General features: G+C 47.2%; 1 protein-coding gene across 4 annotated transcripts; it reads left to right on the forward strand.

Moving 5' to 3' along the window:
* Positions 1-7,354: 7,354 nt before the first annotated feature.
* Positions 7,355-43,911, forward strand: LOC109734386 (uncharacterized). Of its 4 annotated transcripts, none has more exons than XM_020293590.4 (14): positions 7,355-7,806; positions 21,619-21,728; positions 22,533-22,595; positions 22,682-22,862; positions 22,961-23,065; positions 23,139-23,269; positions 23,398-23,959; positions 24,896-24,961; positions 29,257-29,333; positions 29,936-30,217; positions 31,502-31,814; positions 31,897-32,046; positions 42,512-43,045; positions 43,515-43,911. In XM_020293590.4, exons 1-14 carry the CDS (start codon positions 7,522-7,524, stop codon positions 43,701-43,703), a joined length of 3,048 nt encoding a protein of 1,015 aa, XP_020149179.1. In that variant the 5' UTR covers positions 7,355-7,521; the 3' UTR covers positions 43,704-43,911. The 4 variants fall into 4 exon arrangements, with proteins under 4 accessions (XP_020149179.1, XP_020149183.1, XP_045085802.1 ...); XM_045229866.2 differs by lacking the exon at positions 7,355-7,806 and adding an exon at positions 10,830-10,856; XM_020293594.4 differs by lacking the exon at positions 42,512-43,045.
* The last annotated feature ends 28,178 nt before the right edge of the window (positions 43,912-72,089 follow it).

Genomic DNA, 72,089 nt, shown 5'->3' on the forward strand with positions numbered 1-72,089 from the left:
GGCATGTGCTGCCGTGGGGAAGACCTAACGATAGAAGGTGAAAAGACATACATTACTTCATAACTAACGTCGAGCATATTCCGAGAAAGCAATTTACGAAGAAGAGACGAGGAAAACACTTGACTGTGGAGTAGGCAGATTCTCACAGAGCAAATGCTATTTGTATATAGTTTTGAAACAAATTTGGCTAACCTATTCAATCGTATCATAACTTAAAAGAACTAATCCAGGGCTTTCTTTTTCCCTAAATTCTGAATCGCGCAGCTGCGCCGGATGGCTGTCTCGAGCGCACGCGCTACCGACAAAAGTCATCCGCCTCCTACTCCTTATCCACTCATCCTCCACCCACACTCCATCCCACCTCCTGCCGCTCCACGCCTCGTCCTCCGTGAGACGCGACGGTCGCCCCGCTCCTCCTCCGGGCCATGCCCCTCCGTCGCGCTCCTCCTCCCGGCTATGAGGCTGCCGCCTGGTTCTCCTCCCTTCTACGCGCGTCACGCCAAGCAAACCCCTGGTCGCCGCTTCCTCTTACCTACTCCCGGCGACGAGCGGAACACCCGGCATGCACCCGACCACCCCCTCCTCCTGCCTCCTCCTGGGGATGCACGCCACGCCCGGCAGCGCTTGCTCCCATCGTCTCCTGCGCCATGGTCACCAGTCCGTTCTACCTCCCTTCGTAGCTCTGCTAGGCGGGCGCCTGATGTTGGCGCTCAAGGAGTCCATGGAGACCACGGATGGGTGCCAGCGCCCGCGGGCGTGGTCCTTCAAGGTGAGGGTCCTGGATGGAGCGCAATGGAAGGAGCGACATTTGTGACGCTAAGCTGCTGGTTGGGGCGAACGAGCCCCTGTGCGTGTCCACTAGGGTGCACCCGGAGCTTTGGGCCTGCTGCATTCTTTGAGTAGATGAGCAGGGCTGGATTGCTTCTGAAGAGGTAAATTTATGCAGTAGTTCGGCCGACTAGTAGTATCTCAATACGGCTGTAAGAGTTGCTCAAAAAAGTCACAGGTGACGAGGGAGGAGAGGTTAGGGAGTGGAGGCAGGCCAAGCAGTTGCTTTTCGCCGGCGCTAGAGTTGCTTAAAAAATCAGATGACACTTACAGGATGTATGTTTCCTATGTGTGCAGATCGGATCCAATTGATAATCATTTATAATTATCCAGCATCTCTTTTGTTTTGTTGATCTCACTCTGCATGTTGCATACACACAAGGTTCTTATTCAATCAGCTTTGTATGTTGAATGGCACGGATCACATATTTGTGTTCCTTAACAAAAGAATCAGTCAGGTGAATCAATTGAAACATGCAACTACGCTGGTGATCAGGTCCAGTTTGATTTTATAACAAACTATCTAGGTTTTTCAGAGAAGATTATTTTCTAGATATTATTGTTTAGAAGGAAAGTTGCTTTAACTTTTAGGGAATTGATAGGGGCTTCTTCCAGTTATTTTCAGTCTACCATCTTTATTTTGTGTCATTCCCGAACTGATTCTTACTGTTAGGGAACTGTTTGACTAGTTGCTCCTGTTTTTATCACAAGTTGCCTACAATGACAATTAGAGTAGCTTCATTTTTTTAGTGATGCGGGAAATGATGATTTATGGGCCTAACTTATTACCACTGCAGATTGATTGGGTAATTTTATTCCCAACAGAGCTTCTGAACTCTGTTGGCTGTAGCTAGAGTGCAGATGGAGCAAAGGAGTCGAGGTCCCGGTGAGCAGTGGAAGAATACTTTTTAGCTGGTTAGCAGGTAGTCACCATTAGTCATTTTCTTTAAAGTAGAGATGTGGCTGGTGAAAGATACATGGTTGCCCTACATAGTTTGCATCCATTTTTTTATGTACAATAAATAAAAGATAACATAGTTGCCCACAATTAACCATACAGTTGCCTAAAACCGCATATCACATTGCCCAATCTCATGAACAGAAACATTACCAAGACCATGATTTGGCCAATATCTAAAGGTTTTAGATACCTTTCAATTAAGTTTGTGTCATAGTGGTGTGTCAATAATTTCTTATCTTCGGGTGGGATCCCTTGGTATGATCGTAAACACTTGGCAAATGATCACAGAGGGTGACGGGGTGGAGTTGGTCATGCGGACATAACTAAAACCATGAAGTTTTTTATGAGATTAAGTTTATCTGTGAACCCCTAAAAAGCAAACATGTGTATGTTCTTTATCCCTTTTTCAGGTGTCATAGTTGCGCACAATCAACTATACAATTGCCTAGAACCATGTATCCAGTTGCCCAATCCTCATGAACAAAAACATTACTAAGACCATAATTTGGCTTATATGTAAAAGTTTTAGATACCTTTCAATTAAGATTGTGTCATAGAGATGCATCAAGAATTTCATCTCCTCGGGGTTGGATCCCTTGGTATGATCATAAATAGTAGGCGAATTGTCATAGAGGGGGAGCGATGTGGAGCTGGTCATGGGGACGTAACTAAAACCACAAAGTGTTTTTAGGGGATTAAGTTTATTTGCGATCCCCTCCAAAAATGAACATGTGTATATTATTTATCCCTTTTTTAGGTGTCATGGTAGCCTACAATCAACCATAATGTTTCCTAAAACCATGTATCTAGTTGCCCACAATCATACAGTTGTCTAAAACCATATATCCAGTTGCCCACAATCAACCATATAGTTGTCTAAAACCATGTATCCAATTACCCAATCCTCATGAACAAAAAAATTATCAAGACCATAATTTGACTAATATGTAAAGGTTTTAGATACCTTTCAATTAAGATTGTGTAATAGAGACGTATCAAGAATTTCATCTTCTCAGGGTTGGATCCCTTGGTATGATCGTAAATACTAGGTGAATGATCATAGAGGGGGAGCGGTGTGCAGCTGGTCATGGTGTCATAACTAAAACCACTAAGTGTTTTAGGGGATTAAGTTTATTTGTGCCCCACTCCAAAAATGAACATGTATGTATGTTCTCTATCCTTTTTTAGGTGTCATAGTTGACTACAATCAACCATTATGTTGCCTAAAACCATGTATCCGATTGCCCACAGTCAACCGCACAATTTCCTGAAATCATGTATCTAGTTGCCCACAATCAACCATACAGTTGTCTAAAACCATGCATCCAGTTGCCCAATTCTCATGAACAGAAATATTACCAAGACCATAATTTGACTAATATGTAAAGGTTTTAGATACCTTTCAAATTTGTGCCATAGAGGTGGGATCCATGGTATGATCATAAATACTTGGTGAATAATCATAGAGACGGAGCAGGGTGGCGTTGGCCATGGGGGATGTAACTAAAACTGTGAAATAAACCATGAAGTGTTTTTAGGGGATTGAATTTACCCGTGAACCCTAATGAACATGTGTATGTTCTTTATCTCTTGTTCAGGTGTCATAGTTGCCCACAATCAACCATATAGTTGCCTAAAACCAAGTATCCAGTTGCCCAAAATCAATAAATAGTTTTTCTAAAACCTTGTATCCAGTTGCCCAATCCTCATGAATAGAAATATTTACCAAGACCATTATTTGGTAAATATCTAAAGGTTTTTAGATAACTTTGATTAAGTTTGTGTCATAGAGGTGGAGTCAAGATTTTCCTCTCCTCGGGGTGGAATCCCTTGGTGCGATCGTAGAGGGGAGCGGGTGGAACTGGTCAGGTTTCCTTGCTGAAATTATGAGGCACATGACTATGTGTGTGCGTGCGCGCGCGCGTGTGTGTTTTCTCCTCTTCTACTACCTAGGTGCCCAAGGAAAACCGTGGAGTTGTTCAGGCTTGGAGTACACACGAGTTGCCTGATGAACTTAGTCTTTTCTAAATGTGGTTGCTTTATCTAGATACCAATTCATGATGGGACTACACACAAGTTGTCTGATGAATGCATTGGAGTTGCGTAAAAACACCCCAAAAGTTGCTGGCTTTTTTAAGTACAACTCCAGTGCATATAAGTCACATAGTTATTTTTCTTTTCTACCCCCAACGGGCTCTATTAGGTGAACTTAGTCTTTTCTATATGTGGTTGTGTTTGTCAATACTCGAAGTTGTTGTTGCCACCTCCTTGTTACAATAGAAATGGTTGGTGCAGTGGGGCGACGTCTCACGTCTCCTCCTTTATGAGGCATCTAGTTTTGGACGTCGTGTTTCCTCGGGAGCGGCGGAGAGGGCTTTGTCAGACATCGGTGGGAGGTTGGTCGTTGGGTTAACATCGCCATTTGTAGTGCGGGCTCTTTGTCCATCTCGGGGGCCTCGCCTAGGAGGTGCGGATTCTGCTCCTCTTGTTGTCTGAGAAGATGGGATCCGGTTTGATGTCATAGGGAGCAATGGAGGCTGAGGGCCCCTGAGAACGCCCCGTCGTCGTTTAGTTTGGAGGATTTTCAGACGTACGAACTTGTTGAAACAAATTAGATGACCATCATTGGATGGTTCAAAGTGTCTAGAGAGGCCGATTCCGACATTTTTTAGGGCGATTTGGTGATCCACATTGGAGTTGTCTTTATGGTAGGCAATTTAGAGGTGAAGCTAGTCAATTGGTTAGGGATGGCAATGGGTAGGGTATGGGCGGTACAACCCTTTTCTGCCCAAACCCATACCCACAAAAACTTCCTATACCCACCCATTTCAAGACCCATGTGCACAAATTGACACACATACCCATCGGGTATCCCATACCCAAGGGTATCCGATGGGTACAGTATATAGCATTTACATGTTGAGAAATTATAGAAATGAGTCTAAAATTCAAGTGATGATTGGCGATCAGTTTAGCATCGACGTTGCCTCCTGCGATGGGCCTATTAGAGGTGGAAAGGGAGTACAATAAGTGGTTGGTAGAAGGCCGACACAAAGAGAGGCGGCCATGGGAACTAGGGTATATTGCTCCGAGTGTTGGGCAGGAGTCCGTTGCTGATTAGTCAAGATTCCATTATTTCGATGAGTCACATAGGTTGGAGGAGGAGTGGTGATCTATAAGTTGCGGTCCTATGACTATGGCCGGTTTATGTAATAAGGGATTGAGGGTTTGGCCATAGAAGTTATTTTTTTCTGGGTTACCCATGGGCACAATTTCTTACCCATGCTCTACCCATATATTTTGCGGGTATGGATACCCATACCCATGGGTATCAAATCTTGCCAAGTCTTACCCATGCCCACTATTTTAGGGTAGGGTACCCGCGGGTACCCGTACCCATGGGCAAAACTGCCATCCCTACAATTGGTAGTCATGGTGACCAACTTAGAAGGTTCCTCCATTGATAGGTAGTCGTACTAGGGAAAAATGAGTTGCTTTTCTATAGCACTAAAGTTGCCTCTGTAGCACACAAAGTTGCTCGAAAAAAAAAGTTCATCGCAACCTACTCACATGGGATCTAGTTTTGAAAAACTCGTCGTGAGAAATCCAACGGTGAAAACGGATTTGAATTTTGACATTCTAATCAAAAGTTACAACTTTTTAAAAAATTTGATCCCCTAATAAATGCAGGTGGATAGGTAGTGTGAGCGTGATCGCGCATGGGTGGGTGGGTTTCCTTTTTGGGTTGTCCTGGTCTCGTGCGGGGTTGCTCTTTCCTTTTCTGAAAGAGCGCTAACTCCTGCGATCGGGCGCCCGTGCGCCAGCCAGTCACGTCTTTTTTTTTTCGGGCCTATGAAAGTGTACATCCTGCACATGTCTCTAGCCTGATATCGACCAAAAAAGAAGACGACGAACACTGGCAATGAGTAAAAGATCCGAATGAGCAGAAGCACTGACCCTAAACATAGGAGAGAGAAGACAGATAACATATAGAAAAGGGTCGCTGCTAGGCGTAAGTCGGATGATCGACAGGATTCGTAAACCGCTTTCATGACCGTTCGATGGAACTTAGAGCATCCGTCCGATCTGTGACAACTGGAGCATGTGCACCTTCCCTCGCAACCCATCTTCTTTCTCTTCTTTGTCTTGCATCCTCCGTGGTCCACGCACAGCAATCCACACATCGCCTCTCTCTGCAGCGAACAACGATGATACATAACCCACCGTGTCACCTACTCCGGCGACCTCGCGGCACCGTCGTCGCGGGCGAGCGCTTCAATACAACACCAAGTGTTGCATCGCAGCTTCGATAGTCGCCGGTGACCGCATCGCAGCACCGGGAGCCGCCGCCACTGCTCCATGGCAGCACCGAGTGCGGCAGAGCTCAAAATATCGACGACATCTGGAGCCGCCGTCAGCCGCTGCATCGCAGCTCCAAGAGCCGTTGGCGAGGCTCCACTGGAGCACCAGGAGCTGCCGACGAGAGCTCCATTGGGGCACCGAGCTGCTGCACTGCAGCTTCGATCTCGCTGACGAGCGCTGCAACGCGCAATGGGAGCCGCCGCCGGCGAGAGCTTCATTGGAGCACCGAGCGCTGCACTGCAGCTTCGAGAGCGCCGGCCGGCGAGATCCATTGGAGCAGCAAGCGCTGCAGCTTCGAGGGCGCCGGCCGGCGAGATCCATTGGAGCAGCAAGCGCTGCAGCTTCGACACACGCCGGCGGCAACACAACATCGGGAGGCGGCGGCGAGAACTCCATTACAGCACCGCAGCCGGCCACCTCCACGGGGTGGCAGCACCGCTTGTGCTGCACTGAGAGCGCCGGCAAGCGCTGCAACGCAGCACCAGGAGCCGCCGGCGAGCACTCCATTGCAGCACCCCCACCGACGAGCTCCACGGAGTCGCACCGCCGCTTCTGTTGCACTGCATCTCCGCCGCCGTCGCAAGATCTACGGGGGCGCGGCTCCCTCGAGCGATGAGCGGCGCCCGCCTCCGGCCTCCCCCTGTTGTGTTGCAGCAACGGCGACGAGCAGCGCCAGCCTCCGGCCTCCTCCTTCATGCTGCGGCGCCGGCCTCAGGCACTTTCTCTCGCTTGACGACAGAGGAAAAAGGAAAAACTGGAAAAGTGGGGGAGAACGTGCGGAGACGAAGGAAGAGATAAGGCTGGGGCTAGTTGCGAGCGGTGTGTGGGGCCGGACACGTGTCGTGCGCTCCAAGCGGTTTGCGCGGCGTGAAAATCATCCGGCTTAAACAGAGTGTTTTCCATAGAAAAGCGACGTATAAGAACGGTTGCGCGAAGTACAAGTATATTGCGTCGTAATCTATTTTTCATCTAATATAGGCGGAACAATTTCCGGATCACAACGCGCATCGACGTTTCGTAGGTGCATGCCCTCGCATGCGTGCCCCTGGGAATTCTCGCTTTCTCCAAAGAAAATTGTGGGAAATTGTTTTTCAAGCAATTATGCCCGATCGGACGGTCGATGTTAGTTGCCGTGTGCTCACGTTTGTGAGAACTGGAACCGGAAGATCCAACAGAGATATACCTGCTGCTGTTCCATAGTATAGTATCTACCTCGTGTCGTGCTGTTCCAGTCAGTCCGGAGACTCGGATCAAATTCTATTACCCGCCGCAGATATACCGCGGCATAGAGTACTAATCTTGCACGCTCCCTTCCTCCGCTCGACGGACCGCCCTCCTCCCCTCTCTCTTCCTCACCCACGCGTTCGCCAATGGCGACGACCCTGGTGAGACGTGTGGAGTCGTGGGTGCGGGACCAGGGGGCGCGGCTGCCACCCTGGGTGCCACCTATCGCCGTGCCGCGGTGGCCCTGGCCCCCGCCGTGGGCGCCCGCGTGGCCGGGCGACCGCCGGCGCCAGAGGGAGCGCATGTTCCGCGAGGAGTTTGAGCGCCGCCGCATCCAGCTTCGCGAGCTCTGCCGCGCCGTTCGCGTCGACACCATCGCCGAGCTGCAGGAGCTGCTCTGCGCCATGGTCCTCGCCGAGTGCGTCTACAAGGTTCCCTAACCTCCCCCCTTCCCTAGTCGCCTTGCGTTTGTGTGATATGGTTCCGGTGGTTAGATAGATCCGGAACGCTGGTACGTACGAATGATGTGGTGCAAGTGGGAAGATGAAACTGTCACACCTGATACATCTGATACAAGTGTATCGGTGGACATGTAATAGGTGAGGAGAGAAATTAGGCCAGAAGCAAGTGGGCTGGAGCCGTGGATGCAATGGGCCGCGTATGGCCTGGAGTGGGGTACTTAACCCATCGTGTATCAGTGGACTGGTTATGCAATGAGAAAACACTAACGACTCTGTTCCCATCTCCTTCGTCTTCCTCCCTCCTGCTCTCCTCACCTAACCCCTTTTCCCTCCGTGCGATCGATCCCCTTTCCCTAGGGTTCATCGGTCGTCACAATTGGTATCTAGAGCCACAAATTTTTCTTCCTTCCTGCCAGATCCGCGCCGCCGCACCACAATCTCTTGGCAAATCGGTAACATCCACTGCATCAGGTGCAGATTCGCTTCGGTGAATCAGCCCAAAATCCTGTGCAGGGTTCGATTTGTTCGGAGCGGGAGCAACGGCGCCATCCAAGCCTTCTGCGCAGACACGGCAACTCATAGCCGCCATGGACACGCAGACGTCCAACCTCACGGCTCTCATGGAGAAGCTCCTCTCGCGATTCGACGAGGAGAAGGCAGAGGCAGACAAACGCGCTGAGGTGCAAACCCAGTTCAATCAGCAGGTATCCCAGGAGCTGCAAAGTCTGTCGAAACAGATCGGGATCACTCAAGCCGAGATCGATGACGTGCGGCAGGTGGCATCTCCCTCGGCCTCGGCCGCGCTGTCCGCCAGGTCCGGCATCGACAACCCCTCCACCACCGTGCTGCACACGCCGCCGCCCAAGGAAGGACCGCATCAACCCGCACCGCCACCATCACCGGGGCTCCGTGCACCCCCATCTCCAGGTGCGGTGCCCATGCCGCACGCGTTCACCGGAGGACCGCAGCCTGCGCGACTGGTCAACGAGGGGCCGCCCCTGCTTCCCAGGCTAGAACCACTGGCCGTTCCACCAGCGCACGCCCACCTGCAACAGCCACGGGAGGATCACGGCATCAGACCACCTAAACACCAGTTTCCTCGCTTCGACGGTGAGGGTCCACGCCTCTGGCTTGATCGTTGTTTAGCTTATTTCGAGCTCTATCGCGTGCCGGAGCACAATTGGGTGGCCACCGCAGCGCTCTATGTCGAGGGTCATGCCGCGCTCTGGCTCCGAGCGTTTCGGCAGCAGCATCCAGTTCTTCATTGGGATATGTTCAGACGTGCTCTGGAGGAGGAGTTTGGACCAGAGGAGTTCGAATCCATGATGCACAATCTCTTGCAGTTGAGGCAGACTGGCAGTGTGGTGGATTACAGGCAACAGTTCGAAGTTTACATGTACAACTTGCTGGCACTAGATGCAACCCTCAGCCCAAAATTTTTTGTTACTCAGTTCTTATTAGGCCTGAAGGATGAGCTCCGAGCAGCAGTACGCATTCAAGCACCCAATAGCATAACGAGGGCCACAGTTTTTGCAAGGATTCAGGAAGAAGAGCTTGAAAATCAGCGTTCCAAGTCACGACCGGCGCATACGGGCAGATCATCACCACTGCTCTATACGGCACCACCGCCAGGAAGACCACCACCAGCACCATCCACAGGGCCTGCGGTGCCTCTGACTCGACCGATGGCAGCAGCCAAACCAGCTACAGATGACTTTGGCAGAGAACGACAGTTACGCGATTACAGACGCCAACATGGTCTTTGTTTTCGCTGTGGGGAGAAGTACTCCAGGGAACACCAATGCAAGCGCTCAGCCCAGTTATTGACAATTGAGGTAGGGGAGTATGGGGAAGTTCTCTCCGATGACGCGGTACGCGCCCTGGAACTACTGGATGAGCCGGCAGCCACAGAATCAGCCTGTTGCTTACTGTCAGCCAACGCGGTGGAAGGCACCGAATCCGCGGAAACGATCAGACTTCGCGCAACCGTTGGCGATCAGACAATGTTGTTGCTGGTTGATTCCGGGAGTACACACAGTTTCGTCAATGCCTCCTTCGCCAAACGCATCACTGCAGCAACCAAGCCCATACCTACAGTAGCTGTCAGAGTGGCTAATGGACAACAGCTACAGTGCACTGAAATGGTTCCTCAGTTACAATGGACGGCACAGGGACACAAGTTCAGTTCCGACATGCGTGTCCTGCAACTTGGGGTCTATGACGCAGTCCTTGGGGTGGATTGGCTTGCCCAACATAGCCCGATGCAGTGTGATTGGAACCTCAAGACAATTCAGTTTGATTGCGAAGGAACACCGGTGCATCTCACTGGTGTCCGATCAGACGAAACACCAGCTCTCACAGCCCTTGATGCAGCTCAATTATGGCAAATGCATGAGGCGAACGAGATCTGGGGTGCTGCCTTGGTGGCCATGCAGGCCCTGTCCACCCACAATACAGAGGATCCTATTGTCCCTGTAATCCAACAAGTGTTGACAGAATTCAGAGATGTCTTTGAGGAGCCTACCACACTTCCCCCACACAGGCAATATGATCACGCCATCAATTTGGAACCCGGAGCAGTCCCCGTCAACTGCCGACCCTACCGCTACTCGCCGCTGCAGAAAGACGAGATAGAACGGCAAGTTTCAGAGATGCTCCGCCAAGGCCTGATCACCCACAGCATGAGCCCGTTTGCAGCTCCGGTGCTGCTGGTAAAGAAGAAAGACGGCACTTGGAGGTTCTGCGTGGATTACCGTCGCCTCAACACTATTACTATAAAGAACAAATTTCCCCTGCCAATCATCGACGAGCTCTTGGACGAACTCGCAGGCGCTGCATTCTTTTCCAAGATTGATTTACGAGCTGGGTATCATCAAATACGAATGAGAGAAGGTGATGAAAGAAGACTGCTTTCAAAACACATCACGGGCACTTCCAATTCAGAGTCATGCCTTTCGGAGTCACGAACGGACCACCAACATTCCAGTGCTTGATAAACTCCATCTTCTATGGTCCGAATCGTAAGTTTGTCATTTCCTTCCTTGATGACATTCTTGTGTTCAGCTGCTCTCTCCAGGAACATGTAGAGCACCTTCGCACTGTCTTCTCCATTCTCCGTCAACATCAACTATATGCCAAAGAGTCCAAGTGTTCCTTTGCTCAGCCTCGCATCGAATACCTGGGTCATGTGATCTCCAAGGAAGGTGTGGCCACCGATCCTAGCAAGACGAGTGCGATGCGCGAGTGGCCTACTCCAACAAATGCCACTGAGCTGCGCGGATTCCTTGGGCTCGCGGGCTATTACCGCAAATTCGTTCCCCGTTATGGAATCATCGCCAAGCCACTGACACAACTTCTCACCAAGAAAGGATTCATGTGGTCAACTCAAGCACAAGCGGCATTCGACTTGCTCAAGGATGCCATGGTCAACACCCCCGTTCTTGCTCTGCCGGACTTCTCACGCCCCTTCTGCATCGAGACCGACGCGTGCGACACCGGCGTGGGAGCCGTGCTGGTCCAGGATGCCCACCCCGTGGCCTATCTCAGCAAGGCTTTGGGGGTGCGCAATCAGCGCCTCTCCATCTATGAGAAGGAGTTTCTCGCGGTCATCATGGCCGTCGAGAAGTGGCGACATTACCTCCAACGCGCTCCATTTGTCATCATCACCGACCACAAGAGTCTATGTAGCCTCGGCGACCAACAGTTGGACACAGAGCTGCAGCGTAAAGCCATGTCAAAGCTAGTCGGACTCCAGTTCTCCTTCAAGTACCGGCGGGGAGTCGAAAATGGCGCAGCGGATGCGCTCTCGCGCGTCGGCCATCTCCTCGCTCTCGACGCTCTGTCAACGTGCCAACCGCAATGGTTACAGGAAGTGGCCAATTCCTACGAGACAGATGCAGATGCCCAAGATCTTCTCCAACGATTGGCCCTCTGCAGTCCGGATGAGCAGGGGTATGAGCTCCGTCAAGGCGTCATCCGCTTCCACAACAAGCTCTGGATTGGCGCCAATTCGGCCATGCAAACCAAGCTCATCACCGCCTTCCACGCCAGCGCGGTGGGGGGCCACTCGGGCGCGACAGCCACATATCAGCGTGTCAAGAAACATTTCGCCTGGCGTGGCCTCAAGCAAGCCGTGGAGGAGTTCGTGCGGCAGTGCGAGGTGTGCCAACATGCCAAGCACGAACACATCAAGACGCCAGGCTTACTACAGCCACTGCCTGTGCCCACGGAGCCGTGGCACGACCTAACCATGGACTTCATCGAGGGATTGCCGGCGTCCGAGGGCTACGAAGTCATCATGGTCGTCGTCGACCGCTTCACCAAGTACGCACATTTCGTGCCTCTCCGCCATCCCTTCACGGCTGCAACGGTGGCACGTGCCTTTTGGGACAATATCATCAAGCTCCACGGCGTTCCTCACTCCATCGTCTCCGACCGGGACTGCATATTCACCAGCAACATGTGGCGTGCCATTCTTGATGCTGCTGGCACCAAACTGAGCTACTCCACGGCGTACCACCCACAAACTGACGGCCAAAGCGAGCGTGTGAACCAGTGTCTGGAGATGTACCTGCGCTGCGCTGTCCATGATACACCATCCAAGTGGCGCAAGTGGCTCTCGACAGCGGAATTCTGGTACAATACCACCTATCATTCCTCGCTGAATACCTCACCCTTTCAGGCACTGTATGGGAAGGAGCCCAATTTTGGAGGACTGCCGACGCTCGCAGCACAATTGCCAGCAGAAACGAGCTCAGAGCTGGACTGGGCCACGCATACAGACGCTCTCCGGGCACAGCTCGCGCGCGCCCAGAATCGTGTCAAACAGAAGGCAGATAAGCACAGGACGGAGCGCTCGTTCGCGGAAGGTGATCAAGTGCTCCTCAAGCTTCAGCCGTACGCGCAGTCTACGGTGGCTAATCGCCCCTGCCCCAAGCTCGCCTACAAGTTCTTCGGACCGTTCACTGTCCTGCAACGCATTGGCGCCATGGCATACAAGCTCCAACTGCCGGACAACAGCCGGATACACCCAGTTTTCCACGTGTCACAGCTGAAGCCTTTCACACCGGACTACTCGCCGGTCTTCTCCGAGCTGCCTCGCGCGCCAGACCTCACCGCGGCTCCCCTCCAACCCGTGGCCATCCTGGATCGACGGATGGTCAAGAAAGGCAACAACTCGGTGGTTCAGGTGCGCGTTCAGTGGTCATCTCTTTCTCCAGCGTCAGCAACCTGGGAGGACTACAACGTGCTGCGCCTTCGCTATCCTACGGCACCTTGCTGGAAGAACGACGCTGCCGCTCAAGGCGGGGCAACTGTCACACCTGATACATCTGATACAAGTGTAGCGGTGGACATGTAATAGGTGAGGAGAGAAATTAGGCCAGAAGCAAGTGGGCTGGAGCCGTGGATGTAATGGGCCGCGTATGGCCTGGAGTGGGGTACTTAACCCATCGTGTATCAGTGGACTGGTTATGCAATGAGAAAACACTAACGACTCTGTTCCCATCTCCTTCGTCTTCCTCCCTCCTGCTCTCCTCACCTAACCCCTTTTCCCTCCGTGCGATCGATCCCCTTTCCCTAGGGTTCATCGGTCGTCACAGAAACCAATTATTTTTCAACAACGTTAGAAGTTTGAACGTTTTGGTCCAGTTTTCGCAAAAAGAGAGAACCTTTTGGCCCAGTAATTGGCTATGGAACTAGTAGCCTCTTGTGCTCGGGAAAGGTGAATCAGAGTTGGCAAGTGTCTATAACTCTATGTGTATCAACCAAAGTATAAACTTCCCAACTCGGGAAAATCATGTGCGGTTGATGTAACTCACATCTTGTGCTATCCCGCACGAAAAGACATATTTCCAGTAGTTGCTTGATATGGTTAAGTCTGCATCAACTCTTTCTTGGCTTAGTATAACCTATCCGTGTACAATTTCTGAATTTTATTATAATTTCATTTGTACCTGTACATAAGTCGATTATCTGTCTGTTCCTCAGAAATTTTATCCTGTTCCTGTATATACGGTATAAACACGGAGAAAGAAAAGAGAATGCCTAGACTAAGAGGAACTTATGTGATGTTCCACAGTTTTGTCTGAGTCAGTCTGACATCTTTGCTCCAAGGGGTCATTGTTGTCCTAGTTTAGTCGAGTGTGTTTGTGTGTGTGTGTGCGCGCGCGTGTTTTTGCATTGGTCACAAGTGCTGATATGACAATGAGTATTATATATTAATATATGTAAAACAATGCACAAAAGGATCCACAAAATCCCAGTAAGGAGGCCACACGCCTTATGAAAATTATTGCAACCAAGTCGACATTAGCATTTTCCTCTTCTTTTCTTTGAGGCCCTATGATAATTTATTGAATGCGCCCTTTGGAAATATCAATGTCAGTGACCAGAAGCTTCCTCCATCTGTATTTATTTTTGGGAACTCTGTCAAAAAATACATACGTTCATGTTATGTGGGGAACCACATATGGTTGGAGGGCCCCAGCCCTGGCCGCACCACCCCTGATCCAGCCAAAGTGCTGCAGCCCCAAGCTTATTGGTGTGTGCGTGTGGTCCAAATTTTTTGGCGCACAAGTGCTTAAAGAGATCCCAAGATGGACGGCCCTTTGCTTTAGCATACTTGTGATACCACAAGTGAGCATCTCCAGCAGATGGAACGATGCCAACCAAGCCTGATTTGCATCTGGAGTGCACTGGTGTAAGAGGATTAGAGAGTAGGGAGGAGAGAATTGGTGGAACCGCTTGTTGTTTTGCTGAGCCTCGAGGGCTAGTATATATAGATTACAAGACTTGGAGGGCAAGAAGCCTCTTCTAGAGATAAGGCAGGAAACATATAGGAGAGATTACAATCAATCTTAACAAATCCTGACCTACCGTAACCTATACTCTAACATCCCACTCTCAGTCACAACAGTAGCACAACGGTAGCAGAGCATACGGTGAGACTGGATAAGAAGCCGAAGGTCAGTCAGAATGATCGATGCGTCGCGGATGTTGTGGCTGGAGTGAAAACCGTTGCTCAAGCAAGGCGGTGTAGCCGTTGTCAAGGTAGCTGTTCGAGGGACGTCGTGGTCGATGTCGAGGTCCGGGTTGACGGTGTCGAGGTAGACGCATGTGGAGCCGCGGGCGCAAGGTAGCGCCGTGTAGTTAGGGACGCAGGGAAGCACCAAGAGGAAAATCGGGGACGCGATTGAGGCAGTCGTCAAGGAGTGTCGATGCCGAAGATGATGTTGTCGAAGCCGTCATAGACGAGGCACCACACCATGTTTGCCAAGCCCGGTGACACGTTGAGGACGAAGGCACACATCAGTGTTGCCAGTCCCGGGCATGCGTAGTTGGGGACCAGCACGAACTGTACGCCATGTCAAAGGTGCCGCGCCGGGCAGCGGCAGTGGCTGCTGCGTCGGAGCGCCGGGCGCGGCGGAGGCCGCCAGGAGCGGCGGCTGCCACTGCAGCCAGGGCGGGGCGGTGGTGGCGGTGGATGGCAGCTGCAGCGGCCCGGCGGAGGCTGCCACGGCAGCCATGGCGGCGCGATGGACGGCGCAGCCGGGTGCGACCCGGCGAGCGCGGCGGAGGCCGCTTGGTGCGGTGGCTGCCACGACAGCCACGACGGTGCAGCCGGGTCCGTCCCGTAGGACCCGGCCAAGAACAGGCGGATCTCCTGGACCGCCTGGGTTAGGTCCTGCAGCGCCCCGGACACCTCCTTCGGGGTGAGGACGGCGGAGGCGGGCGCGACGGAGGATCCCGGCGCGGGCAAGAGCGGGGCGACGGTCGTGGTGGTCGCCGGAGGCGACGAGGTGACCGGCAGCGGAAGAGACGGGTTGGGCGGCGGTGAAGACATGATCGAACCGAAGCTAGCTGATACCAAATTGTTATGGCGCTGCTAGGAGGGCGCGAGAGGGCCGGCCTGGGGCCTTTTTGCCCACGGCGGCCGGGCAAGAGGGAAGGGATTTCCTTCTTAATTCTTGCTTGATTAGATTGATACATCTCCTCCCCTTATATAGAGAGGTTTACTTGACCCCTAAGCAAGCGACCCTTATCTCTATTAACCCTAAGACTAACGGGCTATACCGCCAGCCCAGGCCCATTAGGCCCATTACGTACTCTAACAGGAGGCCTCTAGAACGGGTGTGGCGCAAAACGACATGAGGTGCCTGATGGGGGCCACATAAGTTGCTTGTAAAACGCGGCGGCAGTGCTCGAAGTAGGCGAGGAAGAACCCAACAGCGTGACGAGTACTATGCGCGGACGGTGGTGATCCTACACCAAGGGATTCGATGCAACGGAGGGAAGGACCACAAAGCAGTGGCGACACTGCGGCCTGAAGGGGCTACGCAACGGTAGCCTGTTGCTCGATCGGTGGAGGGACGCGTGTACTCGGTGACGATCTTCACGATAACCACGGAGGCGCACGGAGACGACTGATCAGGTCGTCGCGTGGCGCAGGTGGTGGCGTCCCGATTGAGGAAGGCCATGACGATGGGCGATGGCGGCGTAGATCGACGTGCAGACGAAGCAGCAGAGAGGTGGCTGGTGTAGTTGCCGCCGAGGTTGGAGTAGAGGGTCGTCATGGCGGCAGGCGACACGATCGATCTTAGATCGGAAAACCAAAAAGAAATGCCGATCAATTTGTACGCGCGAGAGAAAAAACCCCTTATCAATGAATCGGGAAAAAGATTTCTCTAGGTCAGCCAATCAACACGATCGGCGGACGAACCCTAGGTACGAGTTGCGCAGCGCCTGGAGGACATCATGGAGATCGACCTCCCCGGTGGCGCGCAGCGCAGAAGCTAGGTCTAGGAACTTGTGGCAGATACCATGTAAGAGGATTAGAGAGGAAAGAATTGGTGGAATCACTTGTTGTGTTCCGGACCCTTGAGGGCTAGTATATATAGTGTACAAGACTTGGAGGGCAAGAAACCTCCCCTAGAGATAAAGTAGGAATCGTACAAGAGAGATTACAATCAATCTTAACAAATCCTAACCTACCATAACCTGTACTCTAACAACTGGCCTTCAAAAACTTGCTCACATCGTACCAGCCATGCAGAAAGGTCTTCCTTGCCATCAAATAGTGGAAACTCCAGCTTGGAAGAAGCACCTGGGTCAAGGATGTCAACTGAATGTTGGTTTGGGATGGATGATGATGTGTGGAAGTGGGCAGAACTATATGGTGGAGGCAGGTAGTTGGGTGGCTGTTGTTTTGCTTGGTTCGGAGGGATAGAGATAATTGGTGTGCTTTGCTGGATTGGGTAGGAAGTTGCAGGGTAGGCCAAGGGGTACCGGTGGGTGGAAAGTAGTATGGCGAGTAGGGCTGGTAGGGTGGTTGCATTGGCAACATGGTAGGGGAAGAGGATGCAAGGGTGGGGAAGGAGGTACTTACTAGCGATGGTTGATTGGCAGCGGCGGTGGCTGAAGGTGAGGCGCTGCTGGAGACAGCTGCTGCTACACTGGAGGATGCGATGGGTCGGTGAGGGAGGTAGGTTGAGGACCCATGATGCCGACGCCGGCAGCCAGTGGAACACTGGTCAGTGGACGGGTCTCGTAAGCCGCCATCCTTGTTGACATATCATGGAGTTGTTCCTGGAGGGTTGCAAGTTGCTCTTGATGCAGCGCCCATATTTTGGTGTCAGGAAGCGTGAACTGATACTCGGTGTCAGTTTCGGCACCAGACATGGAATCTGATACCAAATTGGAACAACCCCTGGGTCTGATGGCGGTCCTGTGGCCTGGAGGTGCGTGGGGTCCAACTGTTCTTCGGCGAGCAATGCCGTTGCCGGTGCAGTAGCAGAAGGTAGTGGGGATTAGAGATAGAGAACAGGGATTAGGGAAACTAGACTATTGATTATTCTCTTGCTTTTGACCGACTGATTTCTCTTGCCTGATAAGTCGCGTCGAGCGCGCGACGCGTGTCCTGTCGTCTCTCCCAACCTTATCCCCTCGCCCTGCGAAAAAAAACCCTTATCCCCTCGCGATGCCCATCCAGATTTCTTCCTGAGTCTTCATCTTCCCTCGCCCCTCTCCATCTCACATCTCGCTGCTGCCCCGCCCACCATCTTCTCCCTGCCCACCATCTTCTCCCTGCCCACCATCTTCTCTCATCTCTCGCGGCAAGTGGCTTCCGGCGAACCTCGCGTTGCCTGCTGCCAGGTCGGCGGCAGAGCTGCGTTGCAGCAGGGCGAAGCACGAGGACGCCGCTGCCGCGCCGGCGGCGGAGCTGCGTTGCAGCAGGGATAAGCACGAGGAAGCTGCTGCCGCGCCGACGGTGGAGCTGCGTTGCAGCAGGGCGAAGCACGAGGACGCCGCTGCCGCGCCGGCGGCGGAGCTGCGTTGCAGCAGGGCGAAGCACGAGGACGCCGCTGCCGCGCCGGCGGCGGAGCTGCGTTGCAGCAGGGATAAGCTACGCAGGGCGAAGCACGAGGACGCCGCTGCCGCGCCGGCGGCAGAGCTGCGTTGCAGCAGGCCTAAGCACGAGGAAGCTGCTGCCGCGCCGGCGGCGGAGCTGCGTTTGCAGCAGGGCGAAGCACGAGGACGCCGCTGCCGCGCCGGCGGCGGAGCTGCGTTGCAGCAGGGATAAGCTCGAGGAAGCTGCTGCCGCGCCGGCGGCGGAGCTGCGTTGCAGCAGGGCGAAGCACGAGGACGCTGCTGCCTCACCGGCGGCGGAGCTGCATTGCAGCAGGAGAAACGCTGCTGCCACGCTGGTGACGGAGCTGCGTTGCAGCAGAAGAAGCACGGGGCGCTGCTGCCACATACGGCGGTGGAGCTGCGTTCCGGCAGGAGAACCACTGGAACGTTGCTGCCACGCCCACCGGTGGTGCTGTAACGGCCATGGAGGACACCGCTGCCATGTCCGACAGCGGAGCTGCATTGCAGCAGGTCACCAGTTGCAGATGCACTGCCACAATCCAGCAGCGAGGCATTCAGTGCGTCTCGCCGGAGCTCGTCGCCCTACCCAGCACTCCCCGTGTGCGTGGAAGAGGAGAAGAGAGCGTGGGGGAATTTTTTTGTTGTGATGCGGGAGCAGGACGAAGCTGCGGCAGCGTTTGCGTGAGAAAGATGCGAGTATAAATCCAATGGATGCGGGGGCCTAGATCGGACGGCTCGCGAGCCGACTGATTTCCCCCTGAAATCAGCCGGCTTACGCCTAGCAGCGGCCTTTCCATTGATTATATTGCCTCCCTCTAGCTTACAAGAGCAGGTCCTTTACATAGGACACAGACTAGTACTACTTTGACATACCCTGGACTCTAATTGGAATCTGACTCAAACTAGACTACCTTACCATAACCTGGAGACTACCAAAACAGGGGCATCCTTCCGGACATCAAACTGCTCTTGTCTAGCCACAACCTAACCTGCCCCTGCTGCCTTGCGCCTAAGGAATTCCCCACATAACACCCCCACCACCCGCATGCAATGGGCAAAGCATTATTATGATGGCAAGCACCGCGAGCTGGCATTTGACGTCGGAGATTGGCATGGCTTCGCCTTCACCATTGTGCAGCCGCATCGTTACCAGGCTACAAGCATGGCAAGTTGTCTCCTTGCTTCTATGGCGTGGCAAGCATGCAGTGGGCAAGTTGTCCCCACAGAAGTCATTGGATCCGTTGCATATAGACTCGCGCTGCCTGCTGGTACTTGGCTCCATGATACGTTCAGTGTCAGTCTCCTCAAAAAGTTTGATGGTGACCTGCCGGCCACTCCTGCTGTACTGCCCGCCATTGAGAATGTCGTTCGGTGCATGCACCAGCCAAGGTTCTTCAGTCCAGCCTTCGCCGTGGAGTGAAGCATATCTTTGTGCAGTGGGTTGGGGCTTCTGAAGATGATGCAACATGGGAGCCTTTGGATGAGTTCATTGCTCGTTTTCCCTCGTTTCAGCTCAAGGACGAGCTGTTTGTGGAGGGAAGGAGAGATGTTATGTGGGAAACCACATATGGTCGGAGGGTCCCAGCCCTGGCCACACCACCTCCCTGATCCAGCCCAAAGTGGCCAGGATTCCCTTGCTGCTACAAGTTATTTCTTTAGGTTCAGAGTCGTATTAGGTGCAGAGTCCAGATTAGAATTCGTTTCAGAGTCAGATTGTTTTTCCTTTGAGTCGGCTTGTCAGCCAAGCTATCCCTCGTATATATTGGGCTTCTAATAAAGCATCAGAATTCAGAGTAGTACTTTCTATTAGGCCTAGGGTAATTAGAGTTTGTTCCAGTTCCATTGAATCAAACATGCTAGCAGCTCAAAGTTAACGATCCTTGGAAGATTATGTGTATTACACTATTATGTAGCCTAGCTTTTAGCAAATTCCAAGTGAATTTTTTTCCAGTCACATGCCCCATATGAGACCAAGAAAGCTCCAAGCCTGTATCAACTTTGACTAAAGAGCTGCCAAATAACAAGTGCTGTTAATCATCTAAATGACCTGAGCGACAAAGGGCTCATAGTTAAGATTCCACGAAGTGCTTCCTCATTATAAGTTTCACGTTGAGTTATCATGCAACATAATTCATGGAAATGAATACCACATGCTTAAGTGTGCAGTTCATCCATATCCATATGCAAGAGGACATTCTCCCTTTCCAAAAAGGAAATGCCAATTCTCCTCAGAATCTGATAAAAAATTATACACTTGGTCCGTTGGAATTCAGGCGATTACTAAATTTATGTGAAGTTATCTTTACTCTAAATACTTTATTCCAGACACCTTACCATCTAATTCTTGAAACTGATCCAAGCCAATCTAGACAAAGGAAGCAAGAATGCACTTTCCATTTCCAGCAAGTTTAAATATCTGTATACTTTGATGTGTTTTGGAGTTGCCCATTGGAGTATAGAACCCTTCCAAAGGTCTGACTAAACAATAATACTCCCTCCGTTCCGAATTACTTGTCGCACATATGGATGTATCTAGATGTATTTTAGTTCTAGATACATCCATTTCAGCGACGAGTAATTTGGGACGGAGGGAGTAGACGAGTCATCGCCAAAGTTTGGACCTGCAATACCTCTAAAAAGATCTAATTGCCTAAGTACATCTATGATCTGTCCACCAATACATACCTTTACTATAGCAGCATGAGGAACATACATTTATAATATTTCTTCATAGAAAATCTACCGCAGGAATATCTTGTTTGTTGTAGAACTTGTGAGGTTAAGCATAAGTACCTGATTTGGCCTTCTTAAATTGGTTATTGCTTGACGAGCTGCTAAGAACTGAAGACTCCACTTCCGGAGGAAAGCTCTTCTAGTTAGTCTCACCCATAAAGTACACAACTTGCTATTCTCTATGGCCTTAATGCCTTATGTAATTCTGTAGAGCATGTGCTCTGGATATTCTCAGTGTCTCTGCAGAAATAGTTAGGTGAGGTGAAAAAAGACCTGCATTGGATGACAGAGCATTAGTCCTGGGCCACCTGGCACATTTGCCCATCATGATTATGTTAATCCCCTTGCCTCTTTTTTTTAAAAAGAAATGGAAGCTTTATTACCCCCGGCCTCTGCATCCTTAGATGCATATAGCCTACCTTATTACATTGTTTATTACAAAGAAAAGAAACTTGATCTCACCAAAAGAGGGCAAAGTCAAAAACATGAACCAACTATGACGATTCATGCCAAAGTCAAAAAATCTTCTCCCATTTGACATCTTCAATTCTTCTACTTGTAAAAGCTGACGAAGGGGTCGATGTTGCCCAGCTCAGCAGTAGCATCAATAACTGTTCCTTTTTTTGGATAAAGTTCAGTTCATTTTCTTATGTTACTCTGTCACCTTTTTGTGCATGGCAGAGGCCTGTTTCTGAGATGATGAGATATATCAATAAGTTCAAATCTGATTTTGGTGGAAACATTATTTCACTTGAGCGTGTTCAGCCATCCTTGGACCATGTACCACATCGGTAAGCTGTAAGCTAAACTTCACACTTTTTTTTGCCAACATTATGGGTGTTCCTTCTCGATAAACCTTTCTAATCAAGCATTAAGCTAAAATACGATGCAACTATGCTTGAGTAAGTCTCTAGTTGTTCAAGTAATCATGTGCTGTTCTTGCTTTGCGTATCCTCTTTTTACGCCATTCACATTTCATGGAGAATGAACCTTCCCTGGAATGATGTGGATTGTGGTACAGTCTTGACAATGCTATAGTAAGGTTCTCAGAATTCCAATTTTAGTGCCAATCCCCCCTTTGCTCTGAATATGGAGTGGACCAGCCATGTGAAATAGGATTAATTCCAACATTGTCAGGCTGGAATTCGTTCTTGATTAACACAGTTTTGGTGCCGATCTTTACGACTTCTCTGCGTTGTTAAAGAGTATTTGCATGGCACCCTATATATTGCTATGGTGACATGGCCTAAGATAAATTCACTTAATGAGAGAACCATATGAGGTAGAATATCACTCATCTTTAATCAGCAAATTATCCAGATACATTGCATATGACCCCCGATATATCTGAAACCAGAAACAAACGCTTTCAAGATTTTTTTTTCTGTCCGGCGCCACTGAGCAGAATCTTTAGGGAAGTTGATGTAGGGTGGAACCCTAATTGGTGATCTTTTCACACTTGGAGGGGGAAAGAGAGCAAATCAAAGAGGAACACATGAAGAATTCTCAAATAGACAAGATCCAATCACACATATGCTAAATCTTCTCATGCTATTGCTGCTTTTTTTTATCTATTTGTTGGTGAAATCATGTAGATATCTTTTAGCGGAGGCTGGTGACACTCTATTTGCTACATTTATCGGCACAAACCAATACAAGTAAGCTTATTTTTTGGGAACTTAAAAGTATGAAAAGTTTGCTGCGTTTACAATTGCATCAAGTTCTCCCATATTTTTGTTTCTAGAGATATTATTGCTGATGTGAATATACTCCAAGGAACCATATTTCACGAGGATACAGCTCAGGATTTAGCTGATGCTATTGACTCTGAGCAGAACAGCGACCAATTTGGTGAAGAAAACATTGGGGTATCCTGTCGAGAAAAACCAAAACAGTTCGGGAAATCAAAACCTGCTGCACACCGAGTATGCGTTAGCTGCAATTTTTGTTCGAAAAAAAATTCTTGTCTTTTCTAGGAACTGATTCAGCGCTATTATGACTTTTAACTCAATAATTCATGTAGGGTTTTTTAGCTCGTGCTAAGGGAATCCCAGCACTGGAGCTATACAAACTTGCACAGAAAAAGAACAGAAAACTTGTTCTTTGTGGTCATTCGCTTGGCGGAGCGGTAGGCAATGCCTAACTTGCATTATCTTACCCCCTTTTTTTTAATTACTCATGTGTCACAAACTGTATTACAGGTAGCTGCTTTGGCTACTCTTGCTATATTAAGAGTACTATCCTTGTCGTCTCCAACTAAAGAGGCTAACAGGCTTCAGGTGAAGTGTATCACGTTTTCTCAGCCACCTGTTGGGAATGCTGCATTAAGAGAGTAAGTTTGGTTAGAATGGGCATAATGTGCTACTTGACAGGGTGGTGTAATATCGTAAATATACTTTACTTTATTTTATTTTAATTATTGTGAACCAATTCTTAATTGCTCCTCTTTTCATGCATTAGTTATGTTCATCGAAGAGGATGGCAATACTACTTCAAATCGTACTGTATTCCAGAGGATGTGGTGCCCCGTATTCTGTCACCTGCGTACTTTCATCACTACAATGCCCAAACACCCGAAGCATCTTTTGCAAATAGAGTGGATGTAAGATCAGAAGAAAATAAGAAAACAAGCACCGAAGGTGCCGTGGATAACAATAGGGAACAACTTGTTCTTGGTGTTGGCCCTGTTCAAAAGTCACTCTGGACACTTTCAAAGCTTGTTCCCGTTGAAGGAGTGCGGAAGAGTTTAAGTGTACTTCAAAAACAAGCAAATATTTTTGAAAAGGCATCCACACAGTTGGATAGTTATTTGCAATCAAAGGTTGATGAATCGGAAGAAGAGCCGTGGTCTCTTGAAATTCAGGAAAGTTCAGAAGGGATTGCTCTTACCCCTTTATCTGACAATCATGGAGGGACCACTGAAGAAAACAATAGGACTGAAAAAATTAATTCATCTAAAGTTGGATGTTCCAAGCGGTGGAGTAGAGTGCCTTCTTTGCCTTCATATATACCATTTGGTGAGGTCAGTATTATCCTTCTGATTTATTACTCCCGTGTCTGGCTCTTATTTGTAGCTACTATTGGCAGCATATCCAGTGTCCCTTTATGTCACATGGTATGGTTACCGCGACACTCTTTTATGCATATCACACCTGTACATGACAAATCTTTTGTTACACAGTAATCTTTACCAGCATGATTTTCTCAAACTGTTCTTAACCTATCAGGCCATTGCTAAACAGCTACAACTTGTTTAGAAGAATATTCCTACTTCTTGTGTATGTTAGCTCTGTCTCTAGTTCTAAACTTTGCCACAATACATATTCTCTGATTATTATTTGCTTTTCTTCCACATTTGAAATATTTGCATTTGTTATTTGTTATTATTTACCTCGCAAAACATGTGTAGTCTTAGACTTGCCCAATGCTTAAAATTGAATGAATGATGATGCCTGTTTTGATCGGAACATTCTTGTTTATTGACTAACCTGGTATATCAATTCATTGTAAGCTTGCATGCATGTGGTTCCATGAGCATTGAATAATTATGGAAGGATCTAGTACTGACATAACCTTATTTTCCTATTTACTGTGAAGTAGTACATAAAAAGTGAACAATAATATTCTTCTTTGCTTTGTTGAGAGGGACCCGCCCCTTTATATAGTAGACAAGACTTGAGTGACAATCCAGTAAGTCTATACCAACTCTTATATGAGCTCTAATCTGACTAGACTATTTCCTAATAAAGTTGCTTAATCTACTACGACTCTAATTAAGGGATAACACTCCATGTTTGATGGGCTGGCCAACATAACATCTCGTCGTATTTCGTAGCTCTTTGAGCTTCGCAAGTCGGATGGGGACAACGTGCCTTGCGGTTGCTCGTTCCTCCCTTGTCAGGTTATCATGAGCTTCCACTTCTATTAATGACAATGATTATTGTTTTATGTTTTCCAGCTTTACCTGTTGGGAGATTCATCAGTTACTACACTTTCAGATTCAGAATACTCGAAGATGACGTCGGTATGAACTTTTAGTTTCAGTCTCGTCACCTTCTGAAATAAAATGTACAGCTAATAAATATATGTTTTTTTTATCACAAGAAACATGTATAGTTTTTTAAGATAATGGAAGCTTTTATTACCCCTGGCCTCTGTATCATAGATGCATGCAATCACACTTATTAGAGAGTTTATTACATCATCAAGAAAAAATGATCTCGACTATTACCTCCATCCGCTTTTATTGGGCTGGAGAGCCACGATACCAAGTTCAGATTTACTAGGCCGTTGCCTCAATGTTCTTTTGCTTCGTTTAATTTTCTTATAGAATTAACTGGGAGACGTACGCTTCGCTTCGAATAACGAAAAGGCTGGCGCCTTCATTGGCCACACATGGGCTTTGCATGCGCACACGAAGCCTCATGAGCGGGCGAACGCAGCCGTTGGCGAAACTCCTGATTCTGCCGGCCGGGATTAATTAGCGCCAATTAGTGATGGGGTAATTAATAACGCCTAAATCCTTTCAATTTTGCTGGCTGGCTCTTTAAACCTAGACGCAGGGACTAAAAAGAAGAGACCAAAACATCCAGACCAATCACCACCAAAAGATTTAGACCACCAAGCAAGTCTACATCCAAATCAAGACATAAATTCCCTGGTAATCCATTCGAGCTACTTGGCGCCAAGCTCCATCAGCTCCTTGCACTACTCCTTTTGTAAGAATGCCCATGACCGCAACCAACTGGTACACGAGAATAGGACCTTCATACATAGTGAACTTTTGCTTGGAAGATCTATCACATAAGCATTATCGTTTATCTTTCTCTGAATAGAGTAGGGCCCATATACACTTCAACATCACCGACATGGAATGATTTCCGCCTCCTTTTGCACTCAGTGAGTGGTTTATATTTCTGATTTTGTGCTTCCAAAACACTGCAAAATTCTTCATAATTTAGTGTAGTTATCTGCAAAGGACAATGTTGATTTTGTGTTTCCCCTTGATGGTAGCATCACCAAGTCCACCACATGTGTTTGAACTTTAGTGTAAACAATAGGAAAAGGACTCCTTCCTGTGGACCTATGCTTAGAGTTGTTGTAGGAGAACTCCGCGAAAGATAAAGCCAAATCCCATTGGCCCTTTCTCCACAAATGCAACAATCAGATTACCCAAAATTTTCTTCATCACTCTGTTTGCCCATTTGTTTGTGGATTGACAGTGCTAGAAAATTTTAATTCAGTGTTGAATTGCTTCCAGAAAGTGAGGTAAATTGCAGTAAGAAACTTGCTATCATGGTCTGAGACAATGGACCTTGGAACTCCATGAAGTCTGACCACTTCACGAAAGAAAAGATTTGCCACATGATGAGCATCCGTTGTCTTGCGGCATGTAATGAAATGAGCCATTTTAGAGAATCTGTCAACGACCACAAACAGAACATCACTCCCTTGTCTGGTACTTGCCAAACCCAAGGCGAAGTCCATAGAAATATCCTCCCATGGAGCAACAGGAACATGCAAAGGCATGTATAACTTTGTGTTTAGGACTTGGCCTTTGCAGGTTTGACATATGGGGCACCATTGAACAAATTTTCCAGCATCTCTCTTTAGTTCTGTCAAATAATAACGAGCCTCTAGGTTAGCAATAGTCTTGTCACGTCCAACATGGCCACTAAGATCACTTGAATGGAGCTAACTTCTTGGGATGTACAAACGATCATTTTTGAAGAGATAGCCAACTTGCACCAGGTAGTCATCACCTAATGGCTGGCCACTGTTGTGCTGTACCCGAACATGGCCAAAGTTTTCATCGTCCTCATACAACTCCTTTATTTGGTCCATACCTGGAAGTTCAACCCTAATTCGTCCAAGGGGTATGGTATATGTAGTCTAGGGGGTAAATGGGGATACATGGGCTGAAACCCTAGTCTCTGCACTCGGGCAGGTACCGGATGTCTGGCCCTCAAAAGAAGTCAAGAGACATGCACGACAACTCAAAGCATCGTTTCTCGCTTGGTTGCTCCAGATTTATGCACAATGAGATAGTTAAACCTCTCCAAATATGCTGCCCATCTTGCAAGCATGTGATCGGCATGCTTTTGATTTCTAAAATGCTTTAAGGATTGATGGTCAGTGTAAACAATGAACTTTTTAGGCAGTAAATTGACTCCCCAAGGTTTTAAAGCTCTGAAACAACATACAGTTCTTGCTGACAAGTGCTCCATTTCAGCCATGATTGGCTTAACTTTTCACTGAAGAAAGCAATGGGCTTCCTTTCTTGAGATAAAACAGCTCAAATGCCTACTTCACTTGCATCACACTCCAACTGAAAAGTCTAGTTGAAATCAGGTAGCACCAAAACAGGAGCTTGTGAGAGTTTTTGCTTGATCTCTAGCTTCAGCTGCTTCTGTCCATTGAAACTTTCCTTTCTTCAAGCACTCGGTAATTGGTGCCTTGATATTGCTGAAATTCTTCACAAATCGCCTATAAAAGGTTGTAGGGCCATGAAAACTTATTACCTCAGAAATGGTCTTCAGAGTTGGGCCATTCTCAAATTGCCTCAACCTTAGAATTGTGAAGGAGTATTAGTATTAGATCTAGGAATCCTATTAGGCTATGTTTCCTTTCCTTGTACCCCAAGTCTTATGTAATATATATACGCCCCATGGGCTATGCAACAGAGATAAGTTGCATCCATAACATGGTATCATGACCTCGACTCAGGTCGGGCCTAGCCTAAAGGTCAAACGCCCCGATCCGGCGACTCCGCCCTCGATCCAGATCAGACCGGGCCTCCAGGTCAATGGCCCATCCATCCCGATCTGCTTCATTGCCGCCATTGTCCAACGTCCGCCAGCGTGGCCTGCGTGTTCCGCCAAAACATGAGCCATCCCCTGGCCAGCGTCTCCACCACCCCTGGTCAGCGCTCCCGTCACCTCCTGGATGGCGCGGCCCCAGCCACCTTCTGTTGCGTCGCACGGCTTACCCCGGTTGCTGCTGCTAGCACACGGTTCTGCCTGCTTGCCTTCTGCAGTCACGCACCTCTCTCTTCTGCTGCTGGTTGCCTGCCGTGTGCTTGTTCCTGCTCATCGTGGCCAAGTGCTGGCGCTGGCTGCTTAGCACTTGGGCTGCTCCTGGTTGATTCCTGCTGCTACAAGGTCAAAGACTATTACGTGTGGCTGCTGGATTTTGGTTTGGTTGTCTTGTTTCATCACCACACTCCATTGAAAAAAAAGAGTGAAAGAAAAAAGAGAGCAAAAAAAAGACAAAAAAAAAATGTTCTCGTTGAGTACGCATGTCCCTTGATGCCCGCTGCCTCTTGATGGTGTTTCTTACATTGACCCAATCTCACACATTCATCGTCTCTCGGTGCTTACTGCTCGTCCGCATGTGATGTTGTTCCCTTCGGCGTCTTTTGCAGGCTGTGCTGGTCACTCTCCAGCGATTTCTCATGATTTTCGTCGGTGGTGATGATTGCTCTACACCTACTTCTATAGGTCACACTTCAGCGACTCCTCTTGCGACCTCTGCACATGGTGATCATTGCTCTACGTCGTCTCTCGTGCTTTTCATGGACTACGCATCGTACACACGCCTTCCCTTGGCGCTTGGTGCTTGTCTGCATGTTACCTCGTCTCCTCCGTCTGCCTCTGCAGATGATACTTGTCATGCTACACCGCCTTATCTATCGGCTTCCACTCTTGCATCCATGATGGCTTGCACTTTCTCAGTGTGTGCTCCCTAGCTTCTAAATCTCTATATTTTTCGCTGCGTCCATCAAGTCCGTTGCTCTTCCGTTTTTCTCATGCCATGCAAGTCCACCATACCTTTGTCCGTCAGCCTATTTTTGGTCCTTGTCCTTTATATTGGATTTTTGTGGCCGCTTTTTGCATTGTTGATCTACAACCATTCTCTTGCCGCCGAGCTTCTTTTGCCGCCGGTTTTCTTGGGCTATGATTTTGTGCACAATGCTTCATTCTCTTGAGGTGCCATCTTCTTTTGACAACCCTTCTTCTTTTTGATACTTATCTTGTATCTTCTACTGATGTGGTGTCTTCCTCTGATGCACCATCTTCTTTGTTATCTCCTTTAGCTTGACTCAACAGGTTTTGATGACTTTTCATGCTACCACGACATTCTCAAGACGCCGATTTTGGATTATCATTTTTTTCCAGTGTTACACTTTTTCAAATGCAATGCTATTGCATACGCTTTGCATTTGAGGGTCTAACATGTATAGTTTGTCTTATCGTCTGACATATTGTCATATTGGATCTACTCATTTCTGTTGCTCTGTTATGGCAAAGGCATTTGCAGGTGCAGTCTGTTATAATGGAGTTAAGAGAGCGTCTTCAGTCACACTCGATGAAATCCTACAGAGCCCGCTTCCAAAAGTAAGATTTTTGATTGTGTTCAACAAGTACAAATTATCACCCAAAACTTTCATCACTCATTAGCCAACTCGAAGCCATACATGGTTTTTAGAAGAAAAAGGAAAAAGGAGGACAATTCTTTTTTGTGAAGGGATTAATATTTTGGAAGACAACAAAGGAAATGTGCATCATTTCATATCTTCTTTCTGCTGGAAGCCTTTGTTTCTCATAAAGGGCTGTATAAAGTATTCTTTATTCCACACAGTTTGTAGGCAAAATAATGATAAGTAGGTCTGCCAAGACTAGTGGCAAAATAATGATAATTAGGATTGATGGTCAGTGTAAACAATGAACGTTCCTTGTATCAACTAAGTCTGAAACTATGTTTAGCTTAGCACATGCGGTCAAAAACTCATTCATTGCATTAATTTAGTCGGATAAGATTTCAAAGCTGATATTATTATCTTCGCAACAATGGGTTCACCTTTTCAAATTTAGCTTTCCTTGGTTAGGATTTCTGGTGTAGCATGGGAAGCATTTGTTTATCTGCATTTTTAGTCAGAGTTATTGCTCTCAAAAGACCACTCAGCACTAAAAGTTGTCATCTGTATGACTTTATGCAGAATGTATCATGTGTGCATGTGTGCAAATGCCCCCCTATTTACGGGCATCGAGCAACTACAACAATTTTCGCATCTACAACAGCTACTTGGTCTGACAGCTACTGATTCTGTTGAACTTGGTCACATTGTGGAGCCTCCTGCCATTAGAACTGCGACTTCTATTCTTCCTCTTGGATGGACTGGCCTTCCTGGTGGCAAAAGTGCTGAACTGCTGAAAGTAGATATAATTGGACACGGTCTGCATATGTGCACGCTTTTCCAGGCTCAGATAAATGGAAGCTGGTATGTTTTGGCCTGGGCCAGATCTGTACAAGTTTATGAGCTCAGCAGAATCGATTTTACTTGATCAAGCATTGTAGACTTGCAGTTGGTTTTTTCCTATATGCTTTTTTCACATGTTCTTCTAGAACTGTGTTGCCTTGCATCTTATGATACACCATTTTTTAAGCTAAAAAGAATGTTAACGTCATAATACTCTGAATGCAAGTTATTGGAAACTAGCAATCAACTAACTCGGTATCGAATGGGGGCAAAACCAGCATGATTTGTATAAGAAAGAATGACAGGTAAGGAATCAGTCAAACATTAAAGTGATAATCACCAAATTATACCAGTTTGGTCCCTGAAGTTTAAAATGGGCATGCTAGTCCTTTGAGGCTTAACAACCGATGAAGGACATCCATCTGATGGCATGTCTCACAGCGTGTTCATGCCATGTCGGGCTCTCCTTAAGGTTGTTGATTCATTGCTTGATCTGCATCTTTTTTTGATGTTTTCTTGAGCTGTTTCGTGCTTGATCCTTAGTTGATACATGGAACATTCAAATTCCCTGATAAAAAATTAATGATGCGTTTCAAGAATGTCGCAACGTAGAGCCTAGAGAAAGGGGCAAATTGGCCTTTTCCTGTGTGACTATTGACAGGGGAGGGATCTGAGAGAGAAACGGTGCTGACAGAGCATTGACATGTCACCCCAGTGGTGTCTTTGACTTACAGACCAAAATGTCCGTTTTTAAACTTCAAGAGCAAAAATGAGGGACCAATCCAGTCATTAACCAAACATTAAATGCATCCTTATTGTTTTATATACCTTTTTAAGAAGTTGGAACATCACATGTAACATTTAGCACCCAAAAGTAACTGTAACTTTGTTAGTAGTTCACATAGCCAATATGTTGCTTCATCTCTTAGCTGAAAAACAACTATGGAGTATCAAATATCTTCAACATTTTAATTGGGTATGGTTTGCAGCATAAGAATGCCTCTTGGTAAAACTATACATGCTATCTGCAAATACATCTTCTATATGGATATATTCTAGAATAATATTCTTTGTTGTTGTGGATTCTGAACCCTATTCCTAATCATTAACTGCAAATCATATAATTATGGTTGCATAACAATGATGTTTTGTTGAAGAAACATTTTCTATGTCTGCATGCTGTACTTGATCAATAAGTTCCCCTGTGAAAAAAGTTTTGTTCTTTCAGATTGTGCTTTTAGGGCGTGCCAATTTCTTAGTAGTTTGCATGTATTCCCTTGTTTAATCAAAAGTATCCATATGCAGGTATTCAACGGCCATTGAAACCCTACCATCAACGACATCATATTCATTGGATCAGGAGGTGCAACCTACATTGCAAAAAATGCGGATTTTAGTTGGACGTCCACTAAAGCAGCCTCCAAATTACACTAGTGAGGACTTTATGGTTCCTGTGGTCACAGGTGCTATGAATCCAGATTATGGAGTTGAGCCCTTTGAAGATAAAGGTTGTTGCAAGGGTTTGAATGAAGTTATTATATATGGTACAAGTGATTTTGTAACAATATGTAAAGAGGTCTATGTTAGGACCCGGAGAGTGCGATTGCTTGGACTAGAGGTACTTCCATATCTTTGGGAGTGTGATTATTTTCTTATGTTCCATGGAAATACTAAACTTGGACGTATATTTATGCATGTAGGGTGCGGGTAAAACTTCCTTAATAAAAGCAATGTTAGGGCAACTTAAAGAAAGAAACAATGCAGTCCTTGAGTGCATACATGTAGACTTGCATGGCAAGGCAGTATCAAATGGATTGTGCTACTTAGATTCGGCAACAGTGAAGTTGCAGGTAATGTTGTTATTTTTTGCTCTTTGCTCACCAGTTTTAGAATGCAATTCTATACCTTTTCTTTTTTGCGGGGAGAATGCAATTCTATACAGTATTGTGAAAGCCATATATTTGATAATAACTACCTCTGGTTTTGTTTACTTGACATTCTTGATCTTTCACGGTGTCCAAAGTTAAATTGACTGTTGGTCCTGTTGTTTTGGAGATAAGTAGTTTGACTACTATAAGTTATGTTTAAACATATAGATTTAGTACTTGGATAATCATATGTGCAAACCTATCTCCCTTCTTAATCTTCTCTCCTACTTAAAAAGAAAATAATGTTCCCTGTTGCGCTCTTCCGTCGCCACCCCTATCCCCATGAGCGATTTTTATCGCACACCCATGCTTTATTTTGTCACAGTCAACTAACCCACCTGGTTTTATGGCAAATAAAACCCTTAAAACCTCCCGGTAAGGCAGGGGACTGCAAATCCTTTATCCCCAGTTCAAATCTGGAAAGATCATTTGGTGTAGTTGAAATAACAGAATTGGAACTTGTTTGGTCCTCCGGTATCACAGCAGACAACAACGTGTTCTCCACCCGTAAAATCTCGGATATTAGTTATTGATCTTAACTATTAGCTAGTTTGAAATTTGAAAGCCTGCCTGTATCGGATATGTTACCCTCGCCGCGCTTCAATCTATCACGTCCGCCACACCACTAGTCCGCTATGATCCTCGCCATCTACTGATTGCATCAATCTATCTTGATTATACGTGTTGGGTAAGCAATCACACCGCATGCCACATCATCCCGTGCCGTCGATTGCCTCGAAACTTCGTCCGGATCATGTATGTTCTTCCAAGACCCGTCCTTGTCACTTCCTTTGATTGATGCTGCCGCCGCCGTCTTCCAGCACACTATGGCTGTCGTGTAGGCTCTAGAAGTAGTCTTGCTTTTTGCAGACAGGTGATGCTTTTCTCTCGCCAGTCAAGTCAGTTTTGTTCTTCTTTTAATCTTATGGCAGGTCATTGAAGGGTCTCATTTTCCGCCACAAACTATCTGGCCATTCATTCTTCTTCTAATATCATGGAAGATTTGGGGTGCCCGGTGTTAGATAAACAGCAACTGGTATTCACTGAGGGCCATAGGCCAATACATATACATGTGTGGTAAAGTGCAGGGAACCCCTTATACAATGGGGATATACAGAAAGATGACTATACACATCTAACACCCCCCCTCAAACTCATGGTGGGTCAACAACACTGAGTTTGGAGAGAAAGAAGCCATGCTGTGCTCGAGTTTGTGCCTTCGTGACAAAATCCGCCAACTGTAACTCAGAAGGCACATAGTGAAGAGCGAGAGTCTGATCCTGCACAGCAGCACGCACAAAGTGGGCATCCACACCGATATGCTTGGTGAGCTCATGCTTCACCGGGTCACATGCAATACTGATAGCACCGGTACTGTCTGATAGTAAGGGAGTCGAGGTAGTAGCAGACACACCAAAATCCTCAAGTAACCATCGTAACCAGATCACCTCATCCGTCAACATAGCCATGGCTCGCAACTCAGCCTCTGTACTCGAGCGAGAAACTGCAGTCTGTTTCTTTGTCTTCCAGGCAATGAGAGAGCCACCAAGAAAGACACAGTAAGCAGACAACGAGCGTCGATCAGAGGGATGACTAGCCCAGGTAGCATCAGAGTAGGCCTAGAGCTCAAGAGAGCTGGAGCGGGGAAAGAAAAGGCGATGAGAGATCGTGCCATGAAGATATCGTAGAACACGGAGGAGATGACTATAGTGGACAGAGGTGGGGGATGAAACAAACTGACTCAGGATGTGGACAGGATAGGAGATGTCAGGACGCGTAACAGCAAGATAGACAAGGCTGCCAACGAGGTGACGATAGCGAGTGGGATTAGGAAGAGGGTCACCATCAGAAGCACAAAGCTGAACGTTGAGCTCCATAGGAGTTACAACTATGCGCTCATCACCGAGAGCAGCGCGAGCAAGAAGATCCTGAATATATTTTTCCTGGGAGATGTAGAAGCCATCAAAGGTCGAGGAGATCTCAATCCCAAGAAAATAGCGAGGTGGACCAAGATCAGTCATGAGGAACTGGTCGCGGAGGCGAGCCTTAACAAAGGCAATGTAGTCAGAGTCAGTCACCAGTGATGATCATATCATCAACATAGAGAAGGAGAAGAGCCTGACCACGAGGAGACGTGTGAACAAACAACGCGGGATCATGATCACTGGGCAAGAAACCAGCGGCTGTCACTACAGAGGAGAAGCACTCGAACCAAGCACGAGGGGCCTGTTTGAGACCATAGAGGGAGCGGCGAAGTCTACCGACCATACCATCAGGAGCATAGTACCCCGGTGGTGGCTGCATATACACCTCCTCACGCAACTCGCCATTGAGAAATGTGTTCTGGACATCAAGTTGAGAGATAGACCAATGACGAATAGAAGCCACAACAAGGAGTGCGGACAGTGGTCATGTGGGCCACATGAGCGAATGTCTCATCATAATCGCGTCCCTGCTCCTGCTGAAAACCACGGGCCACAAGACGAGCTTTGTAGCGCTCAAGAGAACCATCGGAGTGAGTCTTAATCTTGTAGACCCACTTGTAGGTGATGGGACGAAGACCGGAAGGGAGGGAAACCAGATCCCATGTGCCAGAGCGCTCAAGAGCAGCAAGCTCTTCGGCCATCGCAAGCTGCCATTCAGGCTGAGTCATGGTAGTCCGATAGGAAGTGGGCTTAGCAATAACGGAGAGACCGTACCGATCAGGAGAATAGCGATCAGGCGAGGGGCGAGGTCGATCACGGAGGTTATGAACCGGGGGAGGCGTGAAGGGAGGTGCACCAGAGGTGGAAGGCGCGTCAGGGGAAGCATCCTCAGTACGAGGGCGGCGAGTATAGTGGAGAGGAAACGGTGAGAGAGGGCGACGGACTGGAGATGATGGTGGAGAGGTGGAGAAGGAGGATGAGGAAGATGCTGTCGGTTGTGAATGAGAATGAATGAGAGGTGCTGGAGGAAGAGGTGACACAAGAGGCACATAGCAGGGTGTATCAGGAAGGAGAAGAAAGGAAATATCGTCCACAGAGAAGCTCGAGGAAGAAGGACGTGGGTAGTAAGAGCGAGACTCGTCAAAAGTCACATCACGCGAGATGCGCAAGCGACGACCAACATGATCCCAACAACGATAGCCCTTGTGCTCATCACTGTAGCCAAGGAAAACACACTCAACCGACTGAGCAGTCAGTTTGGTGCGTTCTCGGGGGGCAAGAAGGACATAGCACACACATCCAAACATACGAAGAGCTGAGTAGTCAGGAGAACGACCAGTGAGACACTTCATAGGAATACCACCCTGCAGGGCAGTCGATGGCTGAATGTTGATGAGATAGGTGGATGCAGAAACAACCTCAGCCCAAAAATGGGGTGGAAGGGAAGCAACAATCATCAGCGCACGAGACGTCTCAAGCAGATGACGATGCTTACGTTCTGCAACGCCATTCTAAGAATGAGCATCAGGACATGAGAACTGGGCAAGAGTACCCTGTTCCGCGAGAAAACCACGCAACAACTGGGAGATAAACTCGCCAGCGGAGTCAGCATGAAAGGTACGAATAGGCGTGGAAAACTGGGTGTGAACCATGGCAGCAAATCGTTTGTATATAGAGAGAACCTCGCTATGAGATTTCATGAAGTAAAGCCAAGTGTAGCGAGAGAAATCATCAATAAACAAAACATAGTAGCGATGACCACCTTTCGAATCAAAGGGAGCAGGACCCCAGACATCAGAATGAACTAAGTCAAATGGACGCTGAGATACCGACTCATTGGTAGGATAAGGTAACTGGGTCTGTTTGCCAAGTCTACAACCATTACAATGTAAAGGAACATCTCCAGATACAGACCCCAAGAGACCCTGACGCACTAATGATGGTAGGCGAGAGCCACAGATGTGACCAAGACAATGATGCCACTGCTGGAAAGATGCAGACGAGGAGGCAGTAAGAGCATGAGAGCTGGCAGAAGTGGTGGCAGCGGAAGGAACACAAAGCCAGTCAACCTCCCAAAGGCCCTCTGACTCACGGCGCCAGGGGCCAGCACCAACCAAAGCCTTGGTGCGACGATCCTGAATGGAGCAAGAGTCGGTATCAAGAATGACACGACAACCAGAATCAGTAAGTTGGGCAGCGGAAAAAAGATTCATGGCAAGGCGAGGAACATGTGAAGCACTAGGAACAGAAAAGGACGGAGTGGAAAGAATGCCACGACTAGCAACAGGAAGAGATGTGCCATCGGCAGTAAGAACATTAACAGGAGTATCAAGAGGTCGAAGAGAAGACAATGCTGACGAATCAGAAGACATGTGAAAGGAAGCTCCAGAATCCAAAACCCACGAAGATGTACCTGACGGTGTTGGTGTCGAGGTGATGGAGGGGTTGTTGCATTCACAGCAGCAGCGGAACCGGTCGACGAAGAGCCTGAGGAAGCCAAGAGACGCTTGAGCCTCACAATGTCCTGGTCAGTGAGTCGAGGAAGATCCAGGAGTCTCACTGGAAGAGGAGCGCCTCTGGTCTCGCTTCTTCTCACGGCAATCAGACTCTGGGTGACCTGGCCGAGAGCAGTAGCCATAGAAGGTGTCACGGCGCGACCGGCCCCTCTCAGCATAAGGAGGGCGACCCCCCCTGAAGGTGTAGGTAGGAGCGGTGGAGCTGTGAGCCGAGCAGACGACACAGGAGCCCGAGCAGCCAACACAAACGGAACCACCAGCAACCCCGCAGACCGAAGGCGGGTCTCCTCAGCACGAAGCTCGGCAAGCACCTCCGAGATACTAACACGACCACGAGCAAGCAAGTGAGCACGTCGGGGCTCAAACTCAGAGCGGAGACGAGATAAGAACTCATGAACCCTCTGAAACTCCAAGTCAGACCGCGTAGTCTGACAGCAACGGCAAGCTTCACAAACAACTGTTCGGAGAGAGTAAAGTTGATGCCAGGTGGCAGAGCACTGTGAATAGAACTCATCAACAGAAGAGTCACCCTACTGAAGAGCATGCTCCTGACGCACCACAGATAGGTATAGAGCATCGCCAGAGGGTTGATAGCGCTGACAAAGATAAGACCACATTGCTGCAAGAGTGCCAAGGCCCATGAACTCCAAAGCAAATTGAGGGAGGACACTCGTAGTGAGAACAACAGTAGCTCGAGCATCATCATTGCACCACTGAGTGTAAGCAGACAGATCATCCCGGTAGACGGAAAGAGCATCAGAATAGGTGGATACCTGTTGATCATAAGCATCAACTGCAGCATCATCAAGAGCCTTTGCTGCATCCCGATCAGCCTGAGAAGCATCAGCAGCAAGCACCGGCGGAACCGGCGGGGTAGGAGCCACCGAAGCAACAGGGCAGGGCGGACAGGGTACCTCGCCAGAGAGGACGCCCCACAGCAGAAGGCTGCGCATGTGGATACGCATGGAACCCGCAAATTCAGCATAGTTGGTGCCATCGAAGATCACCGAGCACCGAGGGACAGCGACATAGCCCGAAGAAGACATGAGAAAGTCTCCTGTCTGCTAATCTTTTTTTTTTTTGGTCAACGGACCCTCAACTCAATCTGGATCGAGGGGATCGCTCGAACCAGGAAGTGAGTGAGGCCACAGAGAGCAACCGTGGCCAGGGAGCCAGGAGGCAGAGGCAACCTGCCGGAGTCAGAGGATGACCGGGCGGCGGAATAGAGAGGGGACGAGGTGGTGGAGGCGCTGGGGGGGGGGGGGGCCTCAGCACGGCCGGCCTCGGGCTGACGGGAGAAGCAGAGGAGGCCTGACAAGGTGACGAGGTGGCTGACGAGGCCTAGCACGGCCGGGCCTCGAGCTGCAGCCGAGCCTGCTCGAGAGGAGACGGAACAGCAGGACGACGGTCCTGACGAGGACGAGGCGAAGCAGACGATGGCCGGAGACTAGGGACAGAGCCTAGCAGCGGCGGCGACGAGGATGGAGCACGCACGGAGTTGCATCGTGCGGGGGAGAGGCTAACCTAGCATCTGGTACCATGTTAGATAAACAGCAACTAGTATTCACCGAGGGCCATAGGCCAATACATATACATGTGTGGTAAAGTGCAGGGAACCCCTTATACAATGGGGATATACAGAAAGAGGACTATACACATCCAACACCCGGAACGCTAAAGCTTTTCATCATGTGGACACTCATTCCTCCACCTCACTCAGACTTATGATTAATGATCTTTACCTTTGGTCTCATAGAATTTGTAAGGCTAATGACAGGGAGGACGCTTCCTTGTGGCGTTCCTTTCTCTTCTCACATGCTTGCGTGTGTATGTAGTTCCGAACTTTGTAATCAGCTTCAGCTGTTTTACTACTTGAGCAGTATATTCAGGTGGGGACCCCCCCTCCCCGCGCTGATTTCTCAAAAAAAAGACCGGCTTCGTTTTGGTATGCCCCCCCTCCCCGCTGATTCCTCAAAAAAAAGATCGGCTTCGTTTTGCTATTGGTATTGGCCGAAATCAATTTTTACCATGCTGCTAGGCAACGGGTCGGAGTGTAAAAACGGCCTAGTAACCAACACACCTCACTTGGGGTTCTTTCAATTGAAAGAAAACCTTCTATTTGACCCGTCGTGCATAAAAACCTATTTTTTACTTATTGAACCGGGCGACCGGATGTTCAGACAATGAACCCTAAGTGTGACATCCCTTCGCAAAGGATAAACTTACATTGGGGTTGTTGTTGATGTATTCATGTAGTCGGACTTGTAGTGTTTGTGCAAAGTTGACGGAGACTTTGTAGTATCCATCATGGAGTTGGGGACAAACTTTTCCAAGGTTGATGAAGACTTGTGGTAACCATCAAGGAGTTGGGGATTTTTTTTCTTGATATGCATTTTCAATTCATACATCATTATAAACACAAGGGACAACAAGATCACAAGGGATGTTGGCTTTGGATGCATTGGGTTACCTTGTCCCATTGGCTGGTAACAAGGGTTTTGACTCCTTGAAGTAGTGCTTATGATGTGAATGGGGCAGCACTAACTTGTTTCCATGAAAAGATTGGTCTTCAATATCATTGGCGGAGTCACCCTAAAGAACACTTATAGTTCTTATCAGGGACCCACTTTACGAGTCAATGAGTCGCCGAGTCGTTCTGAGGTTGAGACTATAGACTAAGCATGACTAATCGACACTAGTTGACACTGAAGTTGCGACTCATAGACTGGTTGATACTAAAGTGTAGTCGGCCCTGGAGTTGAGACTCTAGACTAGTCTTGACTACTCCTTAGACTCATAATCCATGGACCCACATCATCTTGATGGCGATCTTTGGTAGGACCACTTAGAAACCCATTTAGGCTTCTCTTTGGTAGGACCACCTCATCTTGACTTGTTGTCACCTTCTCCTTCCGCTTGAAGCTTTGTGGATCATGATTGTAAAGCCCTAGGAGCGGCACTTTCCAGATCTAGAACCTTCACTAGCATCCGCATAGTATCGACCCAGGACGCCCACGAAACACAACGTGCATGTTACAACATACACACCATGTGGGTTGAACGGTAGGTATCACAACACATTTGCATAACAGACCCACAACAACATATATGCACAACAACTCCTAAGATTCAAATTTAACAAACGAACACAATACAAAGGTCTCATGACCAAGATACATCTCACGATGGAAGCAGCGGAATATACTTTAGGCAGGTAAAGCATAGCAAATGCCTTAAGAAGGCTTAAAGAAAAGCAAATGGCCTCCATATCCCTGCCTAGGCCACTGTCTGGGGGATAACCATAGCTAACGTCGTCCTACACCAAGAGATTTACCTGCTCCCAAATGCTACTATCTAATTTGCAACATCTGGGTCAAAAGAGTAAATAAAGCAAGGTGAGTACTCAACTGTGCTCGCAAGACTTACATCAGATGTATCTACACATGCAACACTCATGGGAAAAGGGGTATATGGTTTCAAGCGGCAACAGACATTAGCATCCTATGGAGACACGCTATAACTTTCGTTTATCAAAGATGAGGTAAGAGAGCGTATACAAGGGAAAGGAGCGTTAGATCAACTACTCTGCTCACCTATCTAACCGCAAACATAACACTGCCTTGCAATATTACAAGCAGGCATAGTCATGTTGAGAATGGAAGTAAAGGCAAGATAAGGGTGATAATTATCAGGCCATGCAATGGATAGGTAAAGAAGGCTCACTACATCATCGTTATTTATACTAATGCAAAAACAAGGGAGAAACCAATAGAATGTGTTGGGAATGGACAAGGAGGTTTTGCTTCCTTGGAAGCCATGCTTGGTACATTCTCAGACCTTGCATCGTTCCTCACAACATCTTCGGATCCTAACCGAGAAGAAGCAGAAACTCTAGGAAAGCGCAAAGGATACATTTTACTAGCACGCGGAAGATCGAGCATGCTCATGATATGCAATGCATGACATGGCAAGTGTTGATGCTTGAAAGATCCAATTCAATTATTAAACAAGTGAAGTGAAGTATGATTTGTAACTAAGATGCAATTGAACTAAACTCCACATTTAACTTAGGTGTTAACTTGTATCAGCTAAACAATTTTAAATGTGGTTAGCATGGCATATGATTGTGTTTCTGTTAAACTAAGGCTAGACTAGTCAAATTAAATGGAGTAGAACCACAAATATAGCACTTCCTAACAAACTCCATATTAAAAGAAAGGCTTTAATTATGGTTGAACCCTAAACGTAATTTTGGAAATGATTAACATGCCTCATAATTCTATATTAAAAATCTACACTTTTTTCTGGTCAAGTTGGATATATTCTACCTAATTTTGTAAGCTAGGGATAATTAGTTTGGAATTTATGAATATAAAAAATTCATTAATGTTATTTAAATGAATACATGAATTTAAAATGCTCAAACATGGATGCAGATGGCATATCTGAATTCTAGACAGTTATTTATCAAAATAGACATATTATTTGCCTTATTCTGATTTAAAGAGAATTAAATATGAATTATAGAGAAGTTTATATAAGTTTCTGGAATTTATAATTCAAATCTATTTGAATTATAATTCCCAGAACAATTTACAGACCCAGAGACTAGCCGCAGAGACTGCCAGGTGGGGCCAAGGGTGTTATACTGTGCGGTGACGCGGTAGGGGGGCCACATGATTTTGTCACGCAAGTGTGGGCTAGCCCATGAGGCTGACTGGTGGAATAGGGGCCCACGTGCCAGGGCTACGGGTTTGATGATTTTTATCACCGAAGGGGTGCCGGCTAGAGTCACTAACGGGTGGGACCCATCCATGCCACGTAGGCAAGTCAGATGTGGCCCTAGGGCCCATGTGTCAGTGACTGCAAATAAATCAAAAGGGGGGGGGGGGGCAAACACCTCGGCTAGGATTCGAACCAGCGAGTCTCGCTTGACGCGGTTAGGTTCTTCTGTAAGGAGGGACTCGAATCCATTTTATCTAATCGGCTTGGGCGGGACTTCACCGAAGCGAGGCGAGCTAGCCCGCGGCTAACTCAAGTGACCATAGGAGCAACGGTAAGGGCCTAGGTGATCTACGTGCTAGGTGGCATCGAATGGTGCAAACTACGCTACCAATCGTCGATGGATCGACGCCGCGGGAGGCTGCTTGAGTGCTCGTGTGTGCATGGTGATAGAGCTCGAGTTCGAGCTTCGATTTGATGCCAGGAGGAAGCTATGTGTGCGTGCGGTATTCTCATCTTATGCTTCCAACTAGCAAAGTTAGAGTCATCAATGATAATTTCCCTCGCTAGATGCCATACTCTCCTTAGGCGGTAAAGCCAAAGCAATGAGTCAGCTTACCAAGGATTCATTAATGGAGAACTTTGATATGACTTGTAGGGCTGTTTAGTATAGTCTAGAGGGGGGAGGGGGGGGGGGGGGGGTGAATAAGACTAGAAGCAATGTGTGTATTGCCTAGCCCTTTCCATAAGTTCGGACTTTTGGTTGCGTTGGCTAGTGCATGAAGCTTAACACATCGCTAATTGTTTTGAAGTCAGAACTATTTTGCTTTACGTGTAATACTTGGTTCTGAAACAGTGAAACATGCAACTGGTTGGGATTATTATCATAAAAAGAAATTTTGGTTGTACTGTGCAAGGGAAAAGTACATTATTCCATCCTGTGTAAAACAATTGTTCCATCTTGTACTAATTTCCACCATTTGACAGTCAAATAGTCGTTCCATCTCGTAGAAATTTCTGTCTTGGTGGCCTCTGGTTTATGTTTTTGTAAGAGCAATCACCAAATCAACTTTCATGTAATTAACTCTAGCTCTTATCCAATGAGTTCTATCATGATTGATATATGGAGCGTTGTAGTAGGTATGATAGTGGTTTCATGTCTTCTACGCCATGATTACCCCAGAGTGTACATAATTAAACCATTACGAACTTTTGTTCTAACAGGACCTACCTTTAGAAGTTAGGCGCTTCAAAGAAGAACTGCAGTTAGGAATGCATGATCTCAGCAGGAAGACTGACCTAATTATTGTTGTGCATAACCTAGCACATCATATTCCGCAGTATTACCAGTCCAACTCTTCTGAACCTCAGCCAGCTCTTTCACTTCTTTTGGATGAAGCCAAGGTTCTTTGTGTTCCCTGGATTCTTGCAATAACCAACAAATTTGCTGTCAGCGCGCATGAACAGAACACATTAATCAGTTCAGCTATGGAAGCATATAAAGCTTCTCCTGACAACACCAAGGTTGTCAACTCTTCTCCATTTCTAATGCCAAGTGCTAAAAATAGTCTGCATCCCATCAGTTCTACCAGTGGCGATTTGGAGGAGGATTCTTTCGGCAGAGCCGCTTTTCACCCAGTAAACTTTGCGTTGTCACCATTTCATAGGAAGGACATTGTTATGCATGTGGAGGGTGTTGCTGCCCTTCAACAGCATCTACATCAAGTGATTGTGAGTAATGAAGAACCAGCTTTTGAGGTACGTCTCTTTTGTTGCATGTTTATGTTTAGGCGAAATGGGGAAACAAACATAATTCCACATCATAAGGCAGAAATTATCAGGCTTGATAGTGAGGTGAGTGCAATACTATACTCCCTCCAATCCGTATTACTTGTCTTAGATTTGTCTAGATACATCCTATCTAAATAAATCTAAGACAAGTATGGATCGGAGGGAGTACCAAATGCATCTGATGATTCTTATCTGTCTCGAGGGTTGAGCTTTTTAAATTTATCTGGCAGCAAATAAGTTCTTCCTTTAAAATCCAATAGCACATTGGCCTGATTTAACCACATGAAAAATTTCCACTATGCCATAGGATGAAAATCCAATACGAGGATAGCTCTCGACGATGTGTTTGTATGCAACAAGAATCATCACCTCATTTTGGAGTGCATTATGTATATTTCTTACTGGCTGTAACTCTGAACACCTCATGCTTGAACAGGAGCTTGCTCGTGAGAAATTGTCCCTGGAGCTTGCAAGAGAGAAGGCGGTGTCTCGTCAAGCTAAGCAGAACACACGAAAAAGAGATGGATCTGTCACAGCTGCTGCAGTAGGTGCATCACTTGGTGCAGGCCTGGGGATTGTAATGGCTGTAATAATGGGAGCTGCATCAGCCCTGCGGAAGCCGTGATGCATTTAATTCGGTTGTTTTATTAACGTATAGTTGTATTTCATGCACTTGTTATTGAAGAATGCCTAGTAGACGGCACTAGTGTAAGAGCATCTACAACCAGGATTGCCTAATTTTGATCCCCAAACATCCGCGGACGTACCCGGTCACTCGTTTGGGCCTCCATTTATGTATACATGCAACCATGTCTGTTACATCCTTTTCCAAATTATCTGCTTAAATGCATGTGATCGGTGGAGATGGAGAGGGAAAGATAAAAGAAAAAAAAAAGAGAAAGTGGTTCAGGGTGGGTCGCATCCTACGTGAAGGGCTGCCCAGGTATGCCCGAACATCCCCATATTTGGTGTGGATATGAGAATTTGTGGACAACCTGGTCATATGAAAGGGAGGGAGTCGTGCGAGAGACCCCAGCTAGGTCATGGCCCATCTGGAGTTCTGGATTGAGCGAGACGACTTGACCCAACCAATCCAGTCCCGCTTTTCCTTTTCCCCAATCACGAACTACCGCAGAAACAATACGTCGGGCGACGTGGCATGCGCGAGCGTCCGCACCTTGCGCGACTGTTAATGTGTTGTATGGGGATTTGTGGACAACCTAGTCATATAGGGATAAAATGGGGGTTTGGTTGGGTGGCTTTTTTTCCTCTCTCTTGTCCGGACAGTGATAGGATGGCGATTGGGCTCTTTGATAGGACATTTGAGGAGTCCGGTTGTAGATGCTCTAAACAAGGGAGATAATCACTCCATTCCAAAATAATTGAAGTTTTAGATTTGTCCTATCGGCATCTCCAACACTAGCCCTCAAAATGGACACTATTTGTCCATACACTGGATATGACCATCTAACCCCGTCCTTTAAATGTTTGCTTTGTTAATTTTTCGTTCCGCAACACTCAAAATGATACTCCTTTTGTTTCAAAATAAATGTCGTGGTTCTAGCATATCAAATCTTTGATGAGTGAAAATATCCAAATATGATAATAGCTCTAATATAAATATGGGAAAACTTTGTTTTTGTCACTCTAGCTTTTGCCCATTTTGCTTATGCCTCTCTAGAATTAGACATATCACTTTTGCCACTCTTAGCTTCTGACAATACATTACAAATGCCATTTCGTGGCAAAAGCAATAATTTTTCATTTCACTTTTGCCACTTCACATTTTGACAATGTATCATAATTGCCACTCTAAAATTATTGTTTTTGCCATGGAATGGCAATTATGATGTATTGTCAAAAACTAAGAGTGGCAAAAGTGAAATGTCAAATTCTAGAGTGGCAAAAGTAAAGTGGTCAAAAGCTAGAGTGGCAAAAACAAAGTTTTCCCAAATCTATAAAATATTATAGCCCAACTAAGTTTTAAAATAAAATAGTTGAAACATGAATTCAACTCGTATATATGTTCTAGTTGTCCCCTTTAATCGACCACAAATGCTTAATCAAATCTTCATTGAACTGCCCATGTTCTTAAATTCCAGACATTCGACATCATCTTCATCTTCAACCTTCATGATCATGTTGTGCATGATCACACAACATGCCATCACTTGTTGGTTCTTCGGATCCCATAATTTAGTAGGTCCACGAACAACTGCAAAACAGGTTTGGAGCACTTCAAATGTTCTCTCCACATCCTTTCTAGTTTCTTTTGGGCAAAGTGAGCTCTTTTTTTGATCAACTGGATTAGAAATGGTCTTTACGAAGGTCACTCATGGAGGATAGATATATATTGCACTCATGTGAATTGACAGTATAGTTGCACGAAGGAGCTTGTCCTTTAGTCAACCTAACAACCAATGGAGATTGCTGCAACACATTGATGTCATTGTGAGACCCGAGCATGCTAAAGAAAGCATGTCAAATCCAGAGGTTCTATGATGCAATTGTTTCAAGCATGATGGTGGGCTTCTTAACATGGCCCTGATACCCTGTAGAGCTTTTGGGCTATTTTTCTATCTCTAGTGCATGCAATCAAGAGATCCAAGCATCCATGGCCATCCTCATGCTTAGAGTGCCATGAGCCTTCAATGTCCGCGATAGTTGGCTCTCTCAAGTATTGAGGTCCAAACATCTCGACCACCCCAACAGCAAACCTAATCATGGCGTCTCATATCCTCTCAGACATTCGAAGGTACTCGTTGATACGTCTCCGACGTATCTATAATTTTTGATTGTTTCATGCTATTATATTATCAATTTTAGATGCTTTACATGCAATTTTATATCATTTTTGGAACTAAACTATTAACCTAGTGCCTAGTGCCAGTTGTTGTTTTCTGCATTGTTTTTGGTTTTTTAGCAAATCAATACCAAACATGTTGGGGATATAATTATTAGTATGACCCGCCAGGAGGCGCCGGGTTATACTTAAAACGATTCATGAAGCCCAAGACCACTCCTGGAGATGACGGGTTAGTTAAGGGCCCGAGGCCCAAAGGGGTGACTTAAGGCCCGTAGAGATAAACCGCCATATATGTGTAACTTGTATTATAAGGCAGGAATAGAGAGAGAGACCGAGCCGGACACTGTTTATGAGCCGGCCGGGACTCTATGAGCCGCTGGGCGTCAACCTCTGTATATAAAGGGACGACCCAGCGGCGGTTCAGGGCAAGTAACCACAAATCGAGAGCTAGGTCAAGCGGATTCGCTCCCTAGTTATCGAGACATAAGCAATCCCACTCAAAACTGGATCGTAGGCTTTTACCTTCACCGTAAGGGGCCGAACAAGTATAAACCTCGTGTCCTTTGTCCCGATTAACCCCTTCTTGCTTCCTAGTTGCGATGGCTCCACGACTAAGTCCTTTCACTAGGACATCTGCCGTGACAACTCCACGACAGTTGGCGCCCACCGCGGGGCTCGCGCATGGTGGATTTGAGTTCTTGAAGGGCGGCTTTGAAGGGCTCAAGGGATACGCTGTGGGCCGGATGACCAAGAGTCGTCGCGGCAAGCTCTACATCGACGACGCAGGCTGGGGCCCCGACGCCGGCTCAATTGAGTACGGGTACCGGGTCCCCTTCGGCGGAATTCACGTCTTCATTGGCCGAATCGGCGAGCCAGGCCCTGAGCCGGACATCTACACCGACATCGTCGAGACGGCTCAGCGTGCGAGACCCGCCCAGGCTCCGCCCGCCATGAAGCGTGCCTTCGTGGGATGCATCCATGGAGGAGAACTTCCTGAAGGATCCGTGTTTGGCGATGAGACGACCATCTATTCTGACGGTGAGTCGTCCATGGGTGAGACGGATTCGTGTATCAACTACAAGACGACGGGCTTAGGGGCTGTTCCGATGGCAGCAGTATTCCAGACCCCTTTGAGCCGCCGAGTAGAGTAGGGATCTTTATGGCTGGCACTCAACCCGGTCAAAACTCTACAGTGCGGCAGCAATAACCTCCGGGTCAGCGGTAGCCGGGACAGGAGGCCCTGTGCGCCCGCCGGCTCAGGTGCTGATAGATCTCACGGATAGGATGACAACCTTGTTAACCGCCACGGTTAATCCGGCCGATCAGGCGGAACATGATGCAGAAGTGGTGCGGTTACGTGACGAGATAGCACAAGCCAAGGAAAACTTAGCCGCTGAGGACACCAGATTGGCCGCGGAGCGGGCGACTTTGGATGCTCGAGCTCAGCAGCTTCAATCGGAAGCGTTCCAGCTTACGATGGATTTAAATGCATCAAATGGAGTCATGAGGAGAAGACATCAGAAGTCTCAATCCCGTCTGCCTACGTGTAGCGACCAGACCTCAAACAGTCTGTGCTTCTGTGCACCAGTGTCATCCCTGGATCAGTAATGCTGACACGCACAGTACAAATGGAGGATTTATAACAGAGTAGCAATCACACACTTATTACATCGAGTATCTCAAGAGAGAAATAAGTATGACAAATATGGCTTAAGCCCATCTAATACGATAACAGCGGAAGATTTGGAAGATAAGTGAGTCCATCAACTTCAACGGCATCACTGAGTATAAGACCACGACCTAAGGCACCTTACACGTCGTCTAAAAGTCTGCAACATGAAACGTTGCAGCCCGAAAACGGGTCAGCACATGGAATATGCTGGCAATGTAACACATAGAGAGTAATGAACATAATAATGCTATACTACATGCATATATGGCTGGTAGAAGGCTCTATGGTTACAGTTTTGCGAAAAGCCAATTTTTCCCTACTGCAAAGGAATAAATTTTATTTAACTATCATGGTGGTTGTTAAACATTGAGAATGGTTGACAGCATTCTCAATCCCAATTAAGTATCATCATTAACCCAACAAAATTAATTAAAGTAACATGATGAGATTCACATGATAATCCAGATACTAGATACTCAAGATGTCCATAACCGGGGACACGGCTAACCATGATTAGTTTATACACTCTGCAGAGGTTTGCGCACTTTTCCCCACAAGACTCGATCTCCTCCGTTGGGATTCTCGCACTTCAGGGTGTTTGAGAAACGGATGACCGAGACACAGTCTTTCAGAAGTGTTAACTCTCTACTTCGGGTAGACAGTACCACCTACAACCCCTACATCTGCTAGTCTACCTCTTCAAGAGCTCACACAACTTAATCAACTATGCTAGAGCCCATAATAGCTTGTGGCTGCACACAGAAGTTTCTAGCATGAATAATCTCATGATCCCTTCGAACCTGGGTGGCGGTCCAAAAGAAAAACATGCAATCCTGGAATACCCAGGTACCTCAATCCACCCAGATGTGAGTTTTAGTTGCCACCTTAAGGTTAACCATTAATTAACAATCTCACATCTGTCATGGTAACACTCAAACCCAATCCACGTCTACTAGCATAGCATAGTAATATGAGCAACGTAGAAGTAACTCCCAAGGGTTTGATAATAAACAGGTGATAGGTACTACCTCAACTACTTCCCAATACCCACAATTTAATTAGATCCTAATCATGCCATGTCTGAGGGTTGATCTAATGCAATAAAACTGGGTAGTAAAAGAGGTATGATCAAAGTGTTACTTTCCTTGCTGATGATCCGTGAAACCTAGAGATTCGAAGTAGCAAGCGGCGCACTCCGGGTACTCTATCGCAAACAAACAAGCATACAATAAGCACTCATCTAATGCACAGGTAAAACTCAAATAAAGATCTAACCAGAAAGTTCAACTTAAGAACTCCGGTTTGCAAAAAGAATCAAATCAAACGAAGCAACGAAAGTCAAACGGCGAAAGAAACAGGCTTCGTTTACTAATCTGGATCTAAGTAAAATTTTACAGTAGCAAAAACTTGTTTGAGTTGGTTGAACGGAAAGAGAATTTCGAGACGAAACTCTAGGCGCTTGAATCGCCTGATTCCGATAAACGAGCGAAAAGATATACCAGAACGAAAATCAGATCAGAAATCGCGATCTGGAATAATCGCGGAAAACCGACGAAAAAGAAAACTGACGAACAGTTAAACGAACGGACGTTCGTTAACTGCGACTAACCGGCGAACATGTTCGTTAAAACGAACGAATCGGTGAACGTTCACTAACTAACTAAACCGACAAAAAATAAACCGATCTATAAAAAAATAAACCTAGGGTTTCGGAAAAAAATAAACCTAGGGTTTCGGAAAAAAATAAACCGAACGGTTTTTTTTTAAAACCGGACGGCGGACGGCGGCGGCGGCTAACCTCCGGAGAGGCTCGGGACGGGCTCCGGCGGGGTCTCGGGGTGCGGCGAGGGGCGGCGGGGTGCGGGCGTCGTCGGGAGGCGGCGGGCGGCGAGGGGCGGCGTCCTGCGGCGTCGGCGACGGCTTCCCGTGGCGGCGGCGGCTCTGCCCCGGCGTCGGGCTTCGGGGTGGGGAACGGGGTGAGGGAGAGGGGCGGCGGGGCGGCGTATTTATAGAGGGGGAGGGGGTGGGGTGCCGTGGGGAAGGGGCAAGGGGCGGCGGGGTCGAGCGGGACACGGGCGGCGGCGCTGCCGTGCTCGTCTCGGTCTCCAGGAGGGAGACGGGGCGCGGGGAAGATGGGCCGTCGGCTGGGCTTCGGCCCAGTCGGCGCGCGCGGGATTTTTCTTTTTTTTTAAATAATAATTTCGCCGAACCTAAAAAACATCGTAGAAAAATAAATAAAAATCCAAAAATGCCAAAACAAATTTTCACCGTCTAATTAAAATAATTAGAACGAGATGAACATTTTCTTGGCCCAAAATGCAGTTTTGAAAACGTGCAATTTTTCTAATGCAAATAAAATTGCAAATAAAATCGGAATAAAAATCAAATATTTGATTTTAATATTTTTCCTCCAATATTTCAATTATTTTGGAGAAGTCATATTTTCTCCTCTCGTATATTTTAATATGAAATATTTTTCGGAGAGAAAAATAAATAAAAACCAAAAAATCCTCGTTTCATTATTTGATAAAATCAAATATGAAAACCGCGAAAAATCCCCAACTCTCTCCGAGGGTCCTTGAGTTGCGTAGAATTTTCGAGGATTTTGCCAAAATGCAATAAAATATGCTATGCAATGATGATCTAATGTAGAACATTCCAAATTGAAAATTGGGATGTTACAAACCTACCCCCTTAAGATGAATCTCGCCCTCGAGATTCGGGTTGGCTAGGAAATAGGTGAGAGTGGTCCTTCCGTAGATCCTCCTCTCGCTCCCAGGTGGCATCGTCCTCGGTATGGTGACTCCACTGAACTTTGCAAAACTTGATAACCTTGCTGCGGGTGACTCGGCTGGCATACTCAAGAATCTTAACTGGTTTCTCTTCATAGGTCAAGTCACTATCCAACTGAATCGCCTCAAGTGGCATTGTATCACTCAGCGGTATCTCAGCCATCTCTGTGTGGCACTTCTTCAACTGGGAAACGTGAAATACATCATGAACTCCTGACAATCCTTCAGGCAATTCCAGCTTGTAAGCAACTTCTCCCATACGCTCCAAAACTTTGTATGGTCCTACAAAACGTGGCGCTAACTTTCCTTTAACTCCAAAGCGCTTCACTCCTCTAAGTGGTGATACACGAAGATAAACTCTGTCTCCGACTTCGTGAACTGTCTCCTTGCGTTTAGAATCCGCATAACTCTTCTGCCTGGATTGGGCTACCTTGAGCCTATCGCGAATCAACTTCACTTTCCGTTCAGACTCTTTAATCAAATCTGGTCCAAACAACTGGCGGTCTCCAACTTCGTCCCATAACAATGGTGTTCTACACCTCCTTCCGTATAAAGCTTCGAAAGGGGCCATCTTCAAACTGGTTTGATAACTGTTGTTGTAAGAAAACTCTGCATACGGCAAATTGTCGTCCCAACTAGATCCATAATCTAGCGCACAAGCTCTCAGCATATCTTCCAAAATCTGATTGACTCTCTCGGTCTGTCCGTCTGTCTGTGGATGAAAGGCTGTACTGAACTCTAGCCTGGTACCCAAAGTTTCATGTAACTGATTCCAAAACTTTGAAGTAAACTGGGTTCCTCTATCTGATACAATGGTCCTCGGAACTCCATGCAGACATACGATCCTGGTCATGTATATCTTTGCCAACTTAGCACTGGTGTAAGTGGTCTTCACTGGGATGAAATGAGCTACTTTCGTCAAACGATCGACTACAACCCATATTGAGTCATAGCCTGAACGAGTCCTGGGCAATCCCGTGATAAAATCCATGCCTAGTTTATCCCATTTCCATTCGGGTATCGGCAATGGCTGTAGCAATCCTGCTGGCTTCTGATGCTCTGCCTTCACTCTCTGACATACATCACAAACTGCTACATACTCTGCAATATCCTTCTTCATTCCGGTCCACCAGAAAGTATCCTTCAAATCCAAATACATCTTGGTATTTCCTGGGTGAATCGAATACGGTGAATCATGGGCCTCTTGCAAGATCAACTTCCTGATCTCCGGATCATTGGGCACATAAACGCGGTCCTCAAACCATAAGGTATCGTGCTCATCCTCGCGAAATCCCTTGGCTTTTCCTTTGCTCATCCTTTTCTTTATCTCGTCAATTTCCTTGTCTGTCTTCTGAGCTTCCCTGATCTTTTCCATCAAGGTAGACTGAATCTCCAACGTTGCTAAATAGCCTCTTGGAACTATCTCCAAACTAGCTCACGAAGATTCTCGGCTAATAATTTCGGTAACTCTCCGGTCATGAGTGTGTTGACATGGCACTTGCGGCTCATTGCATCTGCTACTACGTTAGCCTTTCCGGGGTGATAATGCAATCTCATATCATAATCCTTTATGAGTTCCAACCATCTCCTTTGCCTGAGATTCAACTCCTTTTGCGTGAAAATGTACTTCAAACTCTTGTGATCCGTGTACACCTCACAGTGATTTCCGATGAGAAAATGTCTCCATGTCTTCAACGCATGTACTACGGCTGCTAACTCCAAATCATGGGTGGCATAATTCTTCTCATGGGGTTTAAGTTGTCGTGAAGCATATGAAACAACTCTTCCCTCCTGCATTAGCACTGCTCCAAGTCCTCGACGTGAAGCGTCGCAATATACTTCATAATCCTTACGTTGATCTGGCAGAATCAGCACTGGTGATGTAACCAAACGTTTCTTCAACTCTTGGAAACTAGCTTCACATTCCTCAGTCCAATTGAATTTGGTGTCCTTCTTTAACAGCTCTGTCATGGGCTTTGCAATCTTCGAGAAATTCTCAATGAACCTCCGGTAGTATCCTGCAAGTCCAAGAAAACTCCGGATTTCTCCAACTGACGTGGGTGATTCCCAGCTTGTTACTGTGTCAACTTTGGTGGGGTCTACTGCTATTCCTTCTCCGGATATAACGTGTCCGAGGAATCCAACTTCCTTCAGCCAAAACTCACATTTGCTGAACTTGGCGTATAGCTGATGTTCTCTGAGCTTCTGAAGTACCAAACGCAAATGCTCCTTATGCTCCTCTTCGTTCTTTGAGTAGACCAAAATGTCATCAATGAACACTACGACGAACTTATCCAAAAACTCCATAAACACTTTGTTCATCAGGTTCATGAAATAGGCAGGTGCGTTAGTCAGGCCAAATGACATAACGGTATACTCGTACAGCCCATACCTGGTGGTAAAAGCCGTCTTAGGTATATCCTGCTCTCGAATCTTCAACTGATGGTATCCTAATCGTAGATCGATCTTGGAAAATACCTTAGCTCCTTGTAATCGGTCAAACAAATCATTGATCATCGGCAGTGGGTACTTATTTTTGATGGTCACTTCATTCAATCCACGGTAATCAACAACCATCCTCAACGATCCATCTTTCTTCTCCACTAGAAGTACGAGTGATCCCCAAGGTGACGAACTTGGGCGAATATAGCCTTTATCCAGTAACTCCTTAATCTGCTTCTTAATTTCCTCCAAATCCTTAGCGGGCATCCTGTACGGTCTCTTAGATATCGGCCCTGTGCCTGGCAAAAGTTCAATCAAAAACTCTATGTCTCTATCTGGTGGCATGCCTGGCAACTCTTCTGGAAATACATCCGGGTAATCCTTCACCACTGGTACTTCCTCCTGTACAACTCCTGATAAGGAATTCACCTGAGTCCTCTTCGGCATATGCCGGGATACATACTTAATCCTTCTTCCTTCTGGGGTGGTAAGCAAAATCGAATTACTGGCGCAATCAATGTTCCCTCCATACTTCGATAACCAATCCATGCCTAATATCACATCCAATCCTTGTGATTCCAATACTATTAGGTCCGAGGGAAACACGTAGTTACCAATCCTTAATGGTAACCGATCACACCATAAACTAGCCATATACTCTGCTCCTGGCGAGGTTACTAACATGGGCGACCTAAGGGCTTGGGTTGGCAGTTTATACGTATCCACAAATCCATTCATACATATCAAGGGGATTCAACCTCAAGAAACGGGCTAAGTGATCAACAGGTGGTGGTGGGTTGTTGTTGTTGTTGTTGTTGCCTTGGTTCTGTACTAACACTTGCATCAGGACATTCTGCTGCTGAATCAACTGAGTGATCTCTGGTGGAAAAACAAATCCGGTGTCGCATCTCGGAGGCATCTGATAGGTTTAGAAAAGATGAGAATTTAGAATAGAATGAGGTCTAGAGGGAAAACACTACCCATATGCTCATGAGACAAACACAATCAATATCACTCAATCAATCAAGGCAAACAATCGATCTAACTATCGTTACAAAGTGCTCGGGCTATACTATATACATGGGGGAATACTACTACTGATTATGGGGGTCTACTAGAAATTTTGATCGGTCGAAGACTCCATGATATCTGCTCCAGCTTCATCAACAAAATCATCTTCACTGGAGTCCGAGTCGGTGTCGTCGATGATGATGTAGTTATCCGGGCAAGTAGAATCGTCTTCACCTCCTGGTGCTGGGTCTCCCATGAATACTCCGATCTTCTTAATCAGGTCGTCATTCTTCTCCAACAACGTGGCGATCTCATCCTCATATCCATCGCGCGTAGACTTGAGTTCTTCCTCCAACTCCGTGATCTTGGTCAATGCCTTCTTCAGATCTATCATGCCTGTGCACATTTGTTTCTCCTGGCGACGAATGTGCTGGTTTTGCTCCTAGATGAAAGCTGCAATTGATCCATCCTTCTTGGTGCTGATCATCTCCCATTGCTCATCTCGGCGCCCACAAATCTGATAAATAGTATCCTTAAGCTCCTTGTGGTAAACTTCTCCAATGCGTCCCATAGTGATGTGGGCTGCCATGCTCTTTCCTAAACTCCAGGTTGGTGCATCAAAGGAAAACTCTATAGGCTCAGTGACTGGCGTAAACGTCCTTCCTGGAACTTGAACTTGAATCTTCCAGCGCTCCTCTTCTGGTAGTGTGGCTTTGTAAGTCCCGGTGAAGCTTGGTATTCCGATGTTCAGGTACTTAGTGACTTCCTTCAAGTGTCGTCCCAAAAGGTGTAACTTCATCCGGTTGCATGAACTTGTTCCTTGCATCCGCCATTCCTAAAAGAGTAGAAAGTGGAGAGGAGTCAGAAATGAGAAGAGAGTAGTGTTCTAGGGTTTAAGCTTAGTGGTCGTGTCCTACAGTCAGCGCGTGCTCTGATACCACCTTTGTAGCGACCAGACCTCAAACAGTCTGTACTTCTGTGCACCAGTGTCATCCCTGGATCAGTAATGCTGACACGCACAGTACAAATGGAGGATTTATAACAGAGTATTAATCACACACTTATTACATCGAGTATCTCAAGAGAGAAATAAGTATGACAAATATGGCTTAAGGCCATCTAATACGATAACAGCGGAAGGTCTCATCGTAGTCAACTCCTTGAACTTGTCAAAAACCTTTCGCAACAAGTCGAGCTTTGTAGACAGTAATATTACCGTCAGCGTCAGTCTTCTTCTTGAAGATCCATTTATTCTCTATGGTTTGCCGATCATCGGGCAAGTCAACCAAAGTCCACACTTTGTTCTCATACATGGATCCCATCTCATATTTCATGGCCTCAAGCCATTTTGCGGAATCTGGGCTCATCATCGCTTCCTCATAGTTCATAGGTTCATCATGGTCAAGTAACATGACCTCCAGAACAGGATTACCGTACCACTCTGGTGCAGATCTTACTTTGGTTGACCTACGAGGTTCGATAGTAACTTGATCAGAAGTTTCATGATCATCATCATTAACTTCCTCACTTACTGGTGTAGTAATCACTGGAATTGATTTCTGTGATGAACTACTTTCCAATAAGGGAGCAGGTACAATTACCTCATCAAGTTCTACTTTCCTCCCACTCACTTCTTTCGAGAGAAACTCCTTCTCTAGAAAGGATCCATTCTTAGCAACGAATATCTTGCCTTCGGATCTGTGATAGAAGGTGTACCCAATAGTCTCCTTTGGGTATCCTATGAAGACACATTTCTCCGATTTGGGTTCGAGCTTATCAGTTTGAAGCTTTTTCACATAAGCATCGCAGCCCCAAACTTTAAGAAACGACAACTTGGGTTTCTTGCCAAACCACAGTTCATAAGGTGTCGTCTCAATGGATTTAGATGGTGCCCTGAATGCAGCCGTCTCTAAAGCATAACCCCAAAACGATAGCGGTAAATCAGTAAGAGACATCATAGATCGCACCATATCTAATAAAGTATGATTACGACGTTCGGACACACCATTACGCTGTGGTTTTCTGGGTGGAGTGAGTTGCGAAACTATTCCGCATTGTTTCAAATGAAGACCAAACTCGTAACTCAAATATTCTCCTCCACGATCAGATCGTAGAAACTTTATTTTCTTGTTACGATGATTTTCCACTTCACTCTGAAATTGTTTGAACTTTTCAAATGTTTCAGACTTTTGTTTCATCAAGTAGGTATACCCATATCTTCTCAAATCATCTGTGAATGTCAGAAAATAACGATACCCGCCGCGAGCAATAACACTCATCGGACCGCATACATTAGTATGTATTATTTCCAACAAGTTTGTTGCTCGCTCCATTGTTCCGGAGAACGGAGTCTTAGTCATCTTGCCCATGAGGCATGGTTTGCAAGCATCAAGTGATTCTAAAAGCCCATCAGAATGGAGTTTCTTCATGCGCTTTACACCAATATGACCTAAACGGCAGTGCCACAAATAAGTTGCGCTATCATTATTAAACTTATATCTTTTGGCTTCAATACTATGAATATGTGTATCACTACTATCAAGATTTAGTAAAAATAGACCACTCATCAAGGGTGCATGACCATAAAAGATATTACTCATATAAATAGAACAACCATTATTCTCTGATTTAAATGAATAACCGTCTCGCATCAAACAAGATCCAGATATAATGTTCATGCTTAACGCTGGCACCAAATAACAATTATTCAGGTCTAAAACTAATCCCGAAGGTAGATGTAGAGGTAGCATGCCGACGGCGATCACATCGACTTTGGAACCATTTCCCACGCGCATCGTCACCTCGTCCTTAGCCAATCTTCGCTTAATCCGTAGCCCCTATTTCGAGTTGCAAATATTAGCAACAGAACCAGTATCAAATACCCAGGCACTACTGCGAGCATTAGTAAGGTACACATCAATAACATGTATATCAAATATACCTTTCACTTTGCCATCCTTCTTCTCCGCCAAATACTTGGGGCGGTTCCACTTCCAGTGACCAGTCCCTTTGCAGTAGAAGCACTCAGTCTCAGGCTTAGGTCCAGACTTGGGCTTCTTCACTTGAGCAGCAACTTGCTTGCCGTTCTTCTTGAGGTTCCCCTTCTTCCCTTTGCCCTTCTTCTTGAACTGGTGGTCTTGTTGACCATCAACACTTGATGCTCCTTCTTGATTTCTACCTCCGTAACCTTTAGCATTGCGAAGAGGTTGGGAATCATCTTATCCATCCCTTGCATATTATAGTTCATCACGAAGCTTTTGTAGCTTGGTGGCAGTGATTGAAGAACTCTGTCAATGACACTATCAACTGGAAGATTAACTCCCAGCCAAGTCAAGTGATTGTGGTACCCAGACATTCTGAGTATATGCTCACTGACAGAACTATTCTCCTCCATTTTGCAACTATAGAACTTATTGGAGACTTCATATCTCTCAACCCGGGCATTTGCTTGAAATATTAACTTCAACTCCTGGAACATCTCATATGCTCCATGACGTTCAAAACATCGTTGAAGTCCCGGTTCTCAGCCGTAAAGCATGGCACAGTGAACTATCGAGTAGTCATCAGCTTTGCTCTGCCAGTCGTTCACAACATCCGGCGTTGCTCCTGCAGTGGGTATTGCACCTAGCGGTGCTTCCAGGACGTAATTCTTCTGTGCGGCAATGAGGATAATCCTCAAGTTGTGGACCCAGTCTGTGTAATTTCTACCATCATCTTTCAACTTAGCTTTCTCTAGGAACACATTAAAATTCAACGGAACAACAACACGGGCCATTTATCTACAACAACATAGACATGCAAAATACTATCATGTACTAAGTTCATGATAAATTAAAGTTCAATTAATCATATTACTTAAGAACTCCCACTTAGATAGACATCCCTCTAATCATCTAAGAGATCACGTGATCCATATCAACTAAACCATGACCGATCATCACGTGAGATGGAGTAGTTTTCAATGGTTAACATCACTATGCTGATCATATCTACTATATGATTCACGCTTGACCTTCCGGTCTCAGTGTTCCGAGGCCATATCTGCATATGCTAGGCTCGTCAAGTTTAACCCGAGTATTCTGCGTGTGCAAAACTGGCTTGCACCCGTTGTATGTGAACGCAGAGCTTATCACACCCGATCTTCACGTGGTGTCTCGTGTGACGCCCCCGATTTGACCGTACACTAATCATGCACGCAAATGTGTACGATCAAGATCAGGGACTCACGGGAAGATATCACAACACAACTCTACAACATAAATAAGTCATACAAGCATCATAATACAAGCCAGGGGCCTCGAGGGCTCGAATACAAGTGCTCGATCATAGACGAGTCAGCGGAAGCAACAATATCTGAGTACAGACATAAGTTAAACAAGATTGTCTTAAGAAGGCTAGCACAAACTGGGATACAGATCGAACGAGGCGCAGGCCTCCTGCCTGGGATCCTCCTAACTAACTCCTGGTCGTCGTCAGCGGGCTGCACGTAGTAGCAGGCACCTCCAGTGTAGTAGGAATCGTCGTCGACGGTGGCGTCTGGCTCCTGGGCTCCAGCATCTGGTTGCGACAATCAGGTATAGAAAGGGGAAAAGAGGGAGAAAAGCAACCGTGAGTACTCATCCAAAGTACTCGCAAGCAAGGAGCTACACTACATATGCATGGGTATATGTGTAAAGGGTCATATCGGTGGACTGAACTGCAGAATGCCAGAATAAGAGGGGGGATAGCTAATCCTGTCGAAGACTACGCTTCTGGCAGCCTCCATCTTGCAGCATGTAGAAGATAGTAGATTGAAGTCCTCCAAGTAGCATCGTATAGCATAATCCTACCCGGCGATCCCCTCCTCCTCGCCCTGTTAGAGGGCAATCACCGGGTTACATCTGGCACTTGGAAGGGTGTATTTTATTCAGTATCCGGTTCTAGTTGTCATAAGGTCAAGGTACAACTCCGGGTCATCCCTTTACCAAGGGACACGGCTATTCGAATAGATAAACTTCCCTGCAGGGGTGCACCACATAACCCAACACGCTTGATCCCATTTGGCCGGACACACTTTTCTGGGTCATGCCCGGCCTCGGAAGATCAACACGTCGCAGCCCCACCTAGGCTCAACAGAGAGGTCAACACGCCGGTCTAAATCCTATGCGCGCAGGGGTCTGGGCCCATCGCCCATTGCCCACCTGCACGTTGCGAGGGCGGCTGGAAGCAGACCTAGCCTAGCAGGCGTTCCAGTCCAATCCGGCGCGCGCCGCTCCGTCGCTGACGTCAAGAAGAGCTTCGGCTGATACCACGACGTCGAGTGCCCATAATTGTTCCCGCGTAGCTGGTTAGTGCGTATAGACCAAATGGCCAGACTCAGATCAAATACCAAGATCTCGTTAAGCGTGTTAAGTATCCGCGAACGCCGACCAGGGCCAGGCCCACCTCTCTCCTAGGTGGTCTCAACCTGCCCTATCGCTCCGCCACAAAGTAACAGTCGGGGGCCGTCGGGAACCCAGGCCCACCTCTACCGGGATGGAGTCACCTGTCCTTTCAGCCCCCTCATCAGAATAACTTGCGGGTACTCAAGGAGCCGACCTGACTTTAGTCACCACATGTGTCATGTATAGAGTATATAAGTATATACCCGTGATCACCGCCCAAGTGATCACAGCCCGATAGTATAGCACAGCAGACGGACAAGAATGTAGGGCCACCGATGGAAAACTAGCATCCTATAATAAGCATGTAGGATTGCAGGTAAAGGTAACAGCAGTAGAAGCAAGGACAGGCTATGCATCAGGATAGGATTAACGGAAAGCAGTAACATGCTACACTACTCTAATGCAAGCAGTATAGAGAAGAATAGGCGATATCTGGTGATCAAGGGGGGGGCTTGCCTGGTTGTTCTGGCAAGGAGGGGTCGTCAACACCGTAGTCGTACTGGGTAGCAGCGGTGTCGGTCTCGAGGTTTACCGGAGAAGAAGAGGGGGGGGAAGAAATAGTAAATACGGAGCACTCAAGACATCACAAAACATAACATGGCAATAAGCGGTGCTAGGGGTGCCCAATCGCGGTAGTAGGCGATACCGGCGAAGGGGGGAAACATCCGGGAAAGTTTTCCCGAAGTTTGGCATTTTTGGACAGATGAAACGGAGGGGGACAGTTGCAGGTTTGCTATGCTAGGGACGCATGGCATATGAAAGGACCGCGTATCCGGATTCGTCTTGTCGTTCTGAGCAACTTTCATGTATAAAACTTTTTCATCCGAGTTACAGATTATTTTATATGATTTTTCAAAGTTTTAAATGAATTTCTAAAATTTCAGGAATTATTATTAATTCGAAAATACACCTAAGTAATGCTAGATGCACCCGGTCCAGTGTGCCCAGCAGTGTATTAGAAGCTGACAAGTGGGGTCCGGGGGGGTCCAGTCAGCGGTTTTGTCAGCATGTTGACCAGTCAAAGCTGACTGGTCAACAAGGTCAAGGGGGCCCACATGTAAGTGTCATGTGTGCTAAAAAATAGCTAGACTAAATTACACTAGAGGGGGCTACACGTCATAGGCTAACATATAACCTAACAATTACTAACCTAAATCTAGATTAGCCTAAACTAATTGAACATGGCCGGCCAGACATACAGAACACACACGCACACACACCACGCAGCACACTCAGCCATGGCCTTGCCATGGCCAGCCGCATGCAGCAGCATAGCAACGCAACAGTAGGTTTGAGCAGCAGCAGGGTTGAGCAGCAGCCGTATGCAGCGATAGCAGCAGAACGCAGCACAGCACGCGAGTGGCCGAGCGGCAGTGGGCGCGCGCGCGTGGCCAGGAGGGGCGCGGTCCTAGCCAGTGGCACGCGGCCAAGCGTGGGGGTACGCGCACGACCGCGAGGGCGGGGGCGCACAGTGCGCGGCCAAGGCACGACCACCGGCGACGGGGGCGAGCGCGGGGAACACGGGATGCGGGCGCAGCGAGCGCGGCGCCAGGGGCGAGGCAGGGGCATGGCCCAAACGTGCGGCAGAAGAAAGCAGGCGTGGCCATGGGTAGGAGCAGCACGTACGGGTACGTGTACACGGGAGCTCGGACGAGTTCGGGGACGGCGGCTACGACGACGAAATCGAGAGGGGGAGAGGGGGGTTTTGGAAGAGGAGCTCACAACGGTTCCAATGGAGTCGACGGGGAGGCCGGAGGTGGACCGGAGCCGTGGTAAACGATACCGGTCGCCGGCGATGTACGTGACGAAGATGCGCTCGATGGCGAGCGGACAGGGCGGCTGCGCTCGATTTGATGCTCGGGATGGGCGAGGTGGACCGTGGCGGTTCTTCTGGGCACCTTCTTGCGGTGCGAGGAGCGCGGTGGCCGCGGCTTCGACGACAACATGACGACGGCCGAGCTCGGGCGGCTCGTGCGAGAGGGATAAGGGAGGAGTGGATCTGGGGAAGGGGGTGTAGCGAGAGGGGGAGAGAGGATGAGGGGGGTGCAAGGGCAAGTGGGGAGGCGAGAGGGACGAGGCGTCGCCTTTATCCCCTCGCCGACGGGGACGGCGAGACGGTCCTGCAGGGACGAGCGGGCGCGGGTGCGGTCGATCGAGCAGTAGGAGGAGGAGGAGGGAGGAGACCGAGAGCTGGGCTGGGCCGGCTGGTGCGCGGCCTGGTTGGGCCAGGTGGTTGGCTGGGCTAAGGCCCAGGAAGAGGGGGTGCGTCCCTTTTCTGTTTATCTTTTTCATTTACCCCCTTTTATAGTTTTCTGTTTTGTAATTATTTTAGATAGCAAATGACTTTCATGTAATATGAAACTTGACCATAAATCACATTGCAGTTTTAGTCATTGCCACGAAAGTTTGGGGAGGGATTTAAAATAGTTTGAAACTGTTTAATAATTAAAAGCACTTAATAATTATTTTTAGCCAAAGTTATAATCACAAAAGGGGATTTAAGTACTTTACAAAGTGTTGGGTCACCACCATAACTAGTTATGGAACATTTGCCACACTTTGAACATTTTCTTTTTCGTGTTTGAGAAATTTGAATTCTGGCTTTATTTGAATTTGAGTTCGAACTAAGATTTGGATCAAGCGAGGATTAGCAACAGTAATATGATGACAAGGCACCATTAGCAAAGGATTACTGTAGCTTGACACTGGGGGTGTTTCAAATCTCCTCCACTACAAGAAATCTCGTCCCGAGATTTAAGTGGGGAAGTATAGAGTAACTTCGGGTGTACTGACCCTTATAGGGTTAATTGTCTGGTGAACAATGCAGGGAATGTGACAGAAGTATCTCTCGAGTTGAAATTTAATAAAACATCGAGAGCAAAGTATGAAGGTACCATGAGAAATTTTAATGGGCAGACAATCATTCGATACCTAATCAAAGGGTGAAAGGGGTTCACAGCAACAACAACAAAAATTATTGCGCCTGATACTAGAATAGATCACCAGGAAGGTGGCTCATGAATTACGTATGAAGGCAAGTGAAAAAGGATACTTCGGAATCAAGGATGTACAGGAGTCAGGTTTCGATCCTATGGAACTGTGGGTTATTGGCCCACCATGTGGTTCAAAAGTAGGAAGGACGCCGACATATTGCACGGTCATGGTAGCAAGGCATGGCAGAGGATAGCTTGTCAGTTATGTTGGCAACAACGTTGGTACCAAGGGCGAGGGACAAAGAGAACCATTTTCCTGCTCGTTGAAACGAGGCGGACCAATAGGCAAAGTTCTCGTCCATCGGGGGTTACCAGGATGTCGTCAGCAATAGTAACAGGTTCACACTGACGGAGTTGTAAACCGAGGTGTTTCCATAAGCAGGGAATTATTTCTGCTTATAACATATATAGATCACAAGAAAGGTTAAGCAAACCAATGGAGAGGAAAATGTGTTTATACACAAGATTTAGGAGTGTAACTTTTCCCAAGGAAAAGTAGAGCATGATATACATGTTAGATCAACAAGTACATCACCATTTGGATAAAGGGGCAAGGGAATTCATGATGTTATACATACAACGGTGTTTGGATAATAGAGCAAGAACATTTGGCAATGCACTTCCAATGTTCTTGTTGTTGTTCGGCGTACCACAGTCATGCTTCGAGGTAACATTAACATGGTGTTTCAAGCAAGATTGAATCTGCAGGTCACAAGAAGTACAAAGGAACAATTCCAAGAATGTCAAGGAACGTAAGATATAATCAAAACATGACCAAGTCTGTATTGGCAGGAAGTCAAGGATGGTGTCGATGACAATCACGAATCATCGGCGGGCAAGGATGGTATTTCTCCTCAAGAATTTGATTGATATCTTAGAGCAAGGCAGTATATTGATGGTGATCACGACCAAATTTTGTCGAGAGGCTCTATGAAGATGCCATCAAGCAGCAATGACATCAAGCCAAAGGAATGATGAAGCAAAGGCTATTGAAACCACGGGTAGGACACAAACTCGAAATCAAGTTTGCTGTTCAAGGAGAAGTGATATGACGAGGAAGATCGACGCAAGATTAGCTCACTGTCGAAATTTGTGCGCTGGGAAGGTCCAGGTAGCACAGTTAAAATCGGCACGATAATGACATAGCCGAGCAGGCTAGGAATGACTTGAAGGATTATTAAACTCGTAAGCAACAAAAATTACTTAGAGTTATTGAATCGCAGTGCGGAATTGATTCACTTATCGGTGTCCTTGAGGGGTTCTAACAACTCAGAACCCGTTGGAAAAATGGAATCAGCAAGAATATTAGTTGATGAAGAACTCATAAGAAGTTAAGTAGTTCCTTGTCATTCTCGAGATACCACGTGGGTAATACTCGACGACAGACCAAAGTAGAGATTGGACGGGGGTATTGCTCTGCAGAGGACAAGTTCTTAAACTTGCACGAGAAATGGTATTTAAAGGAGAACATGGTCGGAACCACGATTGCAAAAGGATCAATACACAGATACTAGACGATATCATATCAAGGAAATAGTTATTATTACAAGAAGCTTGTAAGATAGGATCTACATCGTGTCCATGGGCATGAACACAAAGTTCAAGGTCGACTCCCACTTCTCCAATGCATAACCTTTCATTCACTTCTCGCATTCGATAAAGGCATTAGTGTTGAAAGTTTTACCTGGTGAAATACCAGATGAGTATGGCCCGTGAAATCTTTCGGGCTCACATAGATTAGGTAAGGCATTGGTTCAACCCATCGAGGCATCTTAGGAACATATACCACAATTTTTTTTGGAGTAATTAACACAAGCTCGAAAGTAGAGCATGGTTCACAAAGCAGAGGATACAATTTACCAAAGGCATCATGTATCCGAGGAAAAGCTCACAAGCTTATTTAATATGAAGGACATTGTCGGATAAAATCCGACAAAAGGGTCTGGTGGTCCACAAGGGATCTGATGTGAGCATCAGTACTCAACCAAAGGAAGAAAGAATGACAGGAGATCAGATTATAGAAACAACTGACTAACTCAAAGTTCAAATAAAGAATTATGATTTCCAAATCAGGGGGTCAGAAGCAACACTCTGATCAAGGATGGATAAGTTGAGTAGGCTTAGGGGTACAATCGATGGCAATTTGATAGGTCGAGATCCAGCTCATGTTTAAAATGACGTCTGAGCCGGAAGGATGAATTCTAGGATATGATTGAGGATTGCGAGCATGCGCAACAAATTGAATCAACGGACTCAAAATGATAATGACAAGAGATGCCAATAAGATTACGAGACTTAAGATTAATCATAATGCAAGTAAGCAAGAATTTCAAGAGCAAAAAGGCTCCTGAAGATTTTTGGAAGATCGAATGATATTTTGAACACTTTTGGGAAATACTTGAATCAACTGGGGATGAGCGGATACTCAGTAAGTGCGAGGATTATCCGTAGGGGTATTCAGGTGACAAAGAACAGCAAGGTAGTAAGCTCAAAGGATTCTCGGAACAACAAAGAGAATTTCGGGGTATCTTGTAATAACAAGATCAACTGGGAAACATTGTATGAATGGTGAGTATACGTGGTTATCCATAGGAGTTTATTGATGAAAGGGAATTGCAAAAGCGATGAACACAAGTTCTCGGGTTATCAATGGAGAGTATCTTCAGGGTCTTCACGTGCAGCAGACGATCATCAGTAATAAGGGGCTCTCCGGGTGAAAGTGATAACGAGATCCTAATGTTAGATTTAGCAAAACTCACTTAACCCGAATAGAAGAGAGATCAGAGTCCCAGAGTATAGACAAGGAGTAAAAGATCCTAATACCACCCAATGGCGACGTGGGCCCGTAAGCCACACAACCATGTTAGTAAAAGTTTTTCAACGACTAGACTCAACTTCGTCCAAGGAGTTGGAAAGGGGGGATTCCTACAGGCAGTTGGCTCTGATACCAACTTGTGACGCCCCCGATTTGACCGTACACTAATCATGCACACAAATGTGTACGATCAAGATCAGGGACTCACGGGAAGATATCACAACACAACCCTACAACATAAATAAGTCATACAAGCATCATAATACAAGCCAGGGGCCTCGAGGGCTCGAATACAAGTGCTCAATCATAGACGAGTCAACGGAAGCAACAATATCTGAGTACAGACATAAGTTAAACAAGATTGTCTTAAGAAGGCTAGCACAAACTGGGATACAGATCAAACGAGGCGCAGGCCTCCTGCCTGGGATCCTCCTAACTAACTCCTGGTCGTCGTCAGCGGGCTGCACGTAGTAGCAGGCACCTCCAGTGTAGTAGGAGTCGTCGTCGACGGTGGCGTCTGGCTCCTGGGCTCCAGCATCTGGTTGCGACAATCAGGTATAGAAAGGGGAAAAGAGGGAGAAAAGCAACCGTGAGTACTCATCCAAAGTACTCGCAAGCAAGGAGCTACACTACATATGCATGGGTATATGTGTAAAGGGTCATATCGGTGGACTGAACTGCAGAATGCCAGAATAAGAGGGGGGATAGCTAATCCTGTCGAAGACTACGCTTCTGGCAGCCTCCATCTTGCAGCATGTAGAAGATAGTAGATTGAAGTCCTCCAAGTAGCATCGTATAGCATAATCCTACCCGGCGATCCCCTCCTCGTCGCCCTGTTAGAGGGCGATCACCGGGTTATATCTGGCACTTGGAAGGGTGTATTTTATTCAGTATCTGGTTCTAGTTGTCATAAGGTCAAGGTACAACTCCGGGTCGTCCTTTTACCGAGGGACACGGCTATTCGAATAGATAAACTTCCCTGCAGGGGTGCACCACATAACCCAACACGCTTGATCCCATTTGGCCGGACACACTTTTCAGGGTCATGCCCGGCCTCGGAAGATCAACACGTCGCAGCCCCACCTAGGCTCAACAGAGAGGTCAACACGCCGGTCTAAATCCTATGCGCGCAGGGGTCTGGGCCCATCGCCCATTGCACACCTGCACGTTGCGAGGGCGGCTGGAAGCAGACCTAGCCTAGCAGGCGTTCCAGTCCAATCCGGCGCGCGCCGCTCTGTCGCTGACGTCAAGAAGAGCTTTGGCTGATACCACGACGTCGAGTGCCCATAACTGTTCCCGCGTAGCTGGTTAGTGCGTATAGACCAAATGGCCAGACTCAGATCAAATACCAAGATCTCGTTAAGCGTGTTAAGTATCCGCGAACGCCGACCAGGGCCAGGTCCACCTCTCTCCTAGGTGGTCTCAACCTGCCCTGTCGCTCCGCCACAAAGTAACAGTCGGGGGCCGTCGGGAACCCAGGCCCACCTCTACCGGGATGGAGCCACCTGTCCTTTCAGCCCCCTCATCAGAATCACTTGCGGGTACTCAAGGAGCCGACCCGACTTTAGTCACCACATGTGTCATGTACAGAGTATATAAGTATATACCCGTGATCAACGCCCAAGTGATCACGGCCCGATAGTATAGCACAGCAGACGGACAAGAATGTAGGGCCACTGATGGAAAACTAGCATCCTATAATAAGCATGTAGGATTGCAGGTAAAGGTAACAGCCGTAGTAGCAAGGACAGGCTATGCATCAGGATAGGATTAACGGAAAGCAGTAACATGCTACACTACTCTAATGCAAGCAGTATAGAGAAGAATAGGCGATATCTGGTGATCAAGGGGGGGGGGGGCTTGCCTGGTTGTTCTGGCAAGGAGGGGTCGTCAGCACCGTAGTCGTACTGGGTAGCAGCGGCGTCGGTCTCGAGGTCTACCGGAGAAGAAGAGGGGGGAAGAAATAGTAAATACGGAGCACTCAAGACATCACAAAACATAACATGGCAATAAGCGGTGCTAGGGGTGCCCAATCGCGGTAGTAGGCGATACCGGCGAAGGGGGGAAACATCTGGGAAAGTTTTCCCGAAGTTTGGAATTTTTGGACAGATGAAACGGAGGGGGACAGTTGCAGGTTTGCTATGCTAGTGACGCGTGGCAGATGAACGGACCGCGTATCCGGATTCGTCTCGTCGTTCTGAGCAACTTTCATGTATAAAACTTTTTCATCCGAGTTACAAATTATTTTATATGATTTTTCAAAGTTTTAAATGAATTTTTAAAATTTCAGGAATTATTATTAATTCGAAAATACACCTAAGTAATGCTAGATGCACCCGGTCCAGTGTGCCCAGCAGTGTATTAGAAGCTGACAAGTGGGGTCGGGGGGGGGGGGGAGGTCCAGTCAGCGGTTTAGTCAGCATGTTGACCAGTCAAAGCTGACTGGTCAACAAGGTCAAGGGGACCCACATGTAAGTGTCATGTGTGCTAAAATAGCTAGACTAAATTACACTAGAGGGGGCTACACGTCATAGGCTAACATATAACCTAACAATTACTAACCTAAATCTAGATTAGCCTAAACTAATTGAACATGGCCGGCCACACATACAGAACACACACGCACACACACCACGCAGCACACTCAGCCATGGCCTTGCCATGGCCAGCCTCATGCAGCAGCATAGCAACGCAACAGTAGGTTTGAGCAGCAGCAGGGTTGAGCAGCAGCCGTATGCAGCGATAGCAGCAGAATGCAGCACAGCACGCGAGTGGCCGAGCGGCAGTGGGCGCGCGCGCATGGCCAGGAGGGGCGCGGTCCTAGCCAGAGGCACGCGGCCAAGCGCGGGGGTACGCGCACGACCGCGAGGGCGGGGGCGCACAGTGCGCGGCCAAGGCACGACCACCGGCGACGGGGGCGAGCGCGGGGAACACGGGATGCGGGCACAGCGAGCGCGGCGCCAGGGGCGAGGCAGGGGCATGGCCCAAACGTGCGGCAGAAGAAAGCAGGCGTGGCCATGGGTAGGAGCAGCACGTACGGGTACGTGTACACGGGAGCTCGGACGAGTTCGGGGACGGCGGCTACGACGGCAAAATCGAGAGGAGGAGAGGGGGTTTTGGAAGAGGAGCTCACAACGGTTCCAATGGAGTCGACGGGGAGGCCGGAGGTGGACCAGAGCCGTGGTAAACGACACCGGTCGCCGGTGATGTACGCGACGAAGATGCGCCCGATGGCGAGCGGACAGGGCGGCTGCGCTCGATTTGATGCTCGGGATGGACGAGGTGGACCGTGGCGGTTCTTCTGGGCACCTTCTTGCGGTGCGAGGAGCGCGGTGGCCGCGGCATCGACGACGACATGACGACGGCCGAGCTCGGGCGGCTCGTGCGAGAGGGATAAGGGAGGAGTGGATCTGGGGAAGGGGGTGTAGCGAGAGGGGGAGAGAGGATGAGGGGGGTGCAAGGGCAAGTGGGGAGGCGAGAGGGACGAGGCGTCGCCTTTATCCCCTCGCCGACGGGGACGGCGAGACGGTCCGGCGAGGACGAGCGGGCGCGGGTGCGGTCGGTCGAGCAGTAGGAGGAGGAGGAGGGAGGAGACCGAGAGCTGGGCTGGGCCGGCTGGTGCGCGGCCTGGTTGGGCCAGGTGGTTGGGTGGGCTAAGGCCCAGGAAGAGGGGGTGCGTCCCTTTTCTGTTTATCTTTTTCATTTACCCTTTTTTATAGTTTTCTGTTTTGTAATTATTTTAGATAGCAAATGACTTTCATGTAATATGAAACTTGACCATAAATCACATTGCAGTTTTAGTCATTGCCACGAAAGTTTGGGGAGGGATTTAAAATAGTTTGAAATTGTTTAATAATTAAAAAGCACTTAATAATTATTTTTAGCCAAAGTTATAATCACAAAAGGGGATTTAAGTACTTTACAAAGTGTTGGGTCACCACCATAACTAGTTATGGAACATTTGCCACACTTTGAACATTTTCTTTTTCATGTTTGAGAAATTTGAATTCTGGCTTTATTTGAATTTGAGTTCGAACTAAGATTTGGATCAAGCGAGGATTAGCAACAGTAATATGATGACAAGGCACCATTAGCAAAGAATTACTGTAGCTTGACACTGGGGGTGTTACATCTCGGCACGACGAATTGTAGCAACGGTGCATACTCAGGGAGAACACTTGTACCTTGAAATTTAGTGAGAGATCATCTTATAATGCTACTGTCGTACTAAGCAGAATAAGATGCATAAAGGATAAACATCACATGCAATCAATATAAGTGATATGATATGGCCATCATCATCTTGTGCCTTTGATCTCCATCTCCAAAGCACCGTCATGATCACCATCGTCACCGGCTTGACACCTTGATCTCCATCGAAGCATCGTTGTCGTCTCGCCAACTATTGCTTTACGACTATCGCTTCCGCTTAGTGATAAAGTAAAGCAATTACATGGCGACTGCATTTCATACAATAAAGTGGCAACCATATAGATCCTGCCAGTTGACGATAACTGTGTTACAAAACATGATCATCTCATACAACAATTTATATAATCACGTCTTGACCATATCACATCACAACATGCCCTGCAAAAACAAGTTAGACGTCCTCTACTTTGTTGTTGCAAGTTTTACGTGGCTGCTACGGGCTTAGCAAGAACCATTCTTACCTACGCATCAAAACCACAATGATTTTTCGTCAAGTTTGCTGTTTTAACCTTTAACAAGGACCGGGCATAGTCACACTCGATTCAACTAAAGTTGGAGAAACATACACCCACTAGCCACCTGTGTGCGAAGCACGTCAGTAGAACCAGTCTCGCGTAAGTGTACGCGTAATGTTAGTCTGGGCCGCTTCATCCAACAATACCGCCGAATCAAAGTATGACATGCTGGTAAGCAGTATGACTATTATCGCCCACAACTCTTTGTGTTCTACTCGTGCATATAACATCTACGCATAGACCTGGCTCGGATGCCACTGTTGGGGAACGCAGTAATTTCAAAAAAAATTCCTACGCACAAGCAAGATCCATCTAGGTGATGCATAGCAACGAGCGGGGAGAGTGTGTCCACGTACCCTCGTAGACCGAAAGCAGAAGCGTTTAGTAATGCGGTTGATGTAGTCGAACGTCTTCGCGATCCAACCGGCCCAAGTAACAAACGCACGGCACCTCCGCGATCTGCACACGTTCAGCTCGGTGACGTCCCTCGTACTCTTGATCCAGCTGAGGCCGAGGGAGAGTTTCGTCAGCACGACGGCATGATGACGATGATGATGAAGTTACCGACGCACACTACTGGAATCAGCTATTTTGCCGTCTGCCACGGCGGACGGCAAAGGCACGAATGGCGGACGGCAAAGGCCTTTGCCGTCAGCCGCGGACGGCAAAAAGCTCCGGCAAAGTAGGCTACGGTAAACAGCTACTTTGCCGTCTGCTTCCTGGCGGCTGACGGCAAAGGCCCTTTGTCGTCCGCCGCGGACGGCAAAGAGGGCGGATGGCAATAATTGTGCCTTCAGTCCGTTAAGTGGCTAACGGCAGGCCTTTGCCGTCCGCCGCGGACGGCAAACTTTCTAGTGCCTTTGCCGTCTGCCATATGATGTCATCTACACGTCACTACATGGCAGGCCTTTGCCGTCCGCCGCTAACGGCAAACTCTTTTACTCTTTGCCGTCCGCCACTGTAGGCAAATTGACCAAATGGGTCAGCTCCCAAGAAGCACAGCTGGATGCCACGTGGCCTCTTTGCCGTCCGCTGCAGACGGCAAAGAGCCCGTTGCCGTCGGTGGCAGACGGCAAAGAGCCTGCATATTGGCTCTTTTTTCTGTTTTTATTAAATCCAACAATTTTCATCACAAATATATATGACATATATAGATATATTTCACAGCAAACATATAAGATATATATGATATATATGACAACAATTTTCACAGCAAACATATAAGATATCCATCCAACATGCAGAGTTCCATCATACATAGTTCCATCACATATGTTCCATCCAACTACCAAGTTCCATCATACATAGCATAGTTCATCCAACTACCAAGATACATGCATAGTTCAACGATACAAAAGAAACAGAGAAAGGGATAAGGAGCACTCCATCTATGCAAGCTTTCGTCAAGTGAATGAAATCTGCAAAATGAAAAATAAGAAAGTTAGAAATAGGTGACTAGAACAAGAAGAAGACTAGAACAAGAAGAGTATGTCATTTATGGGCTAACTTACGTGAAATGGATCATATATGAGCTAACTAAGTTGAAATGGGTCGTTTATGAGCTAACTAAGGTCAAATGGATCGTTTTTGAGGTAACTAAGGTGAAATGGATCGTTTTTTAGCTCACTTAGGTCAAATGGATCATTTATGAGCTAACTTAGTTGAAATGGATCGTTTTTGAGCTAACTTTGTTGAAATGGATCATTTATGAGCTAATTTAGTTGAAATGGATCTTTTTGAGCTAACTTTGTTGAAATGGATCATTTATGAGCTAATTTAGTTGAAATGGATCTTTTTGAGCTAACTTAGGTGAAATGGATCATTTAAGAGCTAATTTAGGTGAAATGGATCGTTTTTTAGCTCACTTAGGTCAAATGGATCATTTATGAGCTAAATTAGTTGAAATGGATCGTTTATGAGATAACCTAGGTAAGATGGGTCATTTTGGAGTTAACCTAGGTGAAATGGGCCATTTTAAAGCTAATGTAGGTAAAATGGATCATTTAGGAACTAATCTAGGTAAAATGGGTCATTTTTGAGCTAACTTGGATGAACTGCATCATTTATAAGCTAACCTAGGTAAAATGGGTCATTTTGGAGGAAAAGAAGCTAACTCTAGGTCATTATGGTAAGCATATTGGAGGAAATAAAGCTAAGTCTAGGTCTTTATGCATTTGTTAAGCAAAACACTAGAGAAACTTACCGTGATCAGGGAGGTGTAGGAGCGGGGTGGCTAGTGCCGCTACCTGGAGAAGGATCGTGCGATGCGTTTCTGGAGTTAAGCTGCACCAAAGATCATTTCCAATGTCTCGTTAGCATTATGACACTCA

Source organism: Aegilops tauschii, chromosome 6 (genome assembly GCF_002575655.3).
Source record: "Aegilops tauschii subsp. strangulata cultivar AL8/78 chromosome 6, Aet v6.0, whole genome shotgun sequence".
Lineage (NCBI taxonomy): Eukaryota > Viridiplantae > Streptophyta > Magnoliopsida > Poales > Poaceae > Aegilops > Aegilops tauschii.

Excerpts from the sequence above, each read along its gene's own strand:
- LOC109734386 (XM_020293590.4), top strand. The coding sequence starts at position 7,522 with ATGGCGACGACCCTGGTGAGACGTGTGGAGTCGTGGGTGCGGGACCAG. Across the intron at positions 23,270-23,397 it reads GGGAATGCTGCATTAAGAGA|TTATGTTCATCGAAGAGGAT; the intron begins GTAAGTTTGGTT and ends TTCATGCATTAG. Across the intron at positions 31,815-31,896 it reads TGCGATTGCTTGGACTAGAG|GGTGCGGGTAAAACTTCCTT; the intron begins GTACTTCCATAT and ends TTATGCATGTAG.